The sequence below is a fragment of the Marmota monax genome, unplaced genomic scaffold (genome assembly GCF_021218885.2).
Source record: "Marmota monax isolate L192 unplaced genomic scaffold, Marmota_monax_Labrador192_F-V1.1 WCK01_AAM20220418_F8-fsc00102, whole genome shotgun sequence".
NCBI lineage: Eukaryota > Metazoa > Chordata > Mammalia > Rodentia > Sciuridae > Marmota > Marmota monax.
In genome coordinates, this window is record NW_026692494.1 from 1839330 (window position 1) to 1908324 (window position 68995).

At 51.7% G+C, this 68995-nt stretch overlaps 3 protein-coding genes across 8 annotated transcripts; 1 reads left to right on the forward strand and 2 right to left on the reverse strand.

Moving 5' to 3' along the window:
• Positions 1–499: 499 nt before the first annotated feature.
• On the forward strand, positions 500–5353 carry Prr36 (proline rich 36). The gene is made up of 6 exons (XM_046443845.1): positions 500–597; positions 1163–1437; positions 1543–1642; positions 2089–2201; positions 2291–4381; positions 4514–5353. The coding sequence occupies exons 2-6, from the start codon at positions 1170–1172 to the stop codon at positions 5023–5025; spliced, it is 3084 nt and encodes a 1027-aa protein (XP_046299801.1). The 5' UTR covers positions 500–597; positions 1163–1169; the 3' UTR covers positions 5026–5353.
• Positions 5354–7759: 2406 nt separating this feature from the next.
• On the reverse strand, positions 7760–35006 carry Evi5l (ecotropic viral integration site 5 like). Of its 3 annotated transcripts, none has more exons than XM_046443846.2 (20): positions 34878–35006; positions 23376–23559; positions 21957–22146; positions 21395–21619; positions 21217–21291; positions 20407–20532; positions 18885–19028; positions 18614–18703; positions 17679–17776; positions 17532–17592; positions 14484–14537; positions 13486–13518; positions 12304–12444; positions 11538–11666; positions 10302–10442; positions 10013–10168; positions 9759–9905; positions 9584–9679; positions 9397–9492; positions 7760–9248 (listed from the first exon to the last, which is right to left on the reverse strand). In XM_046443846.2, exons 2-20 carry the CDS (start codon positions 23510–23512, stop codon positions 8970–8972), a joined length of 2418 nt encoding a protein of 805 aa, XP_046299802.1. In that variant the 5' UTR covers positions 23513–23559; positions 34878–35006; the 3' UTR covers positions 7760–8969. The 3 variants fall into 3 exon arrangements, with proteins under 3 accessions (XP_046299802.1, XP_046299803.1, XP_046299804.1); XM_046443847.2 differs by lacking the exon at positions 34878–35006 and adding an exon at positions 26727–27138; XM_046443848.2 differs by lacking the exon at positions 13486–13518.
• Positions 35007–43184: 8178 nt separating this feature from the next.
• LOC124092370 (CD209 antigen-like protein E) lies at positions 43185–46208 on the reverse strand. 4 transcript variants are annotated; one of them, XM_046443850.2, is made up of 8 exons: positions 46083–46208; positions 45902–45982; positions 45714–45812; positions 45282–45344; positions 44959–45036; positions 44589–44740; positions 44014–44126; positions 43185–43663 (listed from the first exon to the last, which is right to left on the reverse strand). In XM_046443850.2, the coding sequence occupies exons 1-8, from the start codon at positions 46153–46155 to the stop codon at positions 43522–43524; spliced, it is 801 nt and encodes a 266-aa protein (XP_046299806.1). In that variant the 5' UTR covers positions 46156–46208; the 3' UTR covers positions 43185–43521. The 4 variants fall into 4 exon arrangements, with proteins under 4 accessions (XP_046299806.1, XP_046299808.1, XP_046299807.1 ...); XM_046443852.2 differs by having other exon boundaries at positions 46129–46202; XM_046443851.2 differs by having other exon boundaries at positions 45902–46006; positions 46129–46180.
• Between the last annotated feature and the right edge of the window lie 22787 nt (positions 46209–68995).

Consider the following 68995-nt stretch of genomic DNA (forward strand, 5'->3'; position numbering starts at 1 on the left):
TCCCACCTTAGCTAAGGGCTTTCATAGGGTCTGAGAAAAGCCTTGGGGTAGATTCCCCCAGACACCCCTGGGCGGCCAGGCTTCCACAGTCACGAAGGCCACGACAGGGACGAGGGACACAGTGTCTGGATTGGTCGGCGGGCCAGAGGCGCGGTGGTCCCGCCCCCTTGTTGCCAGGGCTCAGCCTATCCGCGTCCAGGCGGGCCTTGGTCTCCAGGTGGTTGGGGTGCTGGTCGGAGCAGGTGCGTGAGTGCATGTGGGGAGGACTGGGGGTCCCCAAGTGATTTCCCCGCCGAGTCCCTCTCGTTGAGTCTTTGGGGTCTTTAGGCGGAGTCGCGGAAATAGGCCTCCCTCTGACCAACGAGAGGCGGCCCCTTCCTCCGACGCGAGCCTCTCCCCACCCCTCTGCGCGCTCCCGGGTTGGGATCCAGCGCGCGCCCCGGGCTCCCCGCCCGCGGCCGAGGGGCGGGGCCCGCCAGGCTCCCCCGGCGCCGCCGCCTGCAGCCCCCTCCGCTGGCCTTCCCGCCGCTCGCGGTGCTCCGGCCCCGCCCCACCCCAGGCGACCCTCGGTGGAGCGGCGGGAGGCCGGAGCCGGAGGTGAGCGAGCCGCGAGCAGGTGGAGGGGCCGGGCGCGGGCCGGGGCCGGGCTGGGGGAGGGGGCGGGCCCGGGACGCGGCTCTTTGTCTCCGGTAGCCAGTTCGCGGGGCCGAGGGGCCGCTCTGTCTCGTGGCAGGTGCTGGCATCCCTTGGGGAGAATGGGGGATGGCGCTGGGGGACGGTGGGGAGACAAGGGCGTGCGTTCGGGACCCCCGCATCTGGACCCTTTGGCTGCCCTCTCTGGCCGAGGCTGATCTTCGGGGTTCCCGTGGGGCGAAGGGTAGGGCGTGGATGTCGATGCGAGGGAGGGGAGGGGGCTGGGGCGGGCCGCGTCGCTCGGCTCTGGGGAAAGGGGTTGGGTGGGACTCGAGCGCTCGGATGAGCAGACCGGCTCGTGAGTGGGTGTGGGTGTGTGGGAAGGAAGGGAAACCAGGCCCGGGCGGAGGTCTGCACACCCATGGGTGGCGATGCTGGGGAAAGGGCAGCGAGGTGCCGGGGTCTAGATCCCAACAGGCAACGCAGGGGGTCAGGAGCTGGGATACTGATCCGACGGTCTCCTCATCAGGTGCGGGATGGACAAGAAGGACAAGGCCAAGGCAGGGGCTGCCGTGCGGACGCCGGCTTCTCGCCCTCCCGGTCTTGCGACCCCCAGGCCCCCAGGGTCTCCTCGACCTCCTCCCCCAGTAACCGCCGCAGCCCTTCGAGTTTTGGGAGCAACCGGAGCTATGGGAAGAAGGCCCCTGGCGGAACGAGGTGGGGGCGTCAGCGGAGCCGCTGTTCCCGAGGCTGCAGCCCGAGTGGCACCGACTCGGAGCGCTGGAGCAGGTCCGCGGAGTCCAGGTACCCAGCTCCCTCAGTTCTGAGCCCATAACCCCACCCCGACCCATTCCTCTTGCTTCTGAGACTCCCTTCCGGGGCACCTTAACTAAAATTTTCTCCCTGCAGCCTCCAGGCCCGCAGCGGCTGGGAGAGGGGAAAAGGCCTCTGCCAAGACCCCAGGCCAGGGCTCTATCTCCAGCCCAGGGCGTGCCAGCGGGACTGCCAGGTAACTTGCCCCACCTCCTTAGTTCCCTAAGCAAGGGTTAGCGTCACAGTCTAAACTGCTATTAATTTCTTTTGTCTCTACAGTACTGGGGATGGAACCCAGGGACTCACACATGCTAGTCAAGCACTCTGCCACTGAGCTACATCCCCAGCCCTTTTTATTTTTCATTTTGAGACAGGGTCTTGCCAAATTGCTGAGGATGGCCTGGATCTTGTGATCCTCCTACCTCAATTTACCAAGTTGCTGGGATTAGGCTGTGTCACTTTGCTGAGCTGAACTTTCTAATGTTACACATGAGTTAGGGGCTTAGGAACGTTTGCATATAAATAGGTGCAAATTGGGTGAAAGTCATTTGGGGATGGCAGAGAGGGTATGTGCCCCATTTTACATATGGGAAAATGTAAATTTGGGAGGTCTAATAAAGAGCTGGTCCCTCCTGTCCCCAGGCCAGGCCCTGTTGGACAGAAGGGGCTCAGGCCTCCAGCTGAGGAACCTGTGGCCAGAGGAAAAACCCCAGAGGCACCCAAAAAAAGTGTCCTGAGCTCTGGAGCACGAAAGGGTATGTGATCTGGGATGAGGTGGTTCCTGGATGTGAGGGGGACTAGCCAGGAGGTATCTGGCACTTTCGTTTTTCTGCTTTGTCTCCAGACTCTTCAGGGCCCACCTCAGGAGCCTCCTCCCCAGCCATTGCCCGGAGGTCTAAGGCTATGGGCACAGAAGCAGGACTCCCCCGACCAGCTGCAAGTGCCCGGCCACGTCCCCCAACTGAGTTGCCCAGGAAATCAGTGAGCAGTGCAACAGAACACAGTACCACAGAGCCCAGCCCAGCCGCTAGGAGGCGCCCCAATGCTGGTGGGAGCCTCCAAAAGCCGGCCTCTCGTCCCCTGGGCTCCAATGCTACTCCACTGTCCTCCCCAGCTCGTTCTGGGGCTTTGGCCCGTGGAACTCCGCGAGCTCCTGCACATACCTCGCAGCCCAAGTCCAAAGGACTGCACACTCTACGCCCTCTGCAGGCCACGTCAGCAAGAAAGGACGCAGCCTCAGTGCAGGGCCTGGTATCTCCTCCTCCTTTGGCCACGTCCTCGCCACCTGGTTCCACAGTACAACAGGCACCACTTCCCCAAGTCTCCGGGGCTCCCCTGCTGGCCACACTCCCTCCCTCTCCACCCACCACACCACCTCCACGTGCATTGCTGAATCTTCCTGCCACATCCTCCCCACAGGTCACGCCCCATTCACAGACACTAACTGGCCAGACAGCCACGCCCCTTTCTTTAGCCACGGTCGCTCCACTCTCTTTGCAGACTCTCCCCTCTCCACCGGCCACGCCTCCCCTGCAAGCTCCACCCACATGCCAGGATATAGCCTTTCCTCAAGAGGCTTTGGTCTCCCCGTTGCCCATGGCTACATCAGTTTCACCTCCTCTGCAGAATGTGCTTTCCACCCAGGCTTCGGCTTGGTCCCCTCTTCAGACTCCCTTGGCCACACCTCCTTTGTCCGCTCCTCAACCTTTAGCTATGGCCCCTCTACAAACCCCTATTTCTCCGCCAGTATCTCCACAGAATCCCTCCTCTCCCTTGACCATGCCCTCTCTGCCAGCCCTTTCCACTCTGACTGTGAGCCCTCCACTGGTCAGTCCTGTCTTGTCTCCGCCCTCTCTTCAGGCCAACCCCTCTACTTTGGCCATGCCTCCCTCACAAGACCCTTCTCTTCCGGTCACATCCCCTCTGCAGGATGCTCCCCTAGTTTCTCCCTCTCCTTTGGCCTCACAGCCTCTGCAGTCCCCTTCCTTTCCCCTGGGCACGCCCCCTGTGCAGGCCCCATCCTCTCTGATCACGCCCCCTTTACAGCCCTCTCCCTCTCTCTTGACCATGCCACCCATACAGGCCTCAGCTTCTCTGGCCTCACCACCTCTGCAGTCCACTCCTCCTTTGGCTTCCTCCTTTCCGCAGGCCTCACTTTCTCTGGGCTCCCCTCTTCTGCAAGCCACACCTTCTTTCCTGCCCATTTCCCTGATACAAACCCAACCTTCTCTGACTTCGCCCCCTCTGCAGACCCCTTCTCCCCCTACCACATACCATTTGCCCCTTCCCTCTCCTCCTTCCTCACCTCCTCTGAAGGCTCTTCTCTCTCCCTCTCCTCCTGCCTCACCTCTGCAGGCTCTTCTCTCTCCTCCCGCCTCACCTCCTCGGCAGGTTCCTCTGTCTCTCTCTGCCCCGCCCCCTCCACAGGTTCCACCTCTGGACTCTCCCCCTCTCTCTCCTTCAGTCTTGCCCACTCTGCAGGCCCCTCCCACAACCACCCCCCCTCAGCATGTCCCACCTCTGGCCTTGTCCCCTCTTCAGGCTCCTCCCTCTCCCGTGGCCACGCCCCCACAGGCTCCGCCCTCACTGTCCTCACCCATTCTGCAGACCCCTGCCTCGCCCCCTCCGCAGGTTCCACGCCGCCCCCCGACCCCAGGTCCAGATGCTTCCATATCGGGTCCACGGCTGACCCTGGCACTGGCCCCCGCTGCGCCGCCGCCACCTTCGCGCAGCCCTTCCAGTACATTGAGCGGCCCGGACCTGGCCGGCCACAGTAGCAGCGCCACAAGCACGCCCGAGGAGCTGCGCGGCTACGACAGCGGGCCCGAAGGTGGCGCCGCAGCCTCCCCACCTGCAGACGCGGAGCTCGCAGCCTGCCACCCGGCCGCCTGGAGCCGAAGTTCGGCTCCACCACTGGCAATCCGCGGCGCGCCAGGTAAGGGAGATTGTGGGCCGGACCGGGCTGTGGGTGGGGCAGGAGGCGGGGCTCGCAGCTTGTGGGAGGGCCAGTTGGATTGGGGACCGAATTTCCAGCTCTCTCTGCTCAAGATCTAATCTTTCCCGGCAGGATCGGCCCTGCCGTGGCCTCCAGTTGCCGGGCCTGGCTCAACTGATGGTCTGTGCACCATCTATGAGGCGGAAGGGCCTGAGTCGGCGACTCCCACACCAGGAGCACTGGATCAGGGGCCCGAGTCCGGCGCTGGTGGTGGGAAGGCTGCGACCGGGCCCGGGACTGGGGTGTCCTCGCGGAGCCCAAAGCTTGCGCGCCTGGGCGAGCTGCCGCTGGGGGCGCTGCAGGCTAGCGTCGTGCAGCACCTGCTGAGCCGGACACTGCTGCTGGCGGCGGCCGAGGGTAGTGCGGGAGGCAGCGGCAGTGGTCCAGGGGGTGCGGGAGGTGGTGGTGTCACCGGGAGCTCCCGAGCTCCGCTCAGCGACGCCGAACTGGGCCGCTGGGCCGAACTGTTGTCTCCTCTGGACGAATCCCGTGCCAGCATCACTTCGGTCACCAGCTTCTCTCCAGATGACGTGGCCTCCCCGCAGGGTGACTGGACTGTGGTGGAAGTGGAGACTTTCCACTAAGCCAGACGGTAGCCCCGCCAACCACCCCTGTTTTAGGGTCCGCTCCTCCGGTTACACCTCTTTGTCTTAGACCCCGCCCCCATTGCCCTGGAGCCCCTCTGTCGTTAGATTGTTTTTAGTAGCCCCTAGTGTGGCAGTCTTTGGGACCAAGCTCCACCTCTACCTTTGGGGCCCACCCACACCCTTGGCCTAGGACCTCCCCTCGAGGCTACCCATTTAATCTAAGACGCGCCTCTGCTCTCCGTGAGTCCTGCTTTGCTCCCGTCCCATGTCCTGTGCATTGTCTACCCGGTGCAGCCCGAGTTTGCAATAAAACCGGGACGCTGGAGTTTGTGTGCCCTCAATCTCGCCTCAGGGTCGGGACTTGGGGGACCTCCACAGAACCAGTGGGCAGCTGACCAGCGCGAGGGGTTCTGGCAGCTGCGGGGGACAGGTGGGAATTCTGGCTGAACCTCTTCACCTGAGGAAAAAAAGGGGCAGGAGAGGTGGGGCTGCCGCAGAGGAGCCCTGGTCGCCCCGCGGTACATGCCTACCCAAGTCCATGAATTTGTAGTTCTTTAGGTCCTACTTCTAGTGGAAACATTAGGCTCAAGAGGGGAGCGAACAGATGAGCAAATGCAATGCACATCTATAGTGGAGAAGCAACTGAGCTCTCCCCATTCCTGGGTTAAAAGCGAGAAGGGTTGGCCCTCTTCCCACAGCGCACATCCCCTTACCTTATGCGTCCTCTGGGTAGGGACTCTCCTACCCAGAGTAGGGCCTGGAGGCCGAGGAAGGGGTCCATTGGTGTCCTCTGTTCCCCTGCCACCTTCCTGACCCTGGGCACTCCGCCCTCTGTGACTGTAGTGCAGAAGGCAAACCAGCAGCCGGGCCAGGGGCTTAAAGGACACTTCTTGGATGTAAGGTGTGTTGGGCTGACTGACCTGGTCGGAGCCTGCAAGGAAGAAGTGGCCTCTGCCAGGGCTGGGTGGGAGATGGGCAGTCCTCACTGGGCCATTTTGTGCATCATAACCCCACAAACATTCTTGCCCTGTGCCCTACCTGCGACATCCCCTGTCCCCACATCTTTCCTTGCGCTTCCTGCCCTGCACCCAGCCCAGACACTCCCATGCCAGATCCCTTCTAGCTCCACTCCAGGCCCTCCCACCTTCCCGAACACCTCTGCAAGGAGTTCCCCCCTAGGCTTTTCCTCCTCAAGGGCCTCTGCTGGACACTGAGAATGATGGGGCAAAGGGACCTTTGGACCTGGTCCCCTTACTCCACCCAGTGACCAGGCCCTTGTCAGAAAAGATCACCAAGTTGTGTCTGTCCCCACCTCAAAACAGCTACCTCCCAGCCTGGGGTCCAAAGATAAATGGGCCCAGAGGGGCTGTGTTATCTCCACCCTGGGGAGCCAATAGTGAGTAGAATGGAAGGCCAGCCAGCTCCCTCATTCAGCCTCCCAGATAGAGTTTCCTCTCCAACTGGGCCCTGGTGGGAAACCAGAGTTTCTTGTTCTCAGACACTGAGACAGGCCCAGGAGAGGCTGACTCTTGATATGCTGGGCAGCCAGGACCTGAAGGCCAGCCCCAGGAAAAGGCGGGGGAGAAGCTCAGATGGCTCCTCAGGAGCCCTGCTCTAGCCCGGGGAAATGACTGGGGTGGAGCCAGTTGCCCCAGGGAAGCAGAAGGCACAGGGACTGTGGGTAAATCTGGTAATGATGGGTGTTGCCCCAGAGGCATCCCGCGTGACACAATATGTGAACTTGGTTATCCTGGCATGCAAAGACTGTCATGTCTGGCTGCCCAGCAGTCATCAGGTAGCAGAGGGGGCCATTTTTGGGGTCCACACTGGTGCGGAGGGCAGGGCCTGGTTGTCATCTGCCCAGACCAAATAAGATTCTGCCCTCTGCAGCCTTCCTTTGTGATCCCCGCTTTGTCCCTCCACACACCAGCTGGGACTCCAGCTCAGCTTCATAGGAAGCCCCACAAAGGACTCTTGCCTCCTTGGGTCCTCTTCTCCCAGGGTGCTTCCACCCACTGTCCCTACTGCCTGGCTTGGCGTGGTCTCTGCACCAGCTTCTTCACTGACCTCCAAACACGCCGTCGTCTATCTGATGGTGTCCTTCTCCCCTATGCCCTCAATTGGCTCCCACTGCCTTCAGTTCAAAGCCCAAATTCTCCATCCTAACCCAAGTAACTCCTTCCTTTTCTGGCCACACCCAAGTTTTCCTCTTCTTCCTGGGTATCCTGTCCCTTCCTTGCTGGTCCCAGTGACATCTAGCCTTCATGCTTTTGCCCTTGAAGAAAGCTCTGACATTGTCTCCTCCAGGAAGTCGTCCTTGATTTCCTCAAACTGCTGTCTGTTTGGCACTTACCACATTAGTGGCAGTTCAATCTTCACCATACTTGAATAAGGCACAGGACAGAGCACCCTAGAAAGCTTCTTGAAGTGTGTGCTGAATGAAGGCAACCAGATCCTGCTCTTCTGGAAGCTGGGCTTTCTGCTTGTGTCCCAGGGGAGGCCTCAGTGGGGGTCATATCCTGTCTTCCACCTCTCCCACAGCCTTGCTCACACCAACCAGCGACCACAGATGATGCCCTTTCCTCTCCTGGCAACTGTGTTAGACTGCAGGAAGCTCTGGAGGGCAAGGACAGCACTGCCTCTCAGCTCTGTTGCTGGCCAGGGACAGGGCACCTGTTGCTGCTGTAATCCTCTCCACCTCAGGCCTGCCCGACTCAGAGCCCCTTGTCCATGACTGTGTAAATACACTTTATTTTCCATCTTTCTCGCCTGGGCGACATGTGGAGTGTGAACAGGCAGTGTGCAAAATGGTGGTGGGCAGTGTGGGTGGCATGTGGGACAGCCCCGCAGGTGCCTGCCCTGGTCCCCAGGCTTGGTAACACTGAAGAGTGGGTGACCAGGAAGGGGATACTGAGCAGGGGTCCCCACCCCAGGATGTGCCAGGGAGATTGCTTGTGATGGTACTCTACTCGAGGCTCCAGGAGCACCGAGGGGGTCAGCCCTGACAGTCAGGAGGCCCCGGGTGGGACTTGGAAAGGGTCTGGGGGGGCATCATTGGACTTTGGCACCGTTCTCAACTTGGGTTCAGCAGAGACTGGAGGAGGCAACTCTGCTGGGAAACTCCACCCATGGGCCTGACCCTAGCCTGAGGGTGGGGCTAGGGCCACAGGAAGGAAGAAAAGTGGATGAGGCTGAGGAATCTCAAGGAAAGAGTCCCCTTCCATCACTGGCCAAGATAGGTGATGCCAGTAATTCCCAGAAGATGATGGGGGGCTGGGGAGAGGGATCTCTTTGCTTCCTTATAGCTTCTCTGGCCCCAGAGAAGCAGGGAAATACTGCCCAGGCTTGAGCTGGCCCCTGCTGGCCACTCACACCCCAGGTGGTCCTTTACATAAGGGGGGACTTTGGTTTCTGCTACAGGGGCCACAATGCCTGCACCAGGCAGGAAAGCCTAGCCTGGTCATCTGTCCCTGGCAGCCAGGAGCTGGCTGATCAAGGGTCACTGTGTCCTGAGGGCATTCTCGTGGGGTGCTAATGTCCAGCCCAGAGCTGCCCCTCTTCCTCAGGCCTCTTCTAGCTCCTGGGCCCTTCCCAGCAGGGCCGCCCTTGTTTCTGAAGGAAGCCCACTCATCCAGTCCTGCCATCTCTTCATCGCCGCCCCTGCCCTCAGTGTGGAGGGCAGACCTTCCAGGTAACTGCTCAGGCACCACCCGTGGGACACGAGAGGGCCGGAGAGGTACCACCCAAGAAGGGTAAACACTGCTGGGGAGGGAGGGCCTGCCGGGGCCCTGCCCTCTACGTGCTGCCTCGCTGACTCGGCCCTGGGGTAGGCGGAGCCGCCGAGGCGTGGAGTTCTTAAGTGCGTGTGCGGAGTAGCAGGCGGTTGACTGCCCCGCGTACCGAGGCTGTGGCTTCCCGGCTCCGCAGCGGGGAACCGGGTCTTAGTTGTCCAGGCCCTGGCTATAGGGCGCGGCCAGCTCATCTGCGTCACTGTCTGAGCTGCCCTCGCTGTCCTTGGCGGGTCGCTCCAGACGTCGGAAGAAGCGCGCATCGCGCGGGGACAGAGGGTAGAGCGCGTCCTGTAGAGCAGCGCCCACGCCCACGCCGAGCAGCTCCTCGTCTGACGATGGCAGCGAGTCCTCATCCAGGTGCCGGGCCAGGCTCAGTCCATCGAAAGCCAGTGGATCCTCGAAGGGTGGCGGGCCCTTCAGCAGCCGCACCTGGGGCGGGGACCGGCGCGCTGGAGGGGTGGGCCGATGTACCCACGCCGGAGTCCAGCTGCCAGGCACCCTCCTCCCCCGCCCTCCTAGAAGCATCCTTCTTACTGCACCGACGCCTGGCCTGTCACCGGTATTCCCGAACGCTCACCTCCGCCTTCAGCTCCTCAATCTGGTCCTTGAGCTCACGGATGTACTGCGACGAGTCTGAGTGGTTCAGTTGGCCCTGAATGCGGCCCTCCTCCCTCTGCGGGGAGAGCCAGGGCACCTGCGGTCAGAGCAGGCAGGGCCCGGCCCCCAAGTCTGACCTCCACATCCCCGCCCAGAACCCCGCTCACCTGGATCTCCAGCTCCGCGATGCGCTGCCTCATCTCAGCCACCGCAGCCATGCTGTCCGCCTCCCGCAGACGCACGGCCATCACCTCTTCCTTACTCTGGGATGGGAGAGAAGGGGCTGTCAGGGGGGCGGCGAGGGCTGGGGCAGGGCCGGGAGGGCTGGGCAAGGGACGGCACCTTGCACTCCGCCTCGGCCTGCTTGCGGCGGCTCTCGCTGAGCTGCGTCTGCAGCCCCTTGTTCTGCGCGGCCAGGTATTGCAGCTTCTCCTGCAGCGCGGCGCGCTCGGCCTCCACGCGGTTCAGCAGGTTGCGGTGGATGTGGTCCTAAGGGTGGGAAAGAAAGCGGGACAGCGGGGATCACTGCCTGGCCAATGGGCACCAACACCAAGCACCCTCCCCCACGTAGGCGGGCTTTGGGGCCGAGCGCCCACCTGGGTTTCAAGTTCCACCACACGCTGCCGTAGCTCGCGACCCTCGGCCAGGGCCTGGGCCTCACGCAGACGCACGCTCATCAGCTCGTCCTGGAGTTCGCCCAAGACCAGCTTCCGCGGGGACTCCTTCCAGCGGCCGCCTCGGGACAGATGCGCCTGGAGCGGGGTGGAGGGTAGGGGTGTCCGTGTTCAGTCTGTGCTCAGAGGAGACCACAGGCCTGGGTCGTGGCCTTCCTCCAAGGGCTGCCAGAGGGGGCGCCTGGCCGCTCCCAGCTCACTGAACTCCCACCTGCCAGGTGTCCGATAGCTCCTGCAGCTGCAGTTTCAGCTCTCGCGCAGAGGCCACAGCCTCGCCCTCCCGCACCTTGAGCGCCTTCAACTCCTCCTGCAGCCGCGCCACGTTGTTCTCGTCAGGCAGGGAGCTGTTCCTCTGCGGGGAGAGAGGCCATCAGAGCCTCAGGCAGCTGAGCCCAGAGGACTGCCGGCCTCTGGACTCAGCTGGGGGAAGGGTGGCACCCTGGACCACAGGATACTCCCGGAGTAGGAATCAGGTGGATGGGAACAGACCTATCTAACCCGGGTCAGGTATCATCACCCCTAAAATGGCTGCCATAAGAGTACCTGCTCTCTCGTGGGGCTGTCCTCTGCCCCCATAAATTGTGGAGTCTCCTTAATGTTATTACTGAACACAGCGGTTAGACTCAGGGAGCCCACTTCAGGGCCTATGACCAGACCTGGAATCTGCCCCAGCAGGGGCTGAGAAGATTGGGTGGGCAGTACCCTGTGCTCCCCAGGCCAGGCCAGGGGGAATAAACAGACCCTCTACTTGGGAATAAATGGGCTGAGGGCCAGCCTACATCCTGTCCCAGCATCCCCAGGGCTCAGTGATGGGGATTTGTGCCCCAGCATCTTGGGCCAAAATCCTGGACCAGGTCCTCTTTGGCCCTTGTTTGTGTCTGGGTGGGAGGCAGGGCAGCAGGATCTATGAGATGCAGGTTTCCCTCCCATGTGGAGTGAGGTAGGAGGGGAAGCCCTGCTCTGGGCTGGAGATGGGGGCTAAGAGGCTGATGGCTCCTCACACAGCGGTGGCAGAGACATGTGTGTGTGGGGGGCTCAACAGTGCAGGCTGCAGGGGGCGGGCACAGCTCCTGCACCATGTGAGTGGATCCTGGGCCTCTTCCCTTCCTCTGGCAGCTTGTGGGAGAGTTGAGTCAATTCAGAAAGCAGTTGAGGAGGTGCAGGAGGCCTGATGCCCCCATCAGATAGGGCTGCAGATAGGAGAACCAGGGCCCCAGTGTGCCTCCAGGATAGTGTCTCCAGGCCCTCATGTGGAGACCATGGTGAAGGGGCAGGTGTCCAGTGGGCCCAGAGGACCCTGGGTTCAAAAGAGGCAGAAGCTGCCTCCTCCTAGGGTCTGATGGTTGGTGTGGGGGAGCACCCAGGCTGCCCCTTTCCTTGGATAAGGTCTTTTGTGTGTCCCCCAAAGCTTACTCAGGACCTTCAGCCCCTTCCCACCCAGTCGCACCTTCTCCATGTCCAGAACCTTGTCCTGCATCTCCCGCAGGGCCCCCAGTGTCTCTGTCTCCCGCAGCCGTGACTGCTCCAGCTCTGTCTCCAGGTGGGCCACAAAGTCCTCAGTGAGGCGTGGGTTCTCCTGAGGGAGGCAGAAGGCTGTGTTGGTCCCCAGCTGCAACTGGGGGGTGGGGCATCCTGGCTGGAACTCTAATGCCCTATGACTAGGAATCCTGTCCCTGGGGTAGCAAACTGGCCCATCACAGTCCCAGGAAAGCTACACAGGGGGTGCTCTGAAGGGGCTTTACATTGCTTCAGGATCCCTTGACACTATGGGGCTCTGATATCCTTAAGTACCAGTGGCCCTTCCTTGGCCTGATGGACTCCAAGCCCCAAGTGGTGCCCCTGCCAGGCTGTGAAGTGCCTCGTCTGGGCTACTTCCTCTTGCTTCTCTTTGGGTCTGGAGCCATGGCCCTGGTCCTCACTCATCTCTTCATCCCCGACAAAGTGGGAGCTTAGAGAGTCTGGCTGGGGCAGTCTGGTTCTCAGAAGCCTTGGTGCTGGGGTCCCTAGAAAATCTCAGGATGCCCCCAAGTCTGGGCAGCTCCTATAAGAGGGGAGCTGGGGAGGAATCAGTACTGGCCTCTGGGTACCCCCACTCTTTATACAGGAAGGCCAGGGGCTGAGGCAGGGCTGATTTGAGTCCTGAAAGCCCTACAGAGTGGCGGGTGAGGGCGTGGTCTGGACAGGCACCACCCACCCTTGGCTCCTGCAGCTACCTGCTGCTCCTGAAGCTGCCTGATAGTGCTCTGCGCCTTCTGCAGGTCCTCCGCTGCTGAGCTGCACTGCTGTCGCACTACTGCCAGCTCCCGCTTGATGACATAGTTCTCCTCAGCCTCCTGCGCCCGTGTCACCTGCCCCTGAGCACAGTGAGGATGGAGGACGGTGATCTTCTGTTTCCATCCCAGACCCTGCCTCGGGCCACAGAGAGAGGCCCAGAGAGGGTGAAGGAGGGGGGAAGTGAGAGGGGCAACGCTTCCCACACTTGGAGCCTGGGATGGGGTGTCCACTGTGGCCTAGGGATAGGCAGAGGCCCAGAGAGGATACCAGGAGGAACCTGGGAGGAACAGATTCACCCTCTACTTGTCAGGATCTGCCAGCTGAAAGTGCCAACATTCTCTTCTCCTTCCCAATTCTGACTCTTGGCCTCTGTCCCAGGTGAGGAGAAAGTAGCCCTAATCCAGGGTCAAGGGCACAGCAGGAGCTCTACCAGTTCATGCTGAGCCCTGGTGGTGAGGGTGGTATTCTGGGGACAGTCAAAGCCCCAGTGGCTCAGAATTCAGCTCCCCAGAGCCTTCACTGGGCTGGGATGTGGGATAGGCCAGGGTCAAGGCCTGGGGGCCTCTGCTTGCCTGGGGCAAAGACCCCCACTTTATACTTTCCCCCAACCAATTTGGGCCCCCCATTCCAGGCTGTGCGGAAGCTTCCAGATAAAGCCATTCGAGATGAAGTGGCAACAAAAGCAGGCAAATGAGAGAAGGTAGTAGGCTTGGCAGGTAGGAGGAGAGAGGAGCAGCGTGAGAGCACAGAGGGTGTATGGTAAGCTCAGCTCAGTGACGCACCAGGCCTGAAGCTGATACGCTCTTAAAGTCCCGAGCCCTCCTGGGCCCCTATTGTGTCCCTCCGGGAGGAAACTTTCTATCCCTGTGTGTGTAAGTTCATGCCAAACATACTCAGACTCTCCCCCACACCCGTGTTTCTCTCACTTCACAAGCCCCCATCCAGGAAAGCCTGTCTTCCTAGAAGTGAGCCCCAGCTGCCCCCATGCACTGTGCCACGCCTGCCCCCTTGCCCCCAGAAATGGCAGCAGCCAGGGAAAAGGTGGTTACTGGCTGTCATGTGCAAGGACCAGGGAAGGGACCAGGAAGGAAACTGGAGAGGGAGACAAAAAGCTACAGTACCTGGATTAACCTATCAGCCAGAGCAGCGCTCTCCTACCCGGCGGGCGGGCGAAGGGGGTTCCGAGCGACAGGGGGAGGAGGCAGAGCGGAAGGCACAGGGACAGGAGAGGGGAGAGACACACAAGAACCACTTGTCACTAATGCCATGGACTATCTCTAGAAGCAGGGGAGAGAGGAGTGAAGACCAGAGAACCAGCAGGAGAGGACCAGAGGAAGACCAAAGCCAGAGCCAGCTCCATCCTGGAGAGGGTTTGTATGAACAGGAAGGCCAGGGCTAGCCACGCTGTGGGGGCTACAGGGCTGAGGCCGACAGGAACCTCAATGCTGGCGATGTCGGCCTCACTATGAGTGAGGTGTCCTCCAGAGAGGTCTGGGACGGGAAATGCATTTTCATTTTGAGGGAGAGCAAGAATGGAGGCTGTGGGGCAAGAGCAATACAGTCCTGTCTGCCACCAATTCACTCCCTGTGGTCAGTGGAGGGTCAAGTGAGGACAAGGGAGGAGCAGGAAGTGGGGGCCCTGGTTCTGGGGCTCGGGTAAGCTGCCCATTCCACCCGCATCTTTAATGTGTCAGGGGCCAGGGTCAAGGCCAAGGCTCTCCATCACAAGTGGCAAGACTGCCCCCTCCTCCATTCCATCTCTTTTCCTTCCTTTCTTTCAAGGGTGAGACTTCCAAATTACAGGGTGGGGTATCTTGTGGCCCAGGGATGGGGCTCCTTCCTTAGCCCCACAGTTCTGCCTCCTTTCCCCCACCCAAGCTGCCCAGGATTGCTGTGTTTATAGTCCACCAAGTCGTGACTCAGCTCCAACCCCAGGGTTAATCATGAATTAGGATCCAAGGTGAGGTTTCCCCAGAGATCCCAGTGTTAGGGCAGCTCAAGGTTAGGGAGTTTTAAGCCACTCTTATTGGAGCAGAACCTGGGCTTGGGCCTAAAGTCTGCTGTGCCCTGTAAAAGTCCTGGAGGGTTTAGAGTCCCAGCTGGAGTCTGCGCCTCTCACCTTCTCCAGGGTCTCAATCCGCTGTTTCAGGAGCCGGTTCTCTGTCCGAAGTCTCTGTGGAAGGGGAGGGAAAGCACATCAAAACCTGCCTCCCATTCCTACACACATACCCCCATTCAACTATGGAGGAGGTTGAGGTCAGGCCTGTTGGGGGTCAAGCCACCTCCAGGCAGGACAGAGCCAGCATCTTATGTTCTGGGTCAGCAATTTCAGAAAACAGGGTCCATTCTTATTCAGAATGGTCCATTTAGAAAACATTTTAGGGGCTGGGGATGTAACCAGTGGTAGAGTGCTTGCCTATGATGTGTGCATTCGAACCCCAGCACTGGGGGATTGTTTTTTTTTTAAACAACTCTTCAGTAAAAACAACCTGAGCACTTCAGTAACTGTGTTTGTGGGGTAGTCAGCACCCACATCCTCTTCAGAAGCCTATTCCCAGCCCATGCTTGGATCTATCAAGGACAGAGCCTTGGAGCTGTTGGGTGAAGCTGTTGAGACAGCCCCATCCTCCGTGCTTTACCCCTGAGCTAAGTTCTCTGGGACAAGATCCTCTCACAATTTGGATCCTGTGTGCTGAACACGCAGGCTTCCTTCAGCTCCATGGCTACATTTCCAAGATCTTTTTGGAGACCTGCCCTTGCTTTTGCTTTCCATTCTATGCTGAAGGATCCTGAGTAGATATTTGTAGTTTTAGGTTCCCCCATGACCCTCTGGGAAGCAGGTGATATTGACATACATGTTGTATCTAGTCTCCCCTGCAATGTGGTGAAGAAATAATTTGGATCTGTAGATGAAGGAGGGTCCTGCCTTGTTGTGGGTCACACAGAACATTTTTCTGGGTTGCTTTTGGGGAGAAATGGTAATGGAAATACCTAGAACATTTCCAGGAAGCAACTGCAATCAATAATTCATGGACTTGATGTTCCTGACTTATGTCATGGTGGGGAAACTGAGTCAGAGAGGGCAGGGTCTTGCTCACGCCTACCAGCATGGCCAGGCCAGAGATGTTTCAGGCATAGGGTCAGGACCTCTGGGCCCTGGCTTGCTCTGCTTTCTCTGGCCTCAGCCTGGCACTGCACCAAGCAGAGTCATCCTTGGGGTGGGGGTGGGGGTGGGCAGGCTTGATCTATAACTCCTCTTTTCTGCTTCCTCCAAGGTAAAAATGAGCAGAAGAATGAGTGAGCAGTATGTGAAGCTATCTCCTAATCATGGGTTTACGTTTTTTTCTTTTCTGTATTTCATGATGCTTTGACATCTGAAACCTTGCTAATTCCAGAGACTGTCCCCTCCAGGACTAGTTAAGTCCTAAACAGATTGTATCTTCCACATAAAACCACCCAATCCAGAGCCAAACCTGAAGTCACCTCCTTTACACATACACGTGCACACACACACACCAAGCTAGTATTTCCCCATCCTAAATTACCCCAGGGCAAGAATGGGAACAAGAGGGATCACACCTGCAGGATAGAGCTGCAGAGATCATTCAAACTGCCTAATGCTGAGGCTGCTCACACTGGCCTGTCCTACCCTGTGGTCCTCCTGCAGAAACCACATCCAACACTCTAAGTCACGCTGTCCCCCTCACTCTCTGTGCTTCCTGACAGACCCTGGTTCTTGTCCTTATGAGCCCAATCTGGCATGGCCTGCCCCCTCCTCTTTTGGAGCTTCTTCTAAAAGCACTTGTCTCTGTCTGCTGTACTGCCTTATCCAGTTCAAACAAATCCCTGAGACATTTCAAAACAGCTAAAGGTGAAAGAATGGAGGGCAGGGCCCCATGAGAAGGCCTCTCAGAAGATTTTTCCAGCCTGGCAAATGGCTCAAGGGTCTGTTGTGTCCTTGTTCACTGCTGGGCTCTCAGTCACCTGATGGGAGTTGGCTCTTTTCTGTACATGACCAAGACCAAAACACGTTTGGACTGGTGCATCAGTCAAGCTGCCATAACCAAGAAAGGGGGATGCCCCAAACCCCAAATACTGGAATATTTCTGGAAACCATAGGAACAGGCTGGAACAATGATGCCTTCACTGCTTCTCAGGGATGGGTGGCAGGTGACCTGGAGTCTGATCTAGGTCTGCCCCTGCCCTATCTTGCAGATAGGGCCACAGAGACTCAGAGAGATGAATTCACCTGCTGGGGTCACACAGTTGGTCCCTGGTGAGCAGGGATTTGAACTTGGTTCCGCAGGACTCCCGTCTCAATCACTGCATAGTTCTGCCCCTGAAGAGGGCAGAGCCAGTCTGTGTGGGAATTTGTATCCCTGTCTGTCCCTAGCATTGGGCCAGGGGGCTCTCAATCCTGGTTGTGACTCTGGTATACAGCAGATACTCAATAAATGCTTGTTGAGTGAATAACTAAAATCATGGGTGTGAGGATGAAGCAGAAAAAGGCAAGAGGGGGCAGCCTGGGCTCAGAGGTTTTGCATGCTCAGGGAACTCACTGACCTTGAAGGGGCTGGTGGGCTGGACACCAGGGTACCAGTTCCCTGTGTGGGCACCCACACACACCCTGGCCTACACACCCTAGCATCTGGTCCCTGCCTTCCTTGGCTCTTTTCACTGTCCCCAGCCCTCAGAGGATCCCTCACTGCTCCCTCAGGATGATCCCCCTGCCCACCAGGTGAGATTCTGCCAACAGGCCTTCTGCACTGGACTCCCTGGATGGCTCCCCGGGGACCCCTTGCCCCTCCTCCCCTGCACATTTGCATCCAGAGCACTCTGTAGAGTTCACACTATTTTCGTGATTTATTGATGGTCTCCCCACGACACAGGGGCCCCACGATGGCACGGACCTTGACTGTCTTGTTTACTCTTGTGTCACCAGTGATGAGAACGTGCCGGCTGGGGCAGGCGCTCCCACGCCGGCCTGGCGGGTGAAGGAAGGGGCAGGTGGGCAGAGGAAGGATCATCAGAGCCTGCGGCCGTCTGCCAAGGACGGCCTGATCCTCCAGTGCACTGGGCAGGGCCGCCCTCTAGCGGCCAGCTCTGGAGGTAGGAGGGGAGCCCCCAAGGACGCGGCCCTGCCCCTCCCCCCGGGCCCGGGCCTCACTTTGATCTCGATCTGCTCCTCCATCTCCTTGCTCTTCATGGCTGCATACTCCTTCTCCAGCCTGCAGAGGGCGAGGCCAGTGTGATCACTGCTCCACCCCCCAGGGACTTTCCCTTCCCCTCCAGCACCCCAAAGTCCTGCACCGACCTCTTCATCTTCTTGGGGTTGTACTTGACCTGGTAGGCCTTGAGGACCAGCTTGTCTGGGCAGCTGTCAAACTGGTGGGGGATCACCCTCTGGAAGTACTGTGGGGACACAGGCGGTCACCGCCACACAGGCCCTGCCTCTGAGCCCTTGTTGCGTCCTGCTGCGTGAGGCATCACCGTGTCCTCAGCACAGGCCTGTCCTGTTGTAGCCGCTCAATCAGTGTTTGTGGAGCAAACCAGAGGCTAAGAAGGGAGGGCTGGCCTTCCCCCACTGCCTGCAGCCAGGGCTTCAGTTTCCAGAGAAAATCAGACTTGGGAAGTGCCTAAGGGTGAAGGCTGGGGGGCGGGGGCAGTCTGAGCACAGGGACATTAATGGAGGAAGTGGGTAGGCATGCTGGGGCCCCTGGAGCCTCTGCAAAGGGTTAAGGTAAGCCTCAGTGGACACAGCTCCTGCTCCCCAGCCCAGCTGGCCCCCTCTGGCAGTTGCGGACAATGGACGCTCGTGTTCCTGGACACAACCGTGGCCTTTGTGCATTCTTCCCTGAAGCACCAGCTGGAGGATGCTGGGAGGGGGCAGGGGCCTGCATGATGGGGAAATGGCCATGAGAGGCAGGTCAGCCATTCTCTAGCAGGCAGGGCCACCAGGGCAGGCTGAGGCAGGGCAGGGCAGGGCAGAAGGCTGCTCCAGGTGTCTTGCCTCTTCCTGTGCCCTTGGCTGGCCAAGGGGCTGGGAACCAAAGCCTTGTGGTTTGGCCAGGGTTACTTTGCCAGCAAGCTTTGGGGACCTGGAGTAGCAGGAGGGAGAGGGAGGGACCTCCCAGGGTTCAGCCTGGGCCTGTACCTTCCTCTCTCCCTGCTGCCAGGCTGCTGGTGCTAGATGGTGTCTGACCCTCCCATGTGTGTGACCCCTCCTACCCACCTGCCCTCCTGGCCTACCTGGGACATGCCCTCCATGTCCAGCTGCATCAGCTCCGTCTGGTTCACCTGCAGCAGGGCAAGGCCCACCCGGAACACGATCTCCAGGCCCTGCAATGTGGCCGCTGTGGCTGTGAGCCTCCTGTCTTGGCCCACAGGAAGCTCAGTCCCCTCCCCAGGCTCTGGCCCTTCCTCTGCCTGGTCTGTGGGCTGCTTGGGGTTTGTTTCCAGGGTGGGGTGTGACTTGCTGCATCCTGAGTGGCCTGGGTGGAGTAACCTGCAGGGCCCTCACCTCGTACATGAAGATGTCGAAGACACGAGTGGCAACGGGCAGGGGGAAGGTGGTGAGGAAGAGCGTGAGGAACCAGGACGAGGCGTACATGGACGTGTGGAAACTCTGTGAGCGGAAGTGGGTGTTCAGGTCCGGGAGCTGCTCCTACACGGTGGGGAGGCCCAGAGGGCATGGTGAATGGGTGCTGTCCACACCCACCTGGCTCCCTCCCACTCAGGGCTGCTGGGCTTCTGTTCCTGGCTTCTAGGAAACTTCCATGACCAGCCTAGGCAGCCTGTGGCTCCCCTCTTCAGTACTCCCTGGCCACTGTGTTTGGGGGTGGCCAAACCCACCCAGAGTTTGAATAGCATGAGGTAGGGTCAAAGGCAGGGGTGGCCAAAGCGGCAAAAGCTACAACACGTGGGACCTGACTGCTCAACAGCAGCTCATGGGGTCTCTTGACCACCACAGAGGGAGCTTCTGGGACTCAGGAGGTTAGGTTAGGTCACTTCCTAAGGTCATCCAGACGTGGAGGGGCTGTGGTTCTAGCTCAGTGGTGGAGTGCTTGTTTAGCATGTGTGAGCCACTGGGTTCGATCCTCAGAACCACATGAAAATAAATAAAATAAATGTATAAAAAATACATTAAAAAAAAAGAGGTGAAGCCCATGGCCCCTGGTCAGAGCTGTCATAGCTCACATTGTGGAAGGTGACTTGCTGGTTGCTGTGTCCACCCATGGCCCCCAGCATGCAGCTCTGTGTGCAGAATGCTCAGGGAATGCCTGTTGGATTCGCCCAGTTTCAGACTGTAGATAGTGGCAGACCCTGAGGAAACTGAGGCCGGATGAGGACCCTGGGCTTCCTCCTAGAGCAGGGGGTCTCTGAGCCCAGGATTTAAACTTCTGCTTGGCTGTGGGAAGGCTCAGTTACTCATTCTAGGGTGGGGGCTGCTTCTCAGTGAGCCTGGGCCCCGTACCTGGGATACCACCAGGCTCCCTGGTCCTCCAGGCCCCAGAAATGGGGTGCTCAGCTCACCTATTGCACAGTCCCCCTGCCATGGGCTTCCAGAGCAGGTGTGTATGTGTGTGTGTGTGTGTGTGTGAGAGAGAGAGACAGGGAGGGAGGGAGAGAGCGCACTTGCATGCGTGAACACGGCAGCTCTGTCTGCCGACCAGGAGTGGGCCCTTCGGGGACTGCTATTTATAAACAGAGTTGTCTGCAGCTCCTGGTAATCAGCAGCGGCAGGCAGACGACACTTTCCCTCCCTCTACCACTCCCAGAGTACACAGGCATGGGCCCACGGGCCCCGTGTGTCTGTTGAACCTAGTGTCTCCTTGGGCCTCGGCACCTCTGGGAGTCCCTGATGTGAGTGGAAGGTCCCTTCCTTGTCCCTCCAAGCATCTTTCAGGGCAGTGCCTTTGGAGCCCATGGTCCTCATTCTGCGACTTCTGGGCATGATTTCTCAGGCTTAGAATTTTTAGTCTAAGAAATTCCCTGGGACAGCCTAGGATGGCCACCTGGCTGGGGTTCCCCGTCCTCCTCACCTGCAGCATGTATTCAAACTGGTAGATGCACAGCCCCAGCTCGGCCATGCTGGGCTTGAAGAGCTCCCGCAGCCGGTATTCCTGCATCAGCCGCACGAACACGCAGAAGGCCTCCTCCTCAGGCATCTGGGGGTTTGGGCGGGGGGCTCTGAAGGTGGGCAGGGTAGCAGCAGGGGCATGCTTGTGGCTCTTGGCAGAGCCCTGGTGTACCTGGGGCCTGTTTCTGTTCCACTTACATTTAGTGGACACTGATACCCAGCTATCTGGACCTGCCACACAAGCCACTGGTAAACAGGGTCACTGTTGTTTTATGGAGGGGAAACTCGAGGCTGCAGTCTCAAGCCTCAGCAGAGTGGCCCTGCTAGAAACAGTGGAGCTGACCCAGATCGGGCAGCTGCCAGAGCCCATGTCTCACCCACCGGGTGGAGACACCCTTCTGTCTACTCCCAGCTGTCTCCCCTTCCCCTTGTCCTAGGCCTCTGGTTTCTCTGGAGGAAATCCCCAGGCCCCATAAACACCACAATGGCTGATCTAAATTCCTGGTCTGAGGTCTCTCCCAGTCCAAACCTGGAGGCTGCTTCTCAGGCCCCTTTCTCTATCCTGGACTGTACAGTGTCAGGACATAGCCAGGGCAAGTGCCTGGAAGCTCTGTGTCAACCCACAGGAGTTTTGGCTTGGGAACTGTCAGGGTTCTTGGGTGGCTGGAAAGGAAGGTTCTGACCTAGGAGGTCGGTGGATAGAGAGAAAAGCCTGCTTGTGTCCACCTCCTGGAAGTGCAGCCCGGGGAGGGCCTGGTCCCAGGCTACCTACCTGCATGAGGAGCAGGCCTACAATAAAGGCGCTGCCCTGGCAGTAGCCCACCTCTCGGTCCACCAGGGAGTATGCCTGGAAGGGAACAATGTGGGGTGAGTGCCGAGTACCTCTGGTCTGGCAAAATGGGTCCATGTGGGGACTGCCCCTCAGGTGGCTGCGGGCCGCTGGGCCTCACCTTCATGACGTTAAAGAGGACCTCCTGGCCGAGGCTGTCTTGGCCCTTGAAGAACTCATGCTCTGGGTAAGTACGTGCAATGTCCCTGCGGATCAGCTTCTCGCACGGTGAGGACATCTTGAGCAGCTCTGAGTATTGGTTCTTGACTGGCATGTCCGTGGCACTGCATAGGAGCTGCCACACAATGGCCCGGAAGTGGTGCGGGATGCCCTTTCGGATCAGCTCCTGCCACAGAGAATGGCCGGGAAGGGGAGGCTGGGCTAGACTCAATCCCAGTCCAGCTCCTCAGCTGTTGGCTTGCCCACACCTCCTCCCATGGCACAGAGGTTGCTGGGCACTGTGCACAGACAGTCTGCCCTCGCCCAGTCGTGGATACTAAGAACAGCAAGCAAACAGCCTCCTGAAGCACTGAGGCCTCCCTGTCCTCACGCCCAGTCTATACATCTCTATTTCTGCCCCTTTGCCAGGATTTGGCCCCCTGGTACTACCTCATAGCTGAATGACCTCACTGCCCTCGCTGCCTATCTGCCCAGGAGCCCAGCCACCCCCCGCCCCCCGCCACCTTGAGCAGCTTCTCTTTCCGGCGCCGCCACTCTTCCCACTCGTTGGCAATACGGCCCCACAGGATCCATGTGTCCTCCTCTAGGTGGCTCAGGTTGGAGGAGGCTGAGGAGCTGGACACCAGTGAGGAGCCACTGTTCCGCCGCGAGCCATTCATGGAGCGCATGGACTTGGAGTCGGCTTCCAGGAGCCTGAGCAGGAAGGGCCAGTGGTAAGGTGACTCCCTGGAGACAGGGGTCCTCTGGGGAACTCACACCCTCCCCTGGGGACAGGTCTCAGAGGACACCAGGGACTCAGTCCATGTCATTGTTGCTGAGCAACCTTGGCCAGTGACCCAACCTATGTGAGCCATGGTCCTCAAGCACTAGCCCCAGAGAGACTTCCATTTGCGGGTTCTTATTCGATGACAGGCACTGGCTGAGCATCATGTGAGTGTGTTTCATTAACTCTCAGACCAACCCTGTGGAGCAGACTTGGGGATGATCTCCACTTTAGAGTGGGGTGTAGACAGCGAGCCCTGGCTGAGGGCACCCAGCCATTGAGGAGCTGTATTAACTCTGCCTTTCTGGTGCTTTGACAGCTGGGCCTTGTGTACCCTGGAGGGAGAGAGGGATGGTCCCTCCCAGGGATAGCAGTTCCTAGAGATAGAAAATGACCTGACAGCTGGCAAACCAAGCATGCGGATTTCCTATGCAAACCACCCAACCCAGAGCCCACACCCCGACCACTTCCTCCATCAGGCTCTTACTCTGTCCACTGTTCACCTGCCCACAGCACCTCCACGCCAGGTGCTAGACAACCAGGGACAGCCTCGCCTGTCCTTCCCATGGAGACCACCATAGAGGCCCAGGGCCCACATTCTCTGCCACCCCAGCTCTCTCTGCCTCCTGCTGATGGGCCCTAGTACTTTCCCTGAATGGTTCGGTGTGCCCGCTCCTCTTGGGAACTGTGAGTTCCAAAGTACCCTTTCAGTGGCCACGAGGTCCTAATGACTATACCTGAACAATGACAAAGTGGGCATTCTGGGCAGGAACTGTAGCTCAGTGACAGAGTACGTTCCCAGCATGTGTGAAGCCCTGGGTTCCATTCCCAGCATCACACACACACAAACCCCACCCCCAAAAGTCCCCACATTCTAAGACAGGGGAAGGATGGGGGAGAGGAGTACAGCTTTAAGCTCTTCTAAAAATGGCTCGGTTAATGAGCCAAACTCATGTGATCTCTCAAAACCTTGGTCTCCTCATCTGAACAGGGGGACATTGGGGTTGGGAGGATGAAAGGAGACACACACTGTGTCTGGTTGTAGCTGTTACCTTGCACAGCATGGGCCCAGCTCTGAATGTGAGGGGTCCCGAGAACTTCTGCAAGGGGCCCAAGCTGCACCCTGAGGCCCCACCTTGGCCTATAGGCCCCTACTCACCGGTTTTGCTCTTCAAGCTTGGCCAGCAGCTCCAGCTCATCAGGGCTGAGGTTCTCGGAATCGGAGGTGGGAGAGCAAGTGGGGGCTGACAGGGCCTCCTGGGATGAGGAGTCAGGGCTCAGAGTGGGGCTCGCCATGGTGGGCAGGCTCAGCAGTTGAGAGTGGTGCCACGTCACAGCTCTGTCTGGGGGCCGAAGATGCATACAGTCAGCATTGGCGGGGGTGTCCACACTGCATGCTGGCTCTGGGCCAGGTGAGCCTGTGCTCCCCTTCAGAACACTTCCTCATCTCTGCCTTCCTACTCTGACCTGCCACTTGGTGCACCCCTGGCCCCTAGATGCCCCAGACCAGCTGATGGCCAGGTTGGTTCCTTCTCTTTTGGACCTTGGCTACAGGGATCCCTGCCAGACCGGAGCTGTCCTGCTGATCCTACGCATGAAGTCCGAGGCTCAACTTAGTACCCTGAGTCTGTTGCAAGGCCTGGGGCAGGTTTCATATTTGAGGTCCCAAGGACCCTGCAGGAGGCTTGGGGAACAGAAGACATTGCTTTGGCAGCCCTTCTTGACAGTGGTCTCTGTCCCCTGCTGTGCCTGCACTGGGAGCCCTGCATCAGCATCTGACCTTCCCCATCTCATCAACCAAAGTGGGCTGCTGGCACAGCCACAACATTTATTCTCCACTGTTAATTGTCTGGCGCTGCTGATGGCCGGAAGAGTTGACTCCCTCAGGGCTAGGAAGCCAGTGACGCGTCAAAGTGCTGGGAAACTGTGTCCTGGCAGCCACACAGCAGCACACACAAGCTCTGATGGGGATCCTGATCTTGGCCTGCCATCTTCCTGGGGTGGTCTGTTTGGCCCTTCCGGGGTTTCAAGGACACTGGCCTTTTACCTTCTGTCAACCTGGTGGGAGGCAAATTAGCACTGTGCTGAAAACCAAGGCTCTGGGTTCAAATGGACCTGTGTCTGAAGCCTGGGTCCCCCTTTACCAGCGGTGTGACCTTTGGCCAGCCATTCCTCTTCTCTGGTCTGCAAAGCCCAAGATCCTACAAGACCTCCCTCAGAGGGTGTCTGTGAAAACCAAGCGTGCTATGGCACATGAAGTGTTAGAACAGTGCCCAACACTCAGCGTTCACCCCATAAATGTCAGTCAGTACCATCCATCCTGGGGCCAGGGCCAGGTTTCACTGGGAGCCAGGCTCCTGGGTTTTGCCATGGACTGTGTGGGGGATGCTGGCAAAGTTGGTATCTCCCAATAGGAAGTTCCCAGGGTCAGAAATGGCCCTGGTATGGAAGGCAGAGGCTGGGAATGGTGTTCCTTCTGTCCAGCCATGTTTCTTTCTGTTGAGCCAGTCCAGTACCCAGGCTCTGAGAAGATAAGGGTGCCAGGGTGGTGGAGGCAAGACAAAATCTCTGCTCCTGCCTCACTCTTTGCATGGCAGCTTCATGCCCACACACCTTCCTGTGTGCTTTGTCCTGAGTCTGCTGCCTAGGGATGTCACCTGACCAGGCTCATGGGGTCCCTGGGGAGCAATGGAGTACTAAGAGGATTAGAGAAGATCACTTTACACCTGCTGGCCATCCTCAGGTCACTGGGCACCTTCCCATAGCCCAGATTCAGCCCCGGACCAATGTTTGGGGACCGTGTTGGGCTGGACTTCACCCTGGTCATGTACTTGTTTCCGTCCTCCTGCCATGTTGCCCTGTCATGGGGGTGGGGTGCACCATTCTTTTTTTCAGCTTGTAGGGAGCCCAAAATCCTCCTTCCTCAGGACTGTGGCTTCCCAGGGCTATTTGTTCTAAGCCCTGTCCCTGACAGCCCCCCTAGTCTGTTGGGTGCTAACTCTGGATTTTGATAAGTGGTAGGAACCCTTCCATCTCCTGGCTGGCCAGGGTCCACTTGCCCCAAAGACCAAGCCACGATGTACCGCCTAACCAAGAGTTAATCATTCCTCAGAGGGGGCAGTGCGTGCTGTCCTGGGGCCTCCTGCAGAGTCAAAGTCTGTGGCAAGTGGGGCCTTAGACAGACAGGGCTGTGGACAAGAAGTGCTGAACAGAAGGAACTTTCCAGGCAGGAAGAGACTGGGAAGGCAGCACCAGAGCTGGGGGAATGGGGACGAGGTGGTAGAGGTGAGGATCAGGGCTGGACTTAGGAAGCAGTGAGAGCTCAGGGAAAGAGCAGAGGTGGCTGGGGTGGTGGTGTCAGAGTGGTGGTCTGGGCCCACCTATCCCTGCTGAGCAGAAGGGATCCAGACTCCGAGCGGGTTGGTCCTACCTTCCCTCCCAGAGAAAATGGTTTAGCTCTGTGTTTCTGATAAAAAACCCAAAGCCCAGGGACCACCCACTGGCAGAATTTGTTCAGCTGTTTATCACATATTAATGTGTTTCATACAGGAAATAAAATGTATTAAATACACAGGGATGAAATTTACAGCCTGAGAGGCAGGAACTTCTGATCTCTCCGGAACTTTTTCTTGACTCATCTTCAGACTCTTTAAAACCACCCAGCCCCGGAAACCATCCTCCTGAAGCCTGAGTGTGCACACAGATACACACATGCTGACACACGCACGTACTCTCTCTCACACCACCCACACCCACTCACATCCATATTCATTCACACCCACAAACTCTCTTTCTCACACACACATAGACACTGGGAGGCACATCTACTCACACACACACAACAGATACATACACTTAGGCATACACAAGTACTCAAGTACACAGAGTTGAGAGTGGTACAATGTCACAGCTCTGTCTGGGGGCCGAAGATGCATATATTCAGCATTGGAGGGGGGGGTTGTCCCTCCAAGTGGGGCCTTAGACAGGGCTGTGGACAAGAAGTGCTGAGCACACACGCACACACACACACGCACGCACATTCACATTCACACACTCACATCTGTCCACATATGCCATTCACCTCCCTCCACATGCACATGCACACATACTCTCAGGTATACATATACTCATTCACATTCACACTTATACACACTCCTACACATTTTCACACTCACACTCTTACACGTGCACACACAGCACTCTCACACACCCACACTCACATACACATGAACACACTTCCTGCATCATCCAGACTTTGCCACCCTGGGAGCTGAGTAGGTTTGGCTTGGGGGATGGCTTCTGTTGTCCCAGTCATGTGGCGTAAGCCCTTGTTTCTGGCACTAACTGGGGCTATCTGAGGGCCTGGCACTGTTGTAGGCAGGGGACATGGAGTGGAGCAAGGTGCATGAGGCCCATCTCCACAGGACCTGAAGCCATTCCCTCTTCCCTGCCTGCCCGCCTCTGAGTCTGGAGACTCAGAGTCTGCGTGCCCTTAACCCCAGTGCTTCACCTGTGCCACTTCAGGTGCCTGAAAGGTGGATCTCGGTTGCAGAGTGGCAGTGGGCCTCCAGACCCTGTCCCTGGCAGCACTACCACCTGCCACACCTCCAGAGGGCAGTCCGCGGCTTCTGAAGCTGAACCAGGACAGAGGGCAGGAAGAGATGGTGCTGAGAAGGCCAGATGGGAGGGACCTTCAAGTTCCCTTTCCCTGTCCAGGGCATTTGGATGCTGCCGGTCCCACTTCCTCCTTCCTGAAGTTGCTCTCCCACCTGGTTAAAGAGACAGTGCTCCTGCTTTTCCTCCCACCTCTCTGGCCAGGGTTTCTTAGGCTCCCGTGTGGCATCTCTTCTTCCACAGTTCCTGTGTGGGCCCTGTCCCTTCACATCCTTAGGGATCTCACTCTTGGAGCTTAAATGATTAAATATATATCCACAATTATGAACCCCTCATTTCCAGTTTTTCCTTTCCACTAAGCATCGGCAAAGATTGCCAGCCCACCTCCTAAAAGCTCCATCACACCCCTCCTTCATATGTTTCTGTTTTCCCCACCAGAGCAAGAATCACCCCTGCCCTTCCAGAGTGACAGAGGGAAGAGATCAAGAGATAATCACCCAAACTTTCTATCACAGGTTGAGATAAACGCTAGAAGTATGGAAGGATGGAAAATAGCAAGCAGTTCCTCAAATACTTAAACACAGAGTTCCCATATGATCCAGCAGTTCCCCGCCAGAGGCCTACCCAAGACAATGGAAAAACCTGTTACTATACAGAAGCCTGTACATGAATGTTCACAGCAGTACATTCACAACAGCCAAATAGGGTACACACCCCAAATGTCCATCACTGGATGAACGCGTCAACAAAATGTGATTCTTTGCACAACGAAATCTTAGTCAGCCACAAAAAAGAATGGAGCGCTGACACTAGCTACAACATGGGTGGACCTTCAAGACATTACACTTAGTGAAAGAAAGCCAGGCACAAACGGTCACAAATTGTATGTTTCCACTTAAATGAAATATCCAGAATAGGCAAATCCATAGAGACAGAAAGTCGATTGGTGCTTGCCAGGGGCTGGGAGAAGGGAAAGGGAAATGACTACTTAATGGGTTTGAGGCTTCCCTTTGGGATGATGGAAATGTTCTAGAATAAGATAACGATGATAGTTGTACAACACTGTGCATGTGCTGAAGTCATATAAGTTACATGCTTTGAGGACTTGGGTTTTATGTTATGTGAATTATATCTCAATTAAAAAGATAAAGGATGAGGTGGGCTGGCAGAGGGCCCATTGGGTAAAAGCAAAGTGGAGTGACTCCAGAAGAGGCTGGAAAATTCTGCAGGGGCCAGAGCCTCCCCTGACTGGTCTGTGGGCTGGGGCAGGAACCTGCTGGGTTTGCATTTTAGGAAGAATCTCTGGACCCCCACATGGGCATGCTCTTTGAACCCAACATTCCTGAGGGAAGGAAAGCGGGCTCCTCCTTTCACCTGGGCAGCAGGGCCACATCTGTCTACCCACCCACCAGGCCGGGCTGGGCCTGGGTATTCCCCTCCTTCCCTGTCAGGTTGCAGAGTAGTCAAAGGCCACAGTGGATCTCATTGGCTCCCTCTCTCTAGCCCTGCCACCTCCTGCCTGGGCCCGGGAAACACCCTCCTTGTTGGGGCTCTGTCCTATCTGTTGCACCCAGATGGGCCACTAGGGCAATGTGGAAAAACAGTACTAGCTGTGTCACTCACTTGACCCAAACCTTTAGTGGCTCCCTGATGGCAAGGTGGAACCTGGACCTTTTTATACAGGCCAGTGACCTTCCCAGCCACAGCCTCCTGCAGCCCTGCTCATACTCCAGCTCCACCCCCTGGGCACTCTGGTTTGCTCCTGCCTGTTCTTGCACACTGCTCCCTCGGACTGGAAAGGCATTCCCAAGACCTGGTTCAAGCATGCTTACCTGTCAACCCTGTTCCCTCCAGGGTCCTGGATCACTTCGCTCTCTCCCTGTAGACATCCACCCCACCTCCACCCAGCCTGACTCGTGTTTGGTGGCAATGACTTCTATACCTGCCTTCCTGCCCTATGGGGTCATAAATGTTTTGAGGACAAAGAGCTATCTTAATTTTCTACTTCAAGCCCCTAATACACTATTCGGCATTCACTAGTAAACATCTGTTGAATAAATGAAGACAAAAATTTCTGTGCTGTTCAGATAGGTGATCAAGGTCAACGTCAACAGTGACCAGTCATGAGGATATTATGTGCCCTTGATAGGATGCATGGGAAGGACATTCACCTTAGTGCTCTTCCTCCCCCAAACCTATCACCCGACTCTGGCCATGAGAAAAACAGTGGGCAGATCCAGATTAGGGGACGCTCTACAAAACACCAACCAGCCCTCTTCCAAACTGTCAAGGTCATCAAAAACAAAGAAAGCCTGAGAAATTGTCTCAGCCCAGAGATGTGTAAGGAGACGTGATTACTAAATATTATCTGGGATCCTGGAGGACTCTTAGGATAGAAAAAGATATTAGGTAAATTGAGGAAATCTATAAAATATGGACTTTGATGAATAATTATATATCAACACTAGTCCATTAATTATAATAAATGTACGATATTAATATACAATATCAATAATGGGAAACTGGTTATGGGATATATGGGTACTCTACGATCATTTCAGTTTTTCTATAAATATAAAACTATTCAAATAAACTCCATTTTAAACTATATATACACACACACATATATGTGTGTGTGTATGTGTGTGTGTGTATGTATATATATATATATATATATATATTTTTTTTTTTTTTTTGCGGTTCTGGGGATCAGACCTAGGACACCTTATACATGCTATATCTAGAATTAGATAACGATGATGATTGTACCACACTGTGCATGTGCTGAAGTCACATTGAGCCACATCCCATTCTAAAAATAATAATAAAAAAGGTTTTGTACCAGTGTGGCTAGTAAACAAGGGCTATAATGCATGAGAAGTGCCATACTGAACAGGGGCCACTTGATGGTGCCTTGACTAGGCAGCAGGGGAAGGAGGATTTGAAATTGGATTTTTCACTCCAGAGCCTTTGTCCTAAACCCACCCACCATGTTGCCGCTCTCTCCACATTTTTATTTTAGAAATTATATACGTAAAACAGAGTGCAGTGGGCACTTAGTAAATCAGTCATTATTTTTCAACAGGGAGAGTGAGCGAGTGTTCATGAGCCATCTTTCACAAAGCATTTGGCATTTTCAGAGGCAGGAATAAAGACCTCAAATTCCCTTTCAGTTTTGGCTCCCTTCCTTCCCTCCCTCTCATTTCTGATCCTTCTTCTCCAGTGACTACTGGGCACACAGACTCAATTCTGGATCTGAAGCTCTGAAAGATGCCATGTGTGCCCAGCCTGACCAGCAAGCAGACCACCATGTCCTGGCTGGCTCCAATCCCTGGGGAAATGGCCTGCTCTAGTGTTCTGGGTCCTCTTCCTTGGCCAGGGGTGAACTGCCAAAGGCTGAGTGACCCCAGGAATAATAAGGATGGCAGCTGGAATTCGGAGGTCACTGTCTGCCCTCCTCTCATCCCAGTTCTGCTGCTGCTCCATGCTGCTCTGAGAATTTATACATCCTTGCCCTTGGAGTGTGGCTCTCTTGGCTTCACATGAGGCCTCCAGAGCCAGCAGCTAACCCTTCCTTCCCTAACCCCTCTGTGATCTTGGGTACCATGTGGTTGGCCTCAGTTTTTAAAATCTTAAAATAGAGCTAATGCTGGTAGCTGCCTCACAAGTTTTGCTGATAGAATAAATGGGTTTTAACTTGTCTTGTGTTTAGGACAGGGCGTGGCCCACGGTTTTTGTTCCCTCTAGATGGAAAGTTCCATGAGGGCAGGGACTGGAGCTATTTGCAACATTTGCAGGATGAATAAATAACCTTCTCCTGCTTGGCAGGCCTGTCCCTCATGTGGTGACCCTGTTAAGGATTAAATACAGCAAAACTGCAATCATTTATTATTCGTAATAACAGCAGCAGCAGTAGCACAAACCTTCAGGCTAAAACCTGAGGGGTGAACCATTATGACCTGTGGAATTCTTTTAGATCTAAAATAATAATAATAGTAATAATAATAAGCTGACTATCCTGTATCCTCACCAGTTTATTTTATGCTACCATAAATTTCTCATTTCTCTATATCTTAGTGTCCCTAAGAATGACAAAGGAAGAAAATTAAGGCTCTCATCAGGTCTTCCAGGGGCAGGTAAATAAGAGAAGTGGCATCTTGTAAAGGTTCTTGGCTCTTTGAGGCCAAGATGGTGTTTTTGGTTGTTGTTTCCAGTACCACCTATGGATGCTCACTGGGCAGACCGGAGGGAAGGAGGGAGGTGGGCTGCCCTGCTTTTAGGAGCCCTCAGAAGCAGACAGATACCACCTCTCTTCTCTTTCAGAAACAGTTGAGTAGGGAAGCCCATTAATTACTAAAACCGAACAAGTCTCTGCTGAGCACCCTCTACATCCTTGTACTCGCTTGGGACTCAACTGTGAAAAAGCAGACAAGCACCCTGCCCTCCTGGGAGTTGTGTGGAGACAGATCTCAGTGAAGTGGTCTCACAAGCACACTATGGTATGCTTAGAAATGGAGCTAAAGAGCAAGTGAATTGTGCTAAACGTGACTTTCAAATCCCCTTCGAAGGGTTGGATGCCTTCCCTAACCTGGGGGGCTTGTTAGTTCTGACCTCCCTCCCTCCTGCAGCCTGTGTTTGGCTTCCAGAGATGCTTGCTAGAAACTTTCCTCAAGGGAGTGAGGTTTGCTGCCTTCTCTAAGTTCTTCCAACCTCGGGTCCCTTTTGCCAGGGAGTGCCCCACAGTGTGCGCCCATTGTGTGGATGGCATTGGTGACACCAAGGCCCATTTGATGAAGCCCATTCAACACGGCATGCAGGAAGTCACACATCTCTGAATGAACCACGCTAGCTCCTGCCTCCTGGGCCTCTGTCCAAGCACTTCCGTTGCTTGGAACACCCTTCTCTGCCACGCCTGCCTGGTGACTGCATCCACACGTCACCCCTGCCGCGCCTTGCTGTGCTCCGGGGATGTGCCAGGCCCTTTTTCTGGGCTCTTGCGGCAGCACTCTGCACATAATCTGTCTCATGCCTTTCTACCACAGAAGTTGGACGTGATGGCAAGGGTATCCGCTGGAATCCTGGCTGCTCCAGGTTGTTCGGAGGATTAAATGAGATAATATGCAAATGATGCTTGGCACAGGGCCGAGCACATGGCACAGGCTTGATCAATGTGTGTTTCTGGTTTCAGCTCTCATGCTGGCTAGCACAGCTTCAGATGTAGGCCAGGGGCCACATTTACATTCCTTTGTACCCCAGCACCTGATTCAATTCTCTGAAGGGGGTGGGGCTTCACCCATAACGACTGGCATCTACATTCTGCAAGAGGAAATTGAAACATATGTTCCTCCTCGTCTTCCTCGTCCTTCCTTGTCCAATCTAAGCACAGACAAAGACACAGATCCATACCCTCAGGAGAGGGTAAAGCTGATTTTGCACAACTCACAGGCTCTCTTTGGGAGCCTTCTTATGTTTTCCTACAGAGTTCACGGTCCAAGGTGGGAAGCCTTCCTACCCTACTGCATTTGTACAAAGTCCCACCCTGGGGAGGCTCTGGAGTTTGTTTCCCAGGTGCCATGTGACCTTCAAGAGTCTTTTCATCCACTCCTGCCTTCAGCAAGTGGAGAGGACAAACCTCTTCCAACCCAAGGTCAAGGGTCTATGTGGAACATTAGGATGACCTGTCAGCAGCCCCCATCTCCACTCTACTCCCCTCAGTCCTCCCTGAGGGTCTCTGCATGGTCACAAATCCCATAGCTAATTATCTCTCATTCTCATTCTTTCAGCTCTTATTCAAGAGACTCCCCAAAATATAGCTTAGCCCTAGAGAGAGAGCCATTATCCAGTGAGGCCAGGGACCAGGGAGGCCTGCGCTAACACCCACAGGTGGGTGACTATCTTCAAAGGCCCTACTGTCTCCTTCCACAAAACACCACACCTTAACCTCCCTGGCTCCCCTGAAGTACAAAATACTGTTCTAAGCACTTAACTACCCATTTTTCAGATGGGGAAGTTGAGTCTCTGAGCCAAGATGAGCTTTTTCCTAGGCTGTCCAGAATCTGCTTGTGAATATCCACAAAGAGGCTGGTGGAGAGGGAACTTCTGGGCATATTTATGTTGTTAGAAGGATCCTAAACACTTGGTGACCAGGCTGTGCTGGGGCTGGATTGATCTGGATTCCTCCTAATTCCCTGCAGTCCTAAACCACAGCATCTTGCCAGTTCTGTGATCTCCTCTCCTCTTTGTCTTGCCTCATCCCTTGTGCCAGGGCCAAGCCACCTGTGATTCCTTCCAAACCACCCGCAGTCAACCGCAGAAGCCCAGGGGAACCCACAGGTGGGACCCCAGGACAAGAGCTGTGAGGCAGCAGGCTGGGCAGGAAGAGCCAATACAACCTAGAAAGAGGCAGGAACATGGGGAGATCTCAATTGCAGCGGAGAAGACCGCGTAGAGCTCTCCCTCATGCTCCACCCCAGCCTCTTCAGCACATTTTTCCCTTCTGAAAATATTCCTTCACAAAGAGCTTTCTGCTTCTGGCAGGTCCCAACCCAGCCCTGGCAGATCCCAAATGTCAGGATAGCAGGAAGCTGTTCTGTTTTGGTCAAACACACTGGTGGTGGGTGAAAGAACTCATGAGGGTTGTCAGGTTAGCCCTGATGAGCGGCCTGGATGGCTGTGCTGGCTCTGCCATATGAGGTCAGCAGGCCCAATGGGGTCAGGATGCTGGTCCTACCAGTCTGGTCAGACCTTCAGGATCAGGGTCAGAAGCAGTTGGAACCCCTTCCCTCCCCACTGGGGGTGGGCAGTGGTTCCTTTTGGGGCACTCTGTTGTAAGAGACAGTGAGCCTCCTTCTCTTGGTAAAGGGAAAATATGAGAGAGATGGATAGGAGGAAAAGGACTGGGGTAGGTGCTCTCAAGGGTCCTAGGAGACTCTGGGGTCCTGATACCCTTGAGGCCCCAGTGTGGGTGCTGGTTCAGGGAAGCTGATGTGGAGGGCCAGGACATCACTTCACAGTCTCCCAAGTCTGCCTGAGCTGGAGGAGCTGTTGGGGGTTCTGGGCTGGGGGGATACAAAAGGTGTGTAAAAGCACTGAGCAGTCTCATGTGTGTGTGACCGCAAATGCCTGGGTCTGTGTTGGAGCTCCTAAGTTTCTCTGTGTGTGTTGGGGAATCTGTGACCCTCCGTGTGTTTGGGGCTCCCAGAAAGATGGGTGGAGAGGGTGTGTCTATGGGTGGGGAGGGGGGCTGGTTCAGGATATCTATTGGGAGGTTCTGAGCATGAGGGGAGGGAGGGTGGATTTCTCAGGAAGCTGGGATATAGATGGGTCAAGATCAGTGGCAGTGTGTGGAGCTATCAGAGTGTGCTGGGAGGACCTTAAGGAGTGATTTTTAGGGGTGCCCTTGGACATAGGGGACTTTAGGGGGAGCTGGACCAGCAAGTTAACCTGAGGCCTATGGGTAGAGGTAGAAATCTCAATTCAGTCGAAGCAAGGATTCTGTAGGGTCAAAAGGGAGGGATAGGGCCCTGAGGCTGGTCTCCTTGGGGAGAAGAGGGGGGCAGGCCAGGGGCAGAAGATAGGATGTCAAGTGGAGGGGCTGGGGGACACGGAGGCAAGGGTCGTGCAGATAGGAGGGGTCCTGAGGGATGGGGAGAGGGTGGGCAGGGGTCCTGGGCTTGTGGGGGCGGTGGTGGGGGGCGGGTCTGCGGAGTGGGGGATGGGGATACCCTGAAGGGGCTCCTGGGAGAGGTCCTGAGGGCCTGTGGAAAGAGTGGGTGGGGGTCCTCGGTCTGCGGGGACCCCACGAGGAGGGGACAGGGTGGGGGAGGGGGAGCCCTGCAGGGGCTCCCGGGGAGGGATCCGGAGGGATCGGGAACGAGGGTGGGCGGGGGCTGGGCCCCGAGGGGCTGGGGCTGGGGATGCCGAGGTTCCCAGCGCGGGTTCCCGGGCAAGATGGTCGGAATCGTGGTTCGGTCCGGCCCCCGCGGGCCGCAGCTCAGAGCCGCCGGCCTGAGCAGGCGCCCGGGAGGCCCGGCCCGCGCCGCCCTACCTGCGCTGAGCGCGCCGCCATCGCCGTGCCGAGCCTCGCCGTCCCGGGCCGCGCCGCCGGATCCCTGCCGCGCCGCTCGCCCTGCAGCCCCGGCCCGGCCCCCTCAGCCGCCCCCCGGGACCGCGGCCGCCGCCGGCTCCGGCGCTGCCATTTCACCCGCTGACAGGAGCCGCTGCCCCGCCCCTGAAAGCCGAGTCAACCAATTCGCCGCCCCCAGGTATTCTGGCTCCGCCCACCGTCCAGGAGTGACGGGGTATCTGGCCAATCCGTGGCCATTCCGTGAGGAGGGCCCTGGCTACGGTCAGAAGGTTGACGCCTCTGAGGAGAGAAGCGAATTGAAATAAGGGGAGCGGTGAAGGACGAGTGTTTTTGCCTATTGAAATGAGAAATCCAGTTGATCAACACTTGAAGGGGCCAATAGCGAGTACAAGGGGGTGTGTCTCTTAGGGAAGGCTGCGGCCCCAGGAGCTCTAGGCAGAGGCCGCCAAGCGTTAGGCACTAAGCCCCGCCCAGAGCCGAGCTTTCTGCCCAATAACGAGACGTCCTGCGATGTCCATTATTATCTACCCCTCAAATCTCGGCCCTGGCAACTGTTTGGGGCGCTATGAAGATTGACATTTAGGGAGCCAATGATACTCAAGGAGGGCGGGGAAGTGACACTCTTTGACCAATAGGATTGTGAGACTGTAGTGAGGTTGGTGTCCAGTGCTGTGAAGCTTGAGGACTAGGTTGAATGAAATGGGGGCGTGGCTAAAGGTGGGCGGGGCTCGAGTCAGCGATAGGGCGGGATCAGATAAGGGACCTGCTCTGGAGTTGGATCTCAGAAGGGCTGTTGCCAGAAAGCGCATCTTTTGAACCCTTCTCTGTGCTGTGGGTGGGGTGATTGGTTTGGGGAGAATTGCATAAATAGTCACACCCGATCCATGCCTTAGTCCAAGACCAGTTAAATATCTTCTCTGAAGCTCAGGAGGGCAGCGTGTTGCTCCATCAAAGTTCCAATGGCTGTGTGATCACTTTACACTGCCCTCCCATCCCCCACACTCCTAGATGATAGCTCCCCACCCCCACGGGGAGGTAGGACGTAGGTCAGGTTTTCCCGGGTCCTGTACCTAGGAACTGCTTATAAACGTTTGATGAGTGACTGTATAAATGGGCTCATGATTCTTTTAACAGGGAAAAAAATATCCAATGAACAAGGAAGGGAAGGCTGGAAGGTGGGATCATATAGTTAATGACAGCGGTCTAGACTTATCAAAATGGATAAGTTTCCACTCCAAAATGCAGGGTGGGGCAGGGGAGGACTATGTCATAGAAGAGAGGGTGACATTATAAATTAGGAATGGGAGATGCAAATGGGAAGATAGAAATGGGAACCATCCTTTTTCCAGGGTGGGGGATGTGTCAGGACCTTCTGTGATCTGAGGTTTCAACCTTCTGTATAGTCAGGGGTCTCTCTGGTCTCGAGAGCAAAGTCTGATATCCACACCCACTCTTGGCTTTTCTCCTTTACCTCCAAAAACTTTCCCTCCCTTCCTCCCTCTTCTTGTATATGTTGTACCTATTAAAAGTCTAGAACTGTTAAGAAAAGCCAAAACATTTCTAAAAACTCTGGTGGTAAAAATAAATATAATGCATTCCTTATCCCCTTCACATTCCCAAATCCCCTTCTCCAATTAAAAAAAAAAATCTGTATCTACCTCCTGTTCAAGCCAAATTAGGTACTGGGCTTCTAATGCAGAGTACCAAGTTGAAGTGAATCTCAATGGCATTGTCCCCTGATTCCTGAGTGGACCTGGGCAGGGACTGTGGACCCCATGGATAGGTTAGTGATCCTCATGGTATTAAGTCGGGAGGGCAAGAATGAAGCCAGGATTCGGTGGGTGCCAAGGAGCTGCAAGGGAACAGTTCCTGAGCTGGTTGTCAGTGGTGCCTTAGTGTGGGGGTCAGAGGAGCCATCTCAAGGGCCACCAGTATGAGAAATTCTTCCCAGCAGTGATGTGCCAGGAAAGAATAGTTTGGTGTGAGCCACAGCTTCCCAGGAACAGAAAAGCCTGGGACCTCTGGTACTAACCAGGATGTGGAGATGGAGGGGTCTGCAGAGGCTCAGGTCTGGAGACGGTGTAGGGTCCCCAGAAAGAGGTCATGGCCAGTTGGTTTTTAGGGCCTTGCCTGGAAGACAAGAAGCAGTTGGTGCCTGGGAAATAAAACCCAACACAAGGAGGACACACAAGACATTTGGCCCTCTCCTCACTCTACGGTGGTTTTATTCTGGGGATACTTTGGTTCCGTTTAAATTAGCATGAGTGGGAAAAAAATCCAATGAATGTGTTGAAAAGATTTTTCAATCATAAACTGTATTTAGCTCATTAGATTCCTGGATTACTTTTTTAGTTAGTACGGTGAAACCATTTTGAAACATTTTCAAGTTTCATTTTCAGTTGATAGAAGTCATTTTGCTGGGGTGAGACTGGGGATTAGCTCAGTGGTCTAAGTCACACTAGGCAAGTGACCATGGGTTCAATCTCTAGCACCACAAATGATGGGATCTTGCTATATTGCCCAGGTTGGCTGGAGTTCCTGGGCTCAAGCAATCCTCTTGCTTAAGCCTCCTAAATAGTTGGGGCTACAGGTGACTGCTGGTGAGCTCAGCTTGTCTACAGAAGTCATTTTTTTTCCCCATGAGCATGCAATGGGAAAATGCAATGTTTAGTAAACTTTTGATGCATTAGTTGATCTTTTTTAAAAAGCTTGGTATATTTGTATTTTATTAAGCTCTTATACTGTGGAGGCAGTGTTTCATTTTACTAACTTAACTTTTTCTAAAATCACTGCTTAAAAGAAAATTAAATTGAAGCCTGGTGCAGTGGCACATGCCTGTAATCCCAACGGCTTGGGAGGTTGAGGCAGGAGGACTGCAATTTCAAAACCAGCCTAAGCAATTTAGCGGGGCCCTAAGCAACTTAGTAAGACATTGTCTCAAAATAAAATATAAAGAAGGACTGAAGATGTGGCTCAGTGGTTAAGCACCCCTTGGTTCAATCCCAAGTACCAAAATAAATAAATAAATAAATAAAATAGATTAACATACAGTTGTACTTGTTTATGGGGTATGGTATGATAATTTGATATAGGATCATATGTCATGATCAAGTCAGGGTAAATAGCATTTAATTTCCTCAAATATTTATCATTTCTCTGTGTTGGGATCTTTCAAACTCCTCTCTTCTAGTTCCTCATAAAATATATAACAGTTTGTTGTTAATTTTCTACTGTACTATAGAACACACTAGAACTCATTCCACCTATCTAACTGTATTTTGGTACCTGTTATCCAACTTATTTCTTTTTTTTAATATTTATTTTTTAGTTGTAGTTGGACACAATATCTTTATTTTATTTATCTTTATGTGGTGCTGTGGACGAACCCAGGGCCTCGCACGTGCTAGGAGAGCACTGTACTGCTGAGCCCCAGCCCCAGCCCTTATCCAACTTATTTCTATCTCGCTTCCCTTAATTGGGATGCTTTGTTCCAGTTTTTATGAACCGTTAATTCTACTATTGTGGCTTTTTCTGGGTGTATGTATGTGTCACTTTGGAGTCAAATTTTGCTTATTTAACTTTTTTAAAAATAATATTTTTAGCTGTAGATGGACACAGTATTTTATTTATTTTTTTATGTGGTGTTGAGAATTGAACTCAGTGCCTCACAGTGCTAGGCAAACACTCTATTACTGAGCCAAAACCCCAGCCCACATATTTAACTTTATTAAAACTCTTGTATTAGGGGTTTGGTAGTATCAAATTTTACTACAGTCAAAATTTTTTTTCTGGGTTAAACTTTGGATCCAAATTCTCTTTTCATGATTGCTGACCAATGTGGACATGGAGCTCTTACTTTCCTACAGTTGGCAAAACCTCCCACAAACTCCTCTTAAGATATGGAGTCTCTTTCCCTATACTTGAACCTGAACTAGCCTTGAGTCTTATTCTAATCAACAGATTGCCTCAGAAATGATGCTGTCTCATTCTGGGCCAGGGCCTTAGAAAGTGTTGGTGGCTTTTTGCTCTTGCTGCTGTTATTTCAAAAAGTTTAACTGGAGTAAAATATGTATAATATCAAATTTGCCATTAACCCTTTTTTTAGCTTATTTTTTAGTTGTAGTTGAACACAATACCTTTATTTTATTTATTTATTTTTATGTGATGCTGAGGATTGAACTCAGGGCCTCGCATGTGCCAGGCAAGCGTTCTACAGCTGGGCCCCCCCCACCACCATTAACCCTTTTTTAAGCCTACAGTTCAATGGCTCTGGTTGGGTTTACAAGTTGCATAATCACAACCACTATGGAAACAGAACCCTGTAACATACACACTTTCCCTCAGCCCTGGTAACCTCTGTTCTACTTTCCCTCTCTACCAGCTTGCCTATTCTAGATATCTCTTTGTTAGTCAGTATTTCGTCACTGTGACAAAATATCTGAGAAAATTATCTTATAAGGAAAAAAGTTTTAGTTTGGCTTCCAGTTTCTCAGGTTTCAGCCTTCAGCACCTGGGCCTTTGGGGGACATTTCAAGATCCAAACTATAGCACACGTATAAGTAGAATCAACCGATATCGTCTTTCTGTGTGTAGCTTGATTCACTGGCCACAATGTCATCAAGATTCGTCCATACTGTAGCATGTTATCAGAACTGCATTTCTTTTTATGGCTGAATAACACTTTGTTGTATGTATAAACCGCATTTTGTGTGTTCATTCATCTGCTAATGGACACTTGGTTTTTTTTTGCGCCTTGCCTCTTGGGAATAGTGCTGTGATGAACAATGACACGCAAGTATTTCCTTGACTCTGGGTTTTCAGTTCTTTTGGGGTAGATACCACGGAGGAGTATTTATGGTCATATGGTAACTCTATGTTTAGTTTTTTTGATCAACCGCAGAACCATATTCCACAGCGGTCTTGCCATTTTACATGACCCTACCAGCAATGCCTGAGGGTTCCAATTTCTCCACAATCTCGCCAATATCTGTTCTTCCTCATTTAAAAAAATTGTATCTAAACTGGGCATAGTGGTGTGAGCCTGTAATCCCAGCTACCCAGGCAAGTTGAAGGCCAGCCTTGGCAACTTAGTGAGACCCTGTCTCAAAACAAACAAACAAACAAACAAACAATAACAATGCTCCAATTGAGTCTGTCAAGGAAGATATAACAAAATATGATACACGGAGTATCTTATAAATGACAGACATTTATTTCATTTATTCACAGTTTGGAGGTCGGGAAGTCCAAGATCAAGGTGGTTTGAGTATCAGTGAGGACCTGCTCTCTGGTTCACAGATGACATTGTCTAGCTCTGTTCTTATGAGGTGGACTGGGTGTAAGGGAGCTCTCTGGCACCAATCCCATTGATCACTGATAAGGACTCAGCCTCAAAAGCTAAGCTCCTTCCAAAAGCTGAACTTCCGAACACTGTCATTTTGGAGTTAGGGTTTCATCTTTGAGTTAATTTTTACATATCGGGTCATTCATTTCTGGACCCTGAATCCTTGCCTACTGATTTATGTTTCTCCTACAGCAGAACCACATGACTTGGTTATTGTAGCCTTATATTAAGTTTAGGCTGATGATGATTTTTTTTTTTTTGGTGGTGGTGCTGAGGATCAAACTCAGAGCCTCATTCGCGTCAGGCAAGCACTCTACCAATTGAGCTACCACCCACAACTCCTTTGTATTAAGTTGAGAAAGTGTGAGTCTTCCAGCCTTGGGATGCCTCTTGTAATTTTATGTGAATTTAAAGATTGGCTGCTTCGTTTTTGCAAAAAAAAAAAAAAGACAGCTGGAATTTTGATAGGGTTTGTACTAAATCTGTCAATAGCTTTGGGTAGTATCTAAAGAAAATAAGTTTTCCTGTTCTTCATCCAGATGTATATGGAATTCCCTTTAGGTGCTCTTTCATTTCTTCCAGAAATATTTTTTTTTTGTAATTTTCAGTGTTGTGGTTTTAGTGTTTACCTCCATGTTTAAGTTTATTCCTAGATTTACTAGAAACTATTGCAAAAGGAACTGCATTTATTTATTTCGCTTAACTAAAAAATTTATCTGCAGTCATGGGGATGGAACCCAGGGCCCAAGTACATACTAGGCAAGTAAAGAGAGGGAGAGAGAGAGAGAGAGAATTTTTTTTAATATTCATTTTTTAGTTTTCGGTGGACACAACATCTTTGTTTGTATGTGATGCTGAGGATCGAACCCGGACCACACATATGCCAGGCGAGCGCGCTACCGCTTGAGCCACATCCCCAGCCCCTAGGCAAGTATTTTACCACTGACCTACATCTTCAGTGTTTTTTATTTCATTTCAAGACAAGATCTTGCTAAGTTTCCCAGACTGGCCTTGAACCACTGATCCTCCAGTCTCACCACACCCTACTTTAACTAAATTGATTTAAAAAATTGTTTTCTTAGTTACCTTTTGGATTGTTTGTTGCAGGTGTATGGAAATTCAGCTGATGTTTTTGCTGTTGATATTGTGTCCTGCAACTTTGATGAACTTGTTTACAGCTCTATAGGTTTCTTGAGGATTCCTTAGGGTTTTCTATGTATAGTGTCATGCAAGTTGAGACACTTTAGCATTTTCCTTTCAAGTTTGGATGACACTTCTTTTTTTTGTGATTGCACTTCGGCACAATTCCCCAGCTCTCCAGTTTGCAGATGGTCTGGTGTGGGACTTCTCAGCCTCCATGATCATATAGCCAACCCCATTAAAATATCCCCCAATGTATCCTATTGGTTCTGCATCTTTGAAAATACTGACAGTACACTCAACTTGTGGCCCTAAGTTTCTACAAACAGTTTGGGCTTTCCGATTTGGTTGACTAGACCTTGGTTGGTTTCCCACTCATTTCCTACCTTGGCTCCTTCCTTTGACCAAGCTGCCTCCTGTACCCTCAGGATGGCTCCACTTCTGGAGAAACTCAACCACCAATCTAATCCCAGCTGCCTGTGCTCCTCACCTCCCAACAGCAGGAGATTGCAAAGACTCATGAATGACAGTAGTTTTCAAGGTCAGGCAGAAGACCAAGAGTCCATGAGGGAGACGGGGTTGGCGGGGAGCATCCAGAGAGTTAGGAAGAGAAGCAGGAGGTGAAGACATCTGGGAGTCCTGGGAGACAGGAGTTTCAAGCAGAGGGAGAGAGTAGCCACCCTGAACGTGGAGGAAGACAGAAGAGAGACCAGGGTGTGTTGGTTTCCACAGGTGATGGTAGATATTACACTCTGTTGGTCATTTAGGAGAGTGATGGGTGGGAGAAGGTGTGGGGAACAGGTGCAGGCAGGAGTGAGGAACCCTTTTTCAGGAAGTTTGGCGACACCTAGAGGACTGAGAGAGGATTTCCCCTAAGAAGCAAAGAGCTCACCTGGGTTCCTAGAAGTCTCAGGAATGCCAAGAGGTGAGGCTCAGCCCTCTGCCTCAGCAGGGACTGGGGCCTTTGGGGCTGTGGCCACAGCTGGCTCTGGAGCCAGTGTTCCTGCAGGGCGACGCTGTGCGGGACACACCCTCCTTCCCAGCACTCTCAGGGCTGCTGGGTCGAGGGGGGCTGAGGCTGGATGTGAGGGACGTGAGCAGATCTAGCTGACAATGATATGTCTCTCCAGACTATGGAAAGTGTTGGGCAGATGGGGAGGGGCACCCAGCTGGGCACAGGCCCAGACACTCCTGAGGCCGGGAGGCAGGAAGTGGGGTCTCTGCCCTGTTGGTGTGTGGCTGAAGTCACCTTGGGGGTCTGGTGGTGCTGTCCAGCCTGGTAAGAACCAGGGGGCTGCCCAAGGCCACCTCCTGCACATGGCCCACCGTGGTCCGTGCTGAGAGCAAGTGAGGGGCCAGGGAGCTCCAGGCTCCAGAGCTGTAAGAGAAAAGGTCTGTGTTTTAACCCACTAGGCTTATGGAGCTTGTTGGAGTAGCCACAGGAAACCAACACACACACACACACACACACACACACACGCACGCACGTACACCTGCAAAGAGTGATTTTTTTTTAAATAAGTGCATATGAAGAAAACCATAAAATTTTACCAAAAGGCATTTTAAGGGACCTGAATGAGTAACTGGTACATGACCGTGCGGTGGATGGAGAGGGGACATTGTCACACAAACCAACCAATGCGGAGCAGAGGGAGGAATAAGTGAAACACAGTAGCAGAGCACGGGGGCCTGAGAGGGCAACACCTAGTTAATGTCACACACATTTCACACTGTGGTGTTTGGAGGAGTGGCGAGGGGACAGAGCATGCGTTGGACGGAGCACATCGTGTGAACTTGCTTTATTTCAGTTTTTGCAGAGCCGGGGCTGGGACACAGGGCTTCCCTGATGCCAGGCAAGCGCTTCCCCTTGAGCCGCACCTCCGCCCGCGTGTGACTTAGCTAAGTGGTGTCACGGCTGGGCGGAGGTGCCCAGGCCTTCCCTGCAAGCAGAGGCCTGAGCGGTGCCCTGTGGAGGGCCGGGCTGCAGGGAGGGAGTCTCAGGGCTCTCTGTCAGATGCAAAGGCATCAGCAGGACCAGCAGGCAGCGAAGGGACAGGGCTGGAGAACAGCCAGCGGAGCGCCCCCGACTGGCTCCATCTCCGTGGACTGGGAGCAGGGCGCTCAGGCGCCAGGGCAGCGGGCGGAGGGCCGCTCGCAGATCCAGAAGTTCTGGGCGGTACACTTGCTGTCGTTCCAGTCCTCCACGAAGAGCTCCACGCAGTCCTCGTCTCCGGCGTTGTTGGGCTCCCCCTCTTTCCAGTAGCTGCAAATCCCATCAAGAGATCCATGAGCCCAGGCACCAGAGCCCAGCCCGGCCACCCCAGAGCTGCTCCATGAATTCAGCGCAGGAAGCCCAGGCTCGGGCCAGACAGTGACGAGGAATCCAGGGACAGGTTTTCCAAAAGGTGAGCGCCAACCTCACCTTCGTGAAAATCACCTCCAGCAAAGGAAAAGTGCAGGTTCTGGGGCCCCAGGGGAGGCTGCTGGGACAAGGACCCCAGGGGAAGGACAGTGCACTACACCAAGTCTCTTGAATGCTTTCCACCAAAGCGTGAGTTAGGGGTGGGGTCCTTCCCCTGCCCACTCTGCACCATTGTCTCTGGGGAGCGTCACCTGAGCTGGAGAGGGGTGTTGTCCACCCAGTACCAGGAACCTTCATTGTTGTGGTCACTGAGGCCGATCCAGGTACGCTGGCTCTTTCTGATGTCCCAGTACCTCAGGAATCTCTGTAGAGGGGGAGCATCAGGAGGAGGACCCCTTTCCCTGTCTGTCTACATTCACACTGTGCTCTGTTTCCATGGAAGTTCTTCCTGCAGTCTAGCCCAGAGCCCCTAGTCAAGTTGCAGGCACTGGAATGTATGTGCAGGCTGTGGGTGTGTATCGATACGCACACACGCGTGGAAATGTGCTGACATGTCTCAGTTCAGTGCAGGAAGGGATTGAGCTTGGTCTCAGGGGTGCTCTGAGCTTCCCTTCTGTCCATGCTCACCTCTCCTGTGCTCCCTTCTCCTTCAAGACCTCCCAAGACCATTAGGACACCTCCCCCTGGAAGCCTTCCCTGACTGCATCTCCTCCAACCCTGCCCAGCTGCCCACCAGGCCTCCAACCCTGAGGGCCAAGGAGGGTGCGGGAGGCCTCTCCTGGACCCGTTGGTAGCCCAGCCCCGGGCCAGAAGCTCAGGCAGCTACCTGCTCTGCAGCGTTGTTGATGATCACCAGGTGGGCCCCCATGTCCCGGCAGGAGGAGACGGCATTCTCCCAGCTGCCCAGGGTCCGAGAGAAGAGGTAGCAGTTTCCCTGGAATGCCTCCCAGCCCCAGGGGCAGGGTCTGCACAGGGCAGCTGGGGAGGAGGAGTGTGGCTGGGACACGAGGCTGGGCTCCTGGGACTCCCTGCCCTGCCCCAGCCCTGGCCCAGGGCCCGGCCCTTACGTTCAGCTGTCCGCTCAGTCTGCGAGAGTCCCAGGAGCAAGGTCCCAGCCCTGCCATGCCCTCCTCACACTGTAGCCAGTCCCTCCTCAGACCCCCAGCTCCCTGCTGACCCAGGCCCCCGACACCTACCCAGGGAGGTGTTGATCCAGGTCAGCTGCTGACGGACCTGCTCCAGGCCCGAGAGTACCTGCTCCTGAGAAGCAGCCCCTGCAACAAAAGGGGTTCTGTTATCCATCACCTGCTGTGTGTTTCTGCAGAGAGGGCCCCACGCAGATGATCTCTGTGGATCTCACAGTGACCACAGGAGCCCCACTTTGCAGGCCAGAACACTGAGCCTCAGAGACTTGCCCAACATTGCCATCACACCTGGGTCCCCCCCACAGCAGTGGCTTGCCCATGTCACACAGCCATGAAGCCCTCTCCTGCTCAGGACCCTGACTCCAGCCCCTCACCCAAGCTGAAGTTGTTCTGATGATCCTGGACCTTTGCCTGCGGGGATCCGGGGGTCCTGGAAACTGCAAGAGAGAAGAGCATACCCCTCCTATGAGCACCGACTGTATGCCTGTCCCTGTGCCTAAGCTGCACACAGGGGAGGATAAGCTCCATAGCCCAGATGAAGAAACAGGCTCAGAGAGGGACATTAAGCTGCCCATAGCCACACTGGAAAGGATGTGGCTTTCCAAGAATTATCCCAGAGGGAACCCCCAGGGGCTGGGGTGTAGCTCAGTGATTGAGCACCTGCCTAGCATGTGCAAGGCCGAGGGATTGGTCCCAGCATTTTCAGGGCACTGGGGAAGGGAAATGGGGGGAGCCAAAGACACATCTAAAAGGAGCCCAGAGTTCCACTCCCAAGCCCAGCAGATAGAGCCCCCTCCCTGACTCACCTTGAACCAGGGTGGTCACCAAGAGCACAAAGCAGAGGCCCAAAGAGCTGAGAAGCAGCAACAGAATCCAGGGGACTCGGGTCAGCCAGCCTGCAGGACCTGCAGATGGGCAGAGCTGGGCTTGAGGGACAGCTCTCTGCTGGAGAGGACCCCCTGCCACCCCACCCCTGAACCTGCCACCCCAGTACCTGGAAAGCTCTTTGGGCTCTGAGTGAGCATCTCGGGGTCTTTCTCAGTGAATCTCTGGCCTCCGAATGTTGCCTTCTCCTCTGAAGGGGGCACAGCACTCTGAGCTGAGCGTGGAGGGCCAGGGCTGGAAACTCAGCCACCTCCCCCAGCCCAAGCTGGAGGCCCCACTCACCCCCCCACCTGAGGCTCTGCCTCCCCTGCAGCACCCAGGGAGGTCCAGCCTCACCCGGGAGGCCCAGCACCCTGGGATCATGTTCTCCTGCCATCTTCTGCTTGTGTCCACTCCCCCTCTGACCTCCCTCTGCCCTGAGGTTCTTATAGTGCCACCACCACCAGCTGGTCCAGCCTCCCTGACTCAGGAAAAAAAGGAAAAGGGTGGAGGCACCCTCACCCCGGAAAAGTGTGGGGAGAGATGAAGCGCCTGACACAGCGAGGAGAGGGGGGGCTCTGGGTGGGGACAGGAGCTGCCAGTGGCACTGTTTCAACCCCCATCAGCACTGGAACCTTGGGCCTCACCTCAGGGCAGCTGGGTCTCCTGGCCGGGACCTGGGTGGGTGCTTCTTCCTGGGCACAGGTGAGGGTGGAAATCTCCTGCTTCAGTGGAGGGTCCTGGCCATCTCCGGCCTTAAGATCTACAGACACTGCTTCTCAGGGGGCCCAGGATGTGGCCAGCTCCAGCTGGGGCAGGGGAGCCCTGACGTCCAGGGCCACTGTGGGATCTGGCTTTGTGGGTGCTGCGAGGGCCTTCCCAGGGGCCAGAGTGCTTGGGAAGCTTGTCTGGCCCTCCCAGATGACAAGGTACTGTGGCACTTCCCCTGGTGCTCCCTGCTGGGCTGTGCCTTGTGTCGGCTGGATGTCCACAAATCGCAGCAGACTCATCCCGGTACCTGTGATGGAGCCTGCTGGGCAGCGCTTTGGAGCGGGCTGAGCACAGGCAGAGCCGGCACAGTCCAGCCACACACGACCCAACCCCCACACCCTGATCGACAGCAGCAACCGCCCCCAATGGTCTGTTGGGCTGCCCTGACCGAGCACCCCAGCTTGGCCGGCTTAAGCACAAGCCCAAGATCGAGGTGTGAGGCGGGCTGTCCTCTGGTCAGCAGATGGCATCGTGTCACTGTGACTAGGTGTGTCGGGGTGGGTCATGATCTCCTCTTTGTTATAATTAATGTATTTCTTTGAGGTGAGAAGTGTATTTTAGGGCCGGGGTGTAGCTCAGGGGAGAGCTCCTGTCTAGGGTGCGCGTGATCCTCCGCTCAGTTCCTGGCACTGAAATCCAGACCTGCACACACGCGAGGGAAGGAGGGCGGGGCGAGCCCAGCACAGCGCGCGCCTGCTGCCCTCCGCTGGACCACGTCCTCCTGTGGCAGCCGCAAGGCCCCAGAGCATCAGCCAGGAGAGCGCGGCTGGGACCATCAGGCTGGAGCAGGGCATGGGACCTTGGCCACGTCCATGTTCCAGAGCTCTGTCCCAGCCTCGTGCTCTGTGCTTGATAGGCACAGTGGACACCAGCATGCTGCTGTCCGTCTTCCTCGTGGACAGCGAGCTGGGTGATGGCTTGGAGTCAAGTGTGTCTCTTGGGAGTCTCTTGTCCGGGATATTTTGGCTGCCTCTGGAGCTATAGGGTCTTGCGCTGCCCAAAGTGGAGCGACCTTCCCCTCTTTCCTTCTTCCTTTCCTGGCTGTGGACGCCCTTCAGCCCTGCCGTGGGCCTGCAGAGCCTTTGTACTGGCTGCAGTGTGGGGAGGGGCAGGAGTTTCCTTCATCGCCCTGGGCGCCATCTTGGTGAAATCCTGGGGTCTCTTTGGTAAGGGTACAATTCCACCATGAGGACTCTGTCCTTGTGACCCAATTTCCCATCAAAGGGCCCCACCTCCTCATACTATCAATTTGGTTGAGGGCCAGGATTTCAATGAATGGATTTTAGGGTGAACAATCATTCCACAAACCATGGCTTTAGCCTTGGTCTGGTCCCACTTCTTTCACGAAAGAGGATGAGCAAGGGTCATCCTCTTCCTGATGGCATCTAACCCAGGGCCCTCCCCAAAGCACCTTTAAAAGGCTAGTCCTGGGCTGGGGATGTGGCTCAAGCGGTAGCGCGCTTGCCTGGCATGCGTGCGGCCCGGGTTCGATCTTCAGCACCACAAGCGAAGATGCTGTGTCTGCCGAAAACTAATAAATAAATAAATATTTTAAAAATTCTCTCTCTCTCTCTCTTAAAAAAATCTTAAAAAAAAATAAAAGGCTAGTCCTCCCAGTGCTTCTTCTTGCCTCTGCCTCAGTGCCCTCTGGTTACCTGTTGTGTGCACTCCCTCGCTGCATGGGACGAGTGACATCCTGGAATTTGTTTGGCACAGGTATGCTCCTGGTGGTCTTCAGTGGGGGCAGGACAATAACACTCTTTACAATAACCCTATGGGACAGATGCAGATGTTGCCCTGATTTGCAGATGAGGAAACTGAGGCACAGAGGGTCATAACTGTCTGTGGTTACACAGTTGCAGTGGGAGGCTGGCACTGAACCCAGGCAGGGTCCCCCTGAGTTCACACTTAGCCATCCCACTAAGCAGACCCTGAAACACGGGTGCGAGGGGAAAAGGCACTCATCAGGGCCAGAACAGGAGTTGCAGCAGTGGGAGGGGCTTTTTTTCCTCCACTTGAGTTACCTTCTGCTGTTCTTTCACTTTCTCCTGAAGGAGAACCATCATTTCTTTTATTCTCATAAAAAACCCATCATATAAAATTTACGCTATTAACCATTAAAAGTGGGCCACTGAGGGCACTCAGGACCTTCACCGAGTTATGCAAATGTCATCACTACCTAGTTCAGGTCATTCTCATCTCACCAATAGGAATATGACCTCCTCCCAGGCCTCAGAACACAGAGCTCTCTGGGTCTGTGGGTCTGCCTGTTCTGGAGATTTCCTATCAGTGGATCACACAGTAAGCAACCTTTTGTTTGCTCTTACTGATAGAGTAGTTTTCCACTTTATCCACATGGGGTGTGTATCAGTAATTTATTCTTCTCTGAAAATACCTTTGCTGGATTTAGGATTCTTGGTTGATGTTCTTTTTTTTAGTATTTTGAATATGTCATCTCACCTCCATGTTTCCCACCTCCATGGTTTTTGAAGAGAAATCAGCTTATAAAAATAACAGTAGTCTTTAGCAATAGGATTATATGTGATGGTTACTATAATGGCCTTAGGGAAGGGTTTGGGGCATGGTCAGATGCTTGCCCAGAGTCTCTCTCATCCTTTTGGTTTGATGTGTCTGAGTGTGACTGTCCCTCAGTTTATTCTACTTAGAGTTCTCTGAGTGTCTGGATTTGTAAACTCAATACTAACTGCTGAGAGCCATTGCCAAGTAGGAATGACCCATGGCAATTTCTTTGTCAGCCTACCCAATGTTGCTTAGAGGAAGGACTCTCCATATTGGACCCAGGTCATTTGCAGTGACATTGCATGTAAGGTGACCTTGCTCAAGGACCAGGGCGGATCCAGGTTTAAGGTGTACCCTGCTGGGAATAGGGCATATCCTGCTGCCTCAGGCGCGTCCGCTCCTTGAGTTCCCGTTGAGTTCTCGCGGGATTCAGAGATTTTTGGGATTTTGCCCAGAACGTGGATTTGGCCCAGAACGTGGATTTCCCCAGAACGTGTGTGTAAAGTGCCGGTGACAGTTCGAGAATAAAGAGTTGCTGTTTGAATCTACAAGGTGTGTGGTGGCTCGTGATTTTGTGCCCAGCCAGACTGAGGCATTTGGTGGCCTGTAAGCGGAACGTCTAAAACTTGGAGGTAAGTGAAATTGCTCGTCCCTGAGGGAAGGCGAGAGAATGGGTGACCATTTCAAAAAACAATGTGTTCTTGTTTTGATTTATTTTGTTTTTGTTTCAAGCTGCCTATCCCTAGAAATTTCTCAGGCAAACTGGGAAAAATGGTTGGCTAAAGGTTTGAAGTTTGTCGGCCCTGAGGAAGAGAAAATTGATACAACGATTTTTTATTCCGTTTTTGTTTCATTCAGTTTCGGTTTTGTTTTGTGTTATCTTATTGGGTTGCGTTATCTTTATAGTAGATTAGAAATTAGTAAAAAACAAACCAAAAAGGTGTTAAGTAAATTGTTAGAGGTTCAGACCATGGAGAAAGACATTTTAGATCAAGCAAAAGAGAAGGTCTCTCGAGCTAGTCAGACAGAGGAAGAAAATTTAAAGGAAAAGGGGGTTATTAGGAAAAAGGCTACAACAGGAGGCTGTTACTAACTCCGTTTTATCACCAGAGGGCGTAATTCAACCAACAGCCCCACCTATGGAGACAGCTGAGTGGCCCTCAAACCCCGTAGTTGATAAATGAGATCCTGAGACAGGACCTCAAAATTAGCATACCCTGTACTTGAACAGGTAGGAGGGCAGCAAATTCACCGTGCTTTAGATTTTAAAACAGTGAAGCAGTTAAAGGAGGCTGTAACAACCTATGGTCCCCAAGCACCCTTCACGGTAAGCATGGTCGAGTCCATTACTAACTTGGACATGACGCCAGCAGATTGGGCTAGCATGTGTAAATCTGTGCTAAATGGAGGACAATATTTGTTATGGAAGGTTGCCAATGAGGAATTTTGCACGGAGACAGCTAGGCGAAATGCAGCAGCCGGTTACCCTCAAAGAAATCTAGATATGTTGTTAGGAAAAGGACCTTATGAGGGTCAACGGCAACAAATTGAATATGATCCTGCTATATATGCACAAATTGCTGCAGACGCAGTTAGGGCATGGAAGACTTTACAAGGACATGGAGATTTACAAGGTCAGCTATCTAAGGTAATACAGAGAACTAATGAACCTTACGCTGAATTTGTAGATAGGCTTCTTCAAATAGCTTCCAGAATTTTTGGGGATACAGAACAGGCAATGCCATTAATAAAACAACTGGCTTATGACCAAGCAAATCGTTGCTGCAGAGAGGTCATTAGACCATGGAGACATGAAGATTTAAACACACATATATTAAATTATGTAGAGACATTAATGAACAAGGGCAAGTCTTGGCAGCTGCAGTACAACAGGCTTTAGATGTCAGGCCAAAAACATGCTATAATTGTGAACAAACAGGACATTTTAAAAGGATTTGCCCCATAGGAGGAGGGTTTAACAAAACTAGGTATCAAAGGAATAGAATACCGGGTATTTGCCCACAATGCCGTAGAGGGAGACATTGGGCTAATGAATGCCATTCTCAAACCACCATAGAGGGTACTCCCTTATCAGAAAACGGACAAGGACCAGGTATTTACCCACGATATCGTGGAGAAAGGCATCAGGCTCCATTGCCAAAAAATGGACTGGGGGGCCCAATGCTCCGGGGCCCACAACCACAAATATACGGGGCAGTGGAGGAACCCAGCAACACCATCAGGGTAGTGCCCAGGACACATTGTCCATTAAATCCCTCATCAGACAAACCCGAGGGAGCGCAGGGTTGGACATCTGCGCCTCTGCCAGAGCAGTACTAACTCCAGAGATGGGAGTTCAAATCATTCCCACAGGAGTAAAAGGACCTCTTCCCCAAGGAACAGTAGGCTTATTATTGGGACGTAGTTCATCTACACTAAAAGGACTTATGATAAGTCCTGGGGTAATTGATCCCAATTATGTAGGTGAAATAAAAATTATAGCTAGTTCTCCAAGAGGTATATCAGTAATTTCACCTGGAGATAGAATAGCACAGTTGTTAATAATACCCAGCCTACATAATACATTTTCTAGTCGTAGTGTAGAAAGAGGTTCCAGGGGATTAGGCTCCACAGGTGTAGATTGGGCTATGCTGTCTTTAAATTTAGATTCTCGCCCAATGCTAAAACTAAATATTCAAGGACATGAGTTTAATGGGCTACTGGACACAGGTGCTGACCTTAGCATCATATCTCGTCAAGAATGGCCAAAACATTGGCCATTACAACAAGCCACTCAAACGCTTCGAGGCCTAGGAGTGGCGACTAATCCCCATAGAAGTGCAATGATATTAGATTGGAAGGATCCTGAAGGATGTGAAGGAACTATACAGCCATATGTATTGGATCATCTTCCTATAAATTTATGGGGACGAGATGTCCTAGATCAATTAGGTTTGACGTTAACAAATAACATCAATCCTAATGCGCCCACTACTAGGGCTAGACAAGGTTTTAGGAAAGAAAAAAGATTAGGAGAACAAGAACAAGGTATAGCAGCACCAATACAAATAGATCAAGGAACAGACAGACATGGGTTGGATTTTCAGAAAGGGCCACTGAGACAATCAAAATTACTTGGAAATCAGAAAGACCAGTGTGGGTTCCTCAGTGGCCCCTGACTAAAGAAAAGGTACAAGTAGCCCATGATCTGGTCAAACAACAATTAGCGGAAGGACATATACAACCTTCCATATCTCCCCATAATACTCCCATTTTTGTAAAAAAGAAATCTGGTAAATGGAGATTATTGCAAGATTTAAGAGCCATTAATAATGAGATGGTTATTATGGGACCTGCTCAATCAGGGATTCCTCAGTTGTCTGCTTTACCAAAAACCTGGCATGTTTTAGCTATAGATATTAAAGATTGTTTTTTTTTTTGATTCCAATTCATCCAGAGGATAGTCCACATTTTGCATTTACTATCCCTGCATTAAATCATGAAGGTCCTGATCAGAGATATGAATGGAAAGTACTCCCTCAAGGGATGGCTAACAGTCCAACTATGTGTCAAATCTATGTTAACAAAGCCATCCAGCCACTTAAAAATCAAAATCCTGAACTACAAATATTTCACTATATGGATGATGTGTTATTAGCACATAAAGATAAAAACACATTGCTGGAATGTTATGCCACACTTACAAACTTATTAAAAAATTATAATCTAGAGATAGCAATAGATAAAGTACAATTAAATTTTCCAATTAATTATTTAGGAGTTCTATTATCCTCAACCATGGTCCGTCCACCAAAAATTCAAATACGAGTAGATCAACTCAAATCACTTAATGACTTTCAAAAGTTATTGGGAGACATAAATTGGATAAGGCCTTATCTAGGCATACCAACAGGAGAGTTGGGACCTTTATTTGGTATTCTAAAAGGTCCATCAGATCCAAATTCACCCCGCATGTTAACTCCTAAAGCAAGAAAGGCATTAAAAATTATTGAAACATATATGGAAAATATGCATTTGGATAGAATTGATATAAGTTTGCCTTTATTATTTATTGTACTACCAACAAAAAATATTCCTACAGGAGTATTTTGGCAAGAAGGTCCATTATTGTGGATACATTTATCTTATTCTCCTAACACTATTCTTACTAGGTATCCTGAGGCTGTAGGACAATTAATACTCAAAGGAATAAAAGCAGCGAAGGGAGTGTTTGGAATTTCTCCCAATAAAATTATTACTCCATATACTATGGATCAAATTGATGAGTTAGCTAATGAGTTAAATACTTGGGCAATAATCATGTGTAAATCTAGTGTTACATTTGATAATCACTTACCATCTAATCCTTTGTTGTCTTTTTGGTCTAAGCATCCTGTAGTTTTTCCAAAAATGACAAGAAAAACCCCTATCATGAATGCTCCAAATATATTCACTGATGGGTCAAATAATGGTACAGCTGCAGTAGTTACCTCTGATCAAACTTTTACATTTTTAGTACCCAAACAATCAGCTCAAAAGGTAGAGCTTAATGCAGTTTTACAAGCTTTTGTGATGTTTAAAGATTCTGTATTTAATTTATTTTCTGATAGTCAGTATATAGTTAATGCTATAGCATCCCTTGAAGATGCTGGTAGGATTTCTCCTTCCTCTACTGTTTTCTCTTTGCTTTCCACTATACAAAGTCTAATCTGGGACAGAAAAGATCCATTCTTTATAGGACATATCAGGGCACATACAGGATTGCCTGGAGCCCTTAGTTTGGGCAATGATTTAGCAGATAAAACTACACATGACATACATATTTTCTCTACACTAGAAGAAGCTAAAAATTTTCATAAAAGATTCCATGTTAATGCTAATACTTTACAAAAGCGTTTTAAAATAATTAAGGAACAAGCCAGACATATAATAAAACAATGTCAAAATTGTGTGACATTTTTACCACAAGTTAATCTTGGAGTCAATCCTAGAGGACTGATACCTAACCATATTCGGCAGATGGACGTCACACACTTGCCAGAATTTGGAAAATTAAAATATTTACATGTTACAGTTGATACTTCTTCCGGATTTTTGATGGGCTCCCTTCATGCCGGAGAAAAAACTAAAGATGTTATAGCTCATTGCTTACAAAATTTTGCCACTGTGGGCGTTCCTAAACAGTTAAAAACTGATAATGGTCCTGGCTATTTTAAACAATTTTGTTCATCATTTGGTATTACTCATATAACAGGAATCCCACACAATCCACAAGGACAAGGCATAGTTGAAAGAGCTCATCAAACTATTAAAACGTACTTATTAAAACAAAAAGAGGGAATTGGAAAGGGGTATATATCCCCCAAAGATAAACTTAAAATAACCCTTTTTACTCTAAACTTTTTAAATTTGGATTCATCAGGACTTAGTGCTGTGGAAAGACATATGTATCCAAAAAATGTACATAAGCCTAAGGTACTTTGGAAAGATATTCTAACAGGACAATGGAAAGGTCCTGACCCAGTGATTGTCTGGAGTCAGGGTTCTGTTTGTGTTTTTCCACAGGGAGAACAGCAGCCGATTTGGATTCCAGAGAGATTAACCAAAACAATTTCTACAGACCAAAAAGAAGATGATTTGACTCAAATCCATTACAGCTGATATCCAGAGCTCCAGTTTGGCTATTCTTACATCTGCAACAGTGATTAACCAGGATGCTTTTTTCAATATCTATTTTATTATTGCCTTTTCCCACATCATAAAGTTCTATTTTATTTTTTGAGCTCATACAAACCTAGGTTAATGTTTTTCTGATCAGTTTTATTTTTTGACTGTGGAGTTTTTAAACATTGCAATGGAGATGTCACCTAGGTAAAGCTACAAGGCCTTTACTATTGTCTTATGTGTTGTATGTCATGTGTGCACACTTCTGTTTTGTGTTGTATGTCTATATGTGCGTATGTCCATAGATCATATATGAGGAGCGCTCATGAAAAAATGGATCCGAATTTTTTTTATTCACGTGATTTAAATGGTTTAATTTAAATTAGGTAAACAGCTGTTAAGGATTGTTTTTAAAGGAGGTTAACAGATCTGTTTGTTTACTTTCACCTTTCCTTTTCATTATATTTAATAATTCTGTTCAGGATAATGTCTCTTTAGCATCATTGCCAGAATTCCCATCTCCATCCCAGTGCCGGTGAAGACTAAGATAAAACCAGACTACAGCTTCTATGATAGCTATCACAGTAAACTGTATAAACTGATGCATCAATGAATATAACTCAACAAGTAATGCTCAATCAAGGACTCGATTTACTTTGGGAGGAAATGGACATATTGATAGACTCCTCCGCTTTGAACTGCTTGCAGAACTTGCCTGGACTATGTAACTATCGTTTGGTGCAGCGAATTGTGGTAGTGCTGGCATATCTTTGCTGATGGTGTCACTAGTGATCCAATTTTTCCAAAGGAGCCGTCAATTGGCTTGGTGTCATGGCATTTCTGTATCCTCCTCCCTTCTGCTAGTGATGGTCTAAAATTTGGGGGCCAACAGAGGTGAGGCAAAGAACCTCACCCCCCCACTGGCACCAAGGCCAAATTTGGGGGCCAACAGAGGTGAGGCCAGAACCCCCCCCCCCCCCCCCCGCCACTGGTGCATAGGCCTATCCACAAGTATGGCTGTATGCTGGACCGGTAGTCAGTGACGGGTATGATCCAATTGCAGTGGTACCAACCTAAGACAGGAGGCTGACGCCTAGAGGTCAGTTTTTCCCATGACAGGTAAGGACCATATGTTGAATTGGACAACCTACCAGGCACGGTCCTTAAGCCACATTGCTTGTTGTTTTATTAATCAGAAGGGGGTAGACGCTGAGAGCCATTGCCAAGTAGGAATGACCCATGGCAATTTCTTTGTCAGCCTACCCAATGTTGCTTAGAGGAAGGACTCTCCATATTGGACCCAGGTCATTTGCAGTGACATTGCATGTAAGGTGACCTTGCTCAAGGACCAGGGCGGATCCAGGTTTAGGGTGTATCCTGCTGGGATTAGGGAGTATCCCGCTCCTTGGGTTTAGGGCGGTTCCAGGTTTAAGGTGTACCCTGCTGGGAATATGACGTATCCTGCTGCCTCAGGCGCGCCCGCTCCTTGAGTTCCTGTTGAGTTCTTGCGGGATTCAGAGATTTTTGGGATTTGGCCCAGAACATGGATTTGGCCCAGAACGTGGATTTCCCCAGAACGTGTGTGTAAAGTGCCGGTGACAGTTCGAGAATAAAGAGTTGCTGTTTGAATCTACAAGGTGTGTGGTGGCTCGTGATTTTGTGCCCAGCCAGACTGCAGCAACTTACCATCACACATGCAAAGTTCTTGGTCATGACTTCTTTTCTTTTAAATATTTTTTTTGGTTGTAGATGATCACAATACCTTTATTTTATTTTTTAAAACGATATTTTTATTAGTCATTGATGGACCTTTATTTGCTTATATGTGATGCTGAGAATTGAACCCCGTGCCTCACACATGCTAGGCAAGGGATCTACCGCTGAGCCCCAACCCCAGGATCCCTTTATTTTATTTTTATGTGGTACTGAGGATCGAACCCAGTGCCTTCCATATGCGAGTTGAGCGCTCTACCACTGAGCCACAACCCCAGCCCTTGGTCATGACTTCTTCAAATTCTTTTCTGCACCTTCTCCTCCCTCTTTACCTTCTGACACTTCTAATGTGGGTATGTTGGCATTCTTAATGGTGTCCTAGAGTTTCTGAGACTCTTTTAAATTTTCTTTGTTCTATTTTTTTCCTGTTCCTCAGACCGGACAAGCTCAATTGATCTATCTTCAGATTCACTGAATATGTTTTCTGCCTGCTCACCTCTGCTATGAGCTCATGATATGTGTATGTATTAGACTTTCAAGCTCCAGAATTTCTTTATGGTTCCTTTTTGTAATTCCTATCTCTTTATTGATAGTGTGTACTTAGTGAAATGCTGTTCTCATACTTTCCTTTAGTTTTTAGATATAATTTTCGTTAGGTTCGCGCGTGTGTGTGTGTGTGTGTGTGTGTGGTACTAGGGAGTGAATCCAGGTCCTGCACATGCTAAGCAAGTGCTCCACCACGGAACTACATACCCAAACCTCTGTTAGCTCTGTTAGCTCTGTTTAGTTGATTTAAAGTCTTTGTTAAGCCCAACATCTGTGTTCTCTCAGAGATACCTGGATAGTTGCCATGTAATTTTTTCCCCTGTGTTTGGGCAATTTTTGCCTGTTTCTTGGCATGTTTCATATTTTTTTTTCCTGAAAACTGGATATTTCAAACAATAAAAAATAACAATTATTTTTTTAAACTTTGCTTTATTTATTTAAATTGTTTTTAGTTGTATTTGGACACAATACCTTTATTTTATTTTATTTATTTATTTATTTTTATGTGGTGCCTACGATCAAACCCAGCGCCTTGCATATGCTAGGCGAGCACTCTACCACTGAGTCACAACCCCAGTGCCCCCCCAACATAACAATTATGAAAATCACATTCTCCACCCTGTTGTTGCTGCTGATTGGTACAGTTAAAAGACTTTTAAATGAACTCTGTAAATATATGTTTCCCATCAGAGTCACTGAAGTCTGTACTTGATTCCCTTAGTGATTAGCTAATGATTGGACAGAAATTTCCCTGAGTGCCGAAAGCAAAGGTCTCTCTGGCTGTTTGCTAAGGTGTGGTGTGTGCCTATTGGAGCACACCTTTACCTCCCACTAAGGGGGCTCGCAACTCTGTCTTAGCCTTCACTTCCTGCTAGGTCAGAACCTCAAAGTGAGCCAGAGCTGAGAGCTTTGGCTTTCTAAGATCTTTCTAGAACATGCACACCAGTGATTTCCAAGATTCCCAAGAATTTGTCAGAACTTTTCAAAATCTCTAAAGACATCTCATTCCTTCATTTTTCCTTTTTAAGATTTTTGGCTAGAATGAAAATGAAATCAGCCTACAAAAATGATACCTGCAGGCCCATGTTTAGTGTGGCACTGTCAATGTCTCCAGGGATGGGTCCTGGAGTTCCCAGAGGAGAACGGGAACTTGACTGGGGACCAGTGGGATTCTTGGCATATGTGATGGAAAAGAGTTTCAGCACAGTCAGACAGAGGCACAGACAGAGGTTTATTTAGGAAGGTTATACCCATTCAAGGGAGAATGCAGGCTATCTCGAGAGTGGGGAGCAGCCCTGCCTTGGGCTGGGGGTCCGATGTTCATAGAAGGGGGCCAGACTGGAGGTGGAGGTGCATAATTTCTAACCAGTTTTCCCTGTACTTGGCGTATTTACTCCATTTTCCAAGGGCATGGGCCAAGGGCATGTTGCTCAAGATTTACAACTGTGCTTTCTGCATCTCAATGGCTTGGGAAATTTCCTTTAGATTCAATCTCTCTCTCTCTTTCTCTCTCTCTCTCTCTCTCTCTCTCTCTCTCTCTCTCTCTCTTTATCCTGAATCCTCATCTCAGCAGTATTCACGATAGTGAAGATATGGAACCAGTCTAGGTGCTCATCAACTGTTGAATGGAGAAAGAAAATGGGGTACATATAAAACAATAGAATATTATTCAGCCATAAAGAAGAATTGAATCTTGGGGGCTGGAGTTGTGGCTCAGCAGTAGAGAGCTTGCCTAGCACATGGGAGGCCCTGGGTTCAATCCTCAGCACCACATAAAAATAAATAAATAAATAAATGTATTGTGTCCACTAAAAAATAAACATTAAAAAAAAAGAATTGAATCTTGTCGTAAAAATGGAGGGAACTGGAAGACATCACGTTAAATCAGTAAGACAGCACATGTTCTTTCTCGTATGTGGAAGTGAAAAAAGTGAACTTGAAAGCAGAATAGTTAGTTGATCATTAGAGACACGTTTTTTTAGTTGATCATTGGAGACGTGTCTGCGGGGGAAGTGGAGATAAAGGCTGGATTTGGTCACTGCAAGCTGCCTGTGTAGGGATGTGTCCCACAGAACTCACTGATACGTATAATTAAAATGTGTTAGGACAAGAAAAGAAGATTTCTGCTTAGGCTAGCTTTTGTGCAGGGTAAAGCATTTGGAAAGGGGGGGGGGGCACCAGAGAGGCCTTTAGCCTGGGGCTAGTCCCAGTGAGGTCAAAGGAAGACGAACCTTCAGAGCAGGGTTTCCAGGTGAGCATGGACCGGTCCAATCCTAACTGCTCTTGGGTAGGAGTCCCTGTGGGCCGCAGTTCTGCTCTCCCTCTGGTATCTAGGAAACAGACTGCTTCTTTTGTTTGTTTGAGACTGGGTCTCGCCCAGGATGGCCTTGAACGCCTGGGCTTTGGGCTTCAGCCATCCTCCTGCCTCAGCTTCCCAGGTCCCTGGATCTCCACGTGGGTCCGCTGCACCCAGCCCTGCTCTTTGTAAAGGCTTCTTCAGCTCCAGGGGATCAGAGAAGAGAATGAGGGTTAGTTAAAATTCCACGGAGCTTTTGTTTGTTCGTTTGTTTTTTACTAAATGCTCCTAAAACTTCTGTAAGTTTTGGTTAATTTCCAGCATTCTGAAAAATGCTGATTCTGTCAAATCTTGCCATTTTTTTTTCCTTCATTTGTGTAGAAAGGCAAATTTGACGACGCCATTTTGCTGACATTTCTCTTTTCCTCCTTTTTTTTTTTGATACACTTATTGACTAATTTGGACAGGGGAAACCTTTCATGCTGCTTTTTTTGTGTCCTTTTGACATATTGTCAGGATGGCCTTAGGCCTGAGCCTAGGCAACTCCATTTTAAAACTCCAGTTTGGAACCTGCAGTCTCACCAGGCACAACTAAGGAGCCCTCCAGTGTGGCCCTCAGGCACAAACTTCTCCACACCCTGACAAACTCAGAGTGAAGTCTCTGGCATGTTGCTCTCCCTGATAAGAGGGGAAGGCAAGTAAGTCAGGGTGGGGACACCAGACCAGATGCTTTAACTCAGGACGAATGATGTCACTGAGAAATCCGGTAGCAGCTGATAGGGATTGAAAGGGTGGCCAGAAGCCCCCCAAATTGTATACATGATGGAGCAAATGAAGCGACATTCAGCCGGCTGACATTGGTGCACATAAGCCAGAGAGCCTGATGGGGACTGGACCGACATCCCACTCTGCTCCTCTGCCTGATCCTCTGTGTTGTTCTCACCACTCTCAAACTCTACAGCTCTGGTGAGAACAGGACTTCTCCCTAAGACCACCTCCTCCGCCGGCCGTCAGCCCCACCCCGGGAGAAGCCTGCCTTGGTTCCTGATCTGAATACCATGGTCTGAGGGTATGTGCATCTGCTGGACTCAGAGCCTAAGGCTTGAGACTTTTGACGTGACACTTGAGCTTAGCATGCAGAGGGAATGTCTGTCATGAGCCTGTCATGATTAAATGTGTCTGCAGTGCTTAGAATTAATCTAGAATTGTTTGCTGTGAAGTTGATTCGGTCTATTGCAGTGCCTAGCATTGAGGATTGTCATTTTCTTGATTAAGAACCTATAGAGTGAAATTGTGTTGAGTGATTTGAGTGAATAAAGCATTGAAAAGGGCAAAGGCGTGAGGATATTCTTTATTTCTCCCCCTCGATGGCATAAGTCGCAGCTTTAGCCCATCGCGACACACATCCCTATCAGTATTTTGTTGACCAGTTTTTCTTGCTCTCTGAACCTGGGTGTCAGGTGTACGGATGGTTAGTGGGGCTTTGCAGTTTCCAGGCATTCAGGTGGACAAATGGGAGCACACACACACCACACAGCCACACACGTCCATACACACTCTCTTATACACATAGGAACACAGGTATACACACACACACGACAACCACATACACACTCACCCCCACACATATGTGCACACACACACACATAAACATACACATATGTATATACATACACATGTATCCACACACACATGTATACAGTATACGCATATCAATACATACATGTGTACTTGCTTACACATTCATTTACACAGTGCTTGTACCCATACATACACACACACAATCAGCACACATGCCCGTACCCATACAGACACACATATGCACACTTCTGTATCTACCCATTTCAAAAATCAAAAATCCACACCAACATGTCCAACTCAGTACCACAGGGCTCAGTCTAGTTTTTCTGCCTTTAATATTTGTAACGCCTTCCTCTGACAGTGACAATCCTGGCTGCCACTTTTCCTAACACGTGTATGAATTTCACCCACCCGGCTGGCCAGGGCCAGCTCCCTTTTCCTCTGTCCCCACCCTGTGGGTGCCTTTCTCACCTGCTTAGATCTGCACCTCACACCAGGCGGACAGACCTGGTTCTGTGGTCCTCGTTTGCTTCCCTGGGCTCCGACATCCTGTGCAGGGCACCCCTCCGTGCAGATGCTCTCCTCTCAACACCTGCCCTGTCACCCCCAAACTGGTTGGTTCAGTCTGTCCCTGTCAGACTCTGTGCAAACCCACCCATACTGAGAGCCATGTCTGCCTGCCTGCCCCCCACCCCGACCCTGGGTGGAACAGCTCGTCACCTGCAGTCACCTGGGAAGGCTCATTTTATCTCTGCAACTCAGCCCAGAGACGGGCTGGCCTTCCTCGCGCTTTCCCGTAAGTTCACACGACGTCCGTGCACACCGAAGGGGCTCAGTATAATTGGAGGCGAGTAAAGGTGTAAAGCTCAGGTCAGGGGAACCAGCATTTCCGTCTCCTCAAACCTTTATCACTTCCCTGTGTTGGGAGCCTTTCAGACTCTCTGGTTATTTGAGAACATATCCTGGATGGTGGAGACTATGGTCACCCTGCTGTGCTCTACAGAACACCAGGACATCCTCCTGCCCAGCAGCATTGGTACCTGTGTGATTTTTTGTTGATCTACCCTTCCTAGTCTCTAATGTCCACTCTTTTCTTCTACGAGACCAATGTCTTAGTTTCCACAAATGAGTGAGAGCATATAGAATTTGTCTTTCTGCGCCTGGCTTATTTCACCTAACATGAAGTCCTCCAGTTCCATTGCGTCGACGCAAATGACAATATTTTATTCTTTTACACAGCTGTGTGTGTGTGTGTGTGTGTGTGTGTGAGTGTGACATTTCCTTTATCCATTCGATCATTGGCAGATACCTTGATTGACTCCATATCTTAATTAGCCCTGTTGAAAGATAAGGGGCCAAGTTTTTCTAGTTGTCACCAAGGAAACGAGTCTTTGGAGTTCTTGAGCATTCTAGCCAGAAGTGGCAGTCCTGCCAGCAGCCTTGAGTACCTATTTTGTGCTGAGTACTTTTTGCAGGTATCTCAACGAATCCCCATGACACGGCTACTGTTGTTTCCATTTTTACCTCTGAATGAACAGCAGCTCAAATATTCTGTCACCTGTCCACAGCCCATCAGCTTAAAAACACTGGAACTGAGTTCCAAACTGTGGAAGCAAAAAGAAGCACTTCATTTTCATTTGAGCTCATGCTCCAGGCTCAAACCAGCTCAAGAAACAAAAGGGGGCTGGGCAGGGTAGCGCATGCCTGTAATCCCAGCGGTTGGTTCAGGAGGCTGAGGCAGGAGGATCACGAGTTCAAAGCCAGCCTCAGCAAAAGCGAGGCACTTAGAAAGTCAGAGCAAAATAAAATACAAAATAGGGCCGGGGATGTGGCTCAGTGGCCAAATGCCCCTGAGTTCAATCCCCAGTTCTCCCTCATCCCCTGCCAAAAAAGAAAAGGTGGGGGGGGGAGGGCATTGCTTCTCCTAAATGAGAAGGAGGGTGAGTGGAGACTGATTCAGCCATCTGTTTATCTGTCTCTCCCAGAGTGTGACCTTCTAGACCAAGGGTTGACAAACATTTTCTGGAAAGGGCCAAATAATAACAACTGTTTAGGTCTTGCAGATCCTATGGTCTCTGCACAACTCTACCATGGGAGCAGGGAAGCTTTACAGACAGTATGTAAATGCATGGGCTTAAAACTGCCATTATTTGTAAATACAGTCACATGTCACATAATGACATTTTAGTCAATGATGACCACATAGATGACATTGGGTCCCCTAAGATGATGTCATCCAGTGACATACTGCTACCTTGGTTTGTGTGTCTGCAGCCTGTGATCTCATGGCCATGAAATCACCTAATGATGCATTTCTCAGAACATTATCTTCATCATTAGGCAACACACGACTGAAAAACCATCCACAAAAACAACAGGGGCAGGCTGTCTCCAGGGAAGAAACGGAGTCCCCCCCATCATTCCCACACCCCCAGTGTCGAGAACAGCATCCAGCGTGTGGCAGGCTCTCGGTCCTTGTTAGTTAAGGAATGAATAAATAATCATTGCTTGGGTGTTCATGATAGAGAAGCGGTTGTCACATCCACAGTGACCCATTTGGGTGGAATGGCTGAACAGTCACGTGAGGTCCGACCTGGGAATGGGTGGCAGATCTGCTGGCGCTGCTCTTGGTCCCTAAGGGTGAAGAGAGGGGCAGCTGTTTGGTGCCTAGAGACCCACGCGATGTTTTTTCTCACATCAGCCCTGTGAGGTAACTGTGCTCCCATTTCACAGATGGGGAAGCTGAGGCATGGCATTGCATTGACCTGCTCACGTGATCTGGTGAGAGGCAGAGCAGGGGTGGGAAACCAGATCCTCCAGCCTTGATGTGCCCTTTGTGCTCAGCTGGGCTTCCTGAAGGGTGGGACTTCCCTGACACATCAGCAGAACCAGATGGCCACCCTCCCAGGAAAGCAAACAGGATGCTTGCTCTTGGGTGGGGTGTTCCCCTCACCCTTATAGTCATTAAATCTTCCTCCTGGCAGTGGCTGTCTCGTGGTTGGATTCAGGAATAGCCCTCCAGTCTTCCGTCCCAGGGCCCTGGGGTCTGGACAAGTGACTTTCAGTTCCTCTGGAAGGTCATGGTCTTTTCACTTCTTGATCTTGGCTCACTCATCCCTGTAACTGGAATATCCTCTCCTCCACCATCCCGTTCCATCTCCGCTCCTGCAACCATCCTTCAGAAAGTGCCCTCCAACTGGGTGTGGTGTGCACCTGTGGTCCCAGCTGCTCGGGAGGCTGAGGCAGGAGGAGGCTTGAGCCCAGGAGTTTGAGAGCCACCGTGTCAGACACACCAAAAATGAACAAATGAATACAACAACCACAACAAAAACTCTACAAAAACAAAATAAAAAACCCCACCCTCTTTCTCCCCCCAAAGCAGACTGTAACCTTCTTCAGGTAACCATCCGGGTCCCCTGTCCCCATCCACATGCCACGCTACTGGCTCGAGGGCCTCCTTGGGACCCTGCCAGTCAGTACTTGTGCGGAGGCTGGGCAGAACCTCCCTGTTCTCGGACCATCTCCCCCTCCTGCCTGGGCTCCACATGGGTGATGACGCTGGGGTGGTTCATGCTGTAGCCCTGACATCCAGCACAGTTCCTGGTACACAGTAGGTGTTCAGCAAAAGTCCAATAAAAAAAAATGAAGCCAGAGAGTAAAATGGTCACTCTGTGGCCCGTCCAACAGACACACTCGTCTACTCTGCCTGCATCCCTGCCGACGGCCTCAACTCCGTCTGCCACTACAAATCCCACACCCTTGACATAACCCCACCTCCTCCAGGCAGCCTTCCTTCCCCTCCCACCTGGAGTCCCTTCCAAACTTCTCGGGCGGCACAGATCCTGTCACACTCTGTGAGACTTGATCTCAGAACAGGTGTATTTCCCCACGAGGATCTGTCTCAGGTCACCTGTCCATGGCTCAGCCTCTCACTGTCAATTGCTTTGAGGCTTCAGCCTCTCCTTCTGGGACGTGGAACAGGATGGGGGGGCATCCGAGAAACTTGCCCAGAGCAGATTTCTTGCCTGCCCCTGCCCCCCACCTTCTCCTGGCTGTCCTGCCGCCCGCCCGCTCCTGCTAATGTCCACAGACCAGGCACAGGGCAGCCTGCGGGGCCCAGTGTGGGGAGGAGGCTGAGGGCTTCGGGTGTGCCAAGCACAGGAGTCCTCTGTTCCCTGGGCTTGTACCAGACATCTGTGTGCAGCCAAGATGCCGATGCTCCCTGGCCCCTCACTTGCTCTCAGCACGGACCACGGCGGGCCATGTGCAGGAGGTGGCCTTGGGCAGCCCCCTGGTTCTTTTCAGGCTGGACAGCACCACCAGACCCCCAAGGTGACTTCAGCCACACACCGACAGGGCAGAGACCCCACTTCCTGCCTCCCGGCCTCAGGAGTGTCTGGGCCTGTGCCCAGCTGGGTGCCCCTCCCCATCTGCCCAACACTTTCCATAGTCTGGAGAGACACATCATTGTCAGCTAGATCTGCTCACGTCCCTCACATCCAGCCTCAGCCCCCCTCGACCCAGCAGCCCTGAGAGTGCTGGGAAGGAGGGTGTGTCCCGCACAGCGTCGCCCTGCAGGAACACTGGCTCCAGAGCCAGCTGTGGCCACAGCCCCAAAGGCCCCACTCCCTGCTGAGGCAGAGGGCTGAGCCTCACCTCTTGGCATTCCTGAGACTTCTAGGAACCCAGGTGAGCTCTTTGCTTCTTAGGGGAAATCCTCTCTCAGTCCTCTAGGTGTCGCCAAACTTCCTGAAAAAGGGTTCCTCACTCCTGCCTGCACCTGTTCCCCACACCTTCTCCCACCCATCACTCTCCTAAATGACCAACAGAGTGTAATATCTACCATCACCTGTGGAAACCAACACACCCTGGTCTCTCTTCTGTCTTCCTCCACGTTCAGGGTGGCTACTCTCTCCCTCTGCTTGAAACTCCTGTCTCCCAGGACTCCCAGATGTCTTCACCTCCTGCTTCTCTTCCTAGCTCTCTGGATGCTCCCCGCCAACCCCGTCTCCCTCATAGACTCTTGGTCTTCTGCCTCACCTTGAAAACTACTGTCATTCATGAGTCTTTGCAATCTCCTGCTGTTGGGAGGTGAGGAGCACAGGCAGTGCTGTGACATGTTTGAAATAAATCACTGGGTCAGTCTTAGAGCAAGACATGGAACTTTTATTTGCCTTTGGGACGAAAGGGCTGCAGGCAAGTCACCTCTGCACACTTCAACCCCTTGAAGAAAGCAGGGTATCTCTTTTATAGCCCCAAATCTCAAGCTACCGGTAAGTCAAAACCATAGTAGGAAATGGGCCAGAATGACCCAGTTCAGGGCACAGTACACTGGCCCAAGAAAAATGGGAACTAAATGAAGAACATCTTACAAAAGCGTTTCTTAATAATCCATTGTATAACGATAATAGTCACATTTTTCAAACATGCATTTTGCCAAACAGGGCGTGCTTAGCAGGAGGTGGCAGAGGCAGAATTTTCTCATGGGAGAAGCATTTCTTATATGGAATGGAGTCTCGGGGTAAAATGGAGTTTGTCTGGTCAAGGCACATATAGTTTGCCCCGCCCCCCCAAAACAGCCAGGATTAGATTGATGGTGGAGCCAGCCCTAGGGTGCAGGAGCAGCTCAGTCAGGGGAAGGAGCCAGGCCAGGAACTGAGTGAGAAACCAACCACAGTCCAGTCAGCCAAATGTAAAGGTCTAGACTGGTCCTTGAAACTAAAACCTATAAAACCATCTGGTGCTTTTAAAGTTAGTAGATTCTTCTTCATCTTCCTTCCCATTTCTTTTGTGATTCCAAATTGTTGCAAGAGTAGGTTTTAAATATTCCCACTACAAAGAGATAAGTACATGAGGTAATATGTTAATTAGCCTAATTTGAAGCGCCCAGCACTTTTTTTTTTTTTTTTTTGGTTACTGGGGATTGAACCCAGGACCACTCTATCACTGAGCTAGATTCCCAGACATTTTTATTTTATTTGGAGACAGGGTCTCACTATGTTGTCCAAACTGACTCCAAAGATATTGAAATGAATGAAATACCGGATAAAGAATTAAAAAGAATGATTGTAAAAACGATCAGCAAATTCCAAGAGAATACAGAAATACAACAGAATGAATTAAGGAAGTCGGTACAGGACACGAAAGAGAAATTCCATAAGGAGATAGAGATATTGGAAAGGAAGCAAACAGAGATCTTGGAAATGAAAAAAATGCAATAAATCAAATAAAATTTCAGTTTGAAAGTCTCTTTAAGAGAGTAGACCATGCTGAAGACAGAATCTCAGCTCTGGAGACAAAGTGAACAGCCTTGAACATTCAGATAGTATTTTTTTAAAAAAGAAAATAAGTAAATGTGATCAGAAGAGACAAGAATTATGGGACAATTAAGAGACCATATGTAAGAATCATTGGAATTGAGGAGGGTTGTGACACTCAGGCAAATGGAATGAATATCTTTTTTCAGGGAAATAATAACAGCAAAATTTCCAAATCTTGAGAATGAGATGGACATCTAAATGCATGAGGTATTCAGAATCCAAAATAGACAAGATAAAAAAAAAATCTCCCCTCAACACATTATAATTAAAATGCCTAACATATAAGAACAAGGGTAGAATTTTAAAAGCCTCAAGAGAAATGTATCAGGTCATATTGAGGGACAAGTCAATCCGAATGACTTTCAGTTTCTCAGCCCAGACTCTAAACCCAGGAGGGCTTAGATTGATGGGTTCCAAGCACTGAAAGAAAAGAACTATCAACCAAGATTGCTATATCCAGCAAAATATCCTTCAGAATTGAAGAGAAAATAAAAACCTTCCATGATAAGCAAAAACTAAAAGAATTCATGACTATCAAGCCAGAATTACAGAAAATACTTAAATACTCCACATAGAAGTAAAAAAAAAAAAACAAAAAACTTGACTTCAAAAATGAACCAATATCATTTGAAGAGTAACTAAGCAAGTGAGAAACAACCAAATTAAATACTAAAAATAAATCAAAATGGCAGGAATTAATAAACTTCTCTATAATAATATTGAATGTAAATGGTCTCAACTCTTCAACTGAAGACGTAGGCTGGCAGAATGGATTAAAAAACAAAACCCAACTCAAAAGACAAGGCATGGAACCACCATGTGCCCTAACTATATCATTCCTTGGTGTTTATACTAAAGAATTATTAAATATAAAGCCATCATACTATAGCAATAAATGCTTACTCATGTTTATAGCAGCCCAATTCACAGTAGCCAAACTATGGAACCAGCCTAGGTGTCTGTCAACGGATGAATGGATAAAGAAAATGTGGTATGTATACACAGTGGAGTTTTATTCAGCCAAAAATAAAAATATAATTATGTTATTTGTAGGAAAATGAATGAAACTTGAGAAGATTAAGAGAAATAAGTCAAACTCAGAAGGGCAAGGGCCTATAACTCCACAATAAAAAGCCCAGTTGACAAGTGGGCAAAGGACTTGGATAGACATTTCTCTGAAGAAGATACACAAGCAGGGTGTGGTGGTGCTCACCTTAAATCCCAGAGACTTGGGAGGCCGAGGCAGGAGGATGGCAAGTCTGAGGCCAGCAACTGAGTGAGACCCTGTCTCAGAATAAAAATCAAAAGGGCTGGAAAGTAGCTCCGTGGTAGAGCACCCCTGGGTTCAATCCCCAGGATTGAAAAAAAAAAGATAAACAAATGGCCAGTAAGTACATGAAGAGAGCTCAACATCACTAGTTATCACAAAAACACAAACAGAAATCCTACTAAGACACTAGGATGACCATCAGTTGACAAACGGAGAGTGACAAATGTTGGTGGGAAAGTGGAGACACTGGAATACTGGTGCTGTTTGTGAGGACGTAAAAAGGGGCAGCCACCATGGAAAAGAGGTGGGTGGCTCCTGTCTAACATGAGATTTCCATGTGATCTAGCAATTCCACCCTCACCTAAAGAATTCAAAACAGGAGCACTAACAGATGCTTACCAGGTTCGTACCAGCATCATTAATAATGGACAAAAGGCAGAAGCAACCCAAGTTCCCAATAAAAGACGAACGGATAAGCAACACAGGGTCCACCCATACAATGAAATGTCATCCAGCCTCAAAGAGGAACACAGACCTGGCTCA

Excerpts from the sequence above, each read along its gene's own strand:
- LOC124092370 (XM_046443849.1), bottom strand. The coding sequence starts at position 46,168 with ATGGCAGGAGAACATGATCCCAGGGTGCTGGGCCTCCCGGGTGAGGCT. Across the intron at positions 45,345-45,713 it reads GGTGACCACCCTGGTTCAAG|TTTCCAGGACCCCCGGATCC; the intron begins GTGAGTCAGGGA and ends TCTCTCTTGCAG. Across the intron at positions 43,664-44,013 it reads AACACCCCTCTCCAGCTCAG|CTACTGGAAAGAGGGGGAGC; the intron begins GTGACGCTCCCC and ends TGGGATTTGCAG.
- Prr36 (XM_046443845.1), top strand. The coding sequence starts at position 1,170 with ATGGACAAGAAGGACAAGGCCAAGGCAGGGGCTGCCGTGCGGACGCCG. Across the intron at positions 1,438-1,542 it reads AGCAGGTCCGCGGAGTCCAG|CCTCCAGGCCCGCAGCGGCT; the intron begins GTACCCAGCTCC and ends TTCTCCCTGCAG. Across the intron at positions 4,382-4,513 it reads GGCAATCCGCGGCGCGCCAG|GATCGGCCCTGCCGTGGCCT; the intron begins GTAAGGGAGATT and ends CTTTCCCGGCAG.
- Evi5l (XM_046443846.2), bottom strand. The coding sequence starts at position 23,512 with ATGGCGAGCCCCACTCTGAGCCCTGACTCCTCATCCCAGGAGGCCCTG. Across the intron at positions 20,533-21,216 it reads TAGGCCTGCTCCTCATGCAG|ATGCCTGAGGAGGAGGCCTT; the intron begins GTAGGTAGCCTG and ends CCAAACCCCCAG. Across the intron at positions 19,029-20,406 it reads AGTTTGAATACATGCTGCAG|GAGCAGCTCCCGGACCTGAA; the intron begins GTGAGGAGGACG and ends CCCACCGTGTAG.